At 37.7% G+C, this 70,191-nt stretch overlaps 6 protein-coding genes and 3 long non-coding RNA genes across 12 annotated transcripts in view; 6 read left to right on the plus strand and 3 right to left on the minus strand.

Annotated features, from left to right (window-relative positions):
- The window catches only part of LOC116210985, a 1,120-nt gene extending 1,000 nt beyond the window's left edge, over positions 1–120 (plus strand). The window contains exon 2 of the long non-coding RNA XR_004157609.1: positions 1–120. This exon is cut by the window's left edge and continues 237 nt beyond it. This is a non-coding gene — a long non-coding RNA (uncharacterized LOC116210985).
- A 5,810-nt stretch (positions 121–5,930) lies between these two features.
- LOC116192289 lies at positions 5,931–7,304 on the minus strand. Its single transcript, XM_031520798.1, has 2 exons — positions 6,716–7,304; positions 5,931–6,471 (listed from the first exon to the last, which is right to left on the minus strand). Exons 1-2 carry the CDS (start codon positions 7,180–7,182, stop codon positions 6,306–6,308), a joined length of 633 nt encoding a protein of 210 aa, XP_031376658.1. The 5' UTR covers positions 7,183–7,304; the 3' UTR covers positions 5,931–6,305.
- Positions 7,305–7,595: 291 nt separating this feature from the next.
- On the minus strand, positions 7,596–10,365 carry LOC116192915 (probable folate-biopterin transporter 8, chloroplastic). The gene is made up of 2 exons (XM_031521620.1): positions 9,989–10,365; positions 7,596–9,418 (listed from the first exon to the last, which is right to left on the minus strand). Exons 1-2 carry the CDS (start codon positions 10,212–10,214, stop codon positions 8,256–8,258), a joined length of 1,389 nt encoding a protein of 462 aa, XP_031377480.1. The 5' UTR covers positions 10,215–10,365; the 3' UTR covers positions 7,596–8,255.
- Positions 10,366–18,742: 8,377 nt separating this feature from the next.
- On the plus strand, positions 18,743–20,561 carry LOC116193261. Of its 2 annotated transcripts, XR_004154227.1 has the most exons (4): positions 18,752–18,873; positions 19,028–19,567; positions 19,682–19,994; positions 20,183–20,561. It is a non-coding gene; the product is annotated as an uncharacterized LOC116193261 (long non-coding RNA). The 2 variants fall into 2 exon arrangements; XR_004154226.1 differs by lacking the exon at positions 19,028–19,567 and having other exon boundaries at positions 18,743–18,873.
- Positions 20,562–28,996: 8,435 nt separating this feature from the next.
- On the plus strand, positions 28,997–30,006 carry LOC116203711. The gene is made up of 2 exons (XM_031535593.1): positions 28,997–29,318; positions 29,413–30,006. Exons 1-2 carry the CDS (start codon positions 29,046–29,048, stop codon positions 30,004–30,006), a joined length of 867 nt encoding a protein of 288 aa, XP_031391453.1. The 5' UTR covers positions 28,997–29,045.
- A 1,937-nt stretch (positions 30,007–31,943) lies between these two features.
- Positions 31,944–37,663, plus strand: LOC116215333. Of its 2 annotated transcripts, XR_004158447.1 has the most exons (5): positions 31,944–32,572; positions 32,978–33,041; positions 33,235–33,347; positions 33,499–33,608; positions 33,999–37,663. It is a non-coding gene; the product is annotated as an uncharacterized LOC116215333 (long non-coding RNA). The 2 variants fall into 2 exon arrangements; XR_004158446.1 differs by having other exon boundaries at positions 31,946–32,572; positions 33,499–37,663.
- LOC116215326 (membrane protein PM19L) lies at positions 37,487–39,648 on the minus strand. The gene is made up of 3 exons (XM_031550997.1): positions 39,389–39,648; positions 39,055–39,232; positions 37,487–38,034 (listed from the first exon to the last, which is right to left on the minus strand). Exons 1-3 carry the CDS (start codon positions 39,513–39,515, stop codon positions 37,809–37,811), a joined length of 531 nt encoding a protein of 176 aa, XP_031406857.1. The 5' UTR covers positions 39,516–39,648; the 3' UTR covers positions 37,487–37,808.
- Positions 39,649–53,511: 13,863 nt separating this feature from the next.
- On the plus strand, positions 53,512–56,104 carry LOC116210911 (protein COBRA-like). 2 transcript variants are annotated; one of them, XM_031545053.1, is made up of 6 exons: positions 53,512–53,633; positions 53,714–53,916; positions 54,193–54,309; positions 54,759–54,838; positions 55,199–55,655; positions 55,779–56,035. In XM_031545053.1, exons 3-6 carry the CDS (start codon positions 54,231–54,233, stop codon positions 55,835–55,837), a joined length of 675 nt encoding a protein of 224 aa, XP_031400913.1. In that variant the 5' UTR covers positions 53,512–53,633; positions 53,714–53,916; positions 54,193–54,230; the 3' UTR covers positions 55,838–56,035. The 2 variants fall into 2 exon arrangements, with proteins under 2 accessions (XP_031400913.1, XP_031400922.1); XM_031545062.1 differs by lacking the exons at positions 53,512–53,633; positions 53,714–53,916 and having other exon boundaries at positions 53,971–54,309; positions 55,779–56,104.
- Positions 56,105–63,567: 7,463 nt separating this feature from the next.
- The window catches only part of LOC116203717 (transcription factor IIIB 60 kDa subunit-like), a 7,713-nt gene continuing 1,089 nt past the window's right edge, over positions 63,568–70,191 (plus strand). Inside the window, exons 1-16 of the mRNA XM_031535606.1 lie at positions 63,568–63,904; positions 64,029–64,110; positions 64,384–64,450; positions 64,824–64,891; positions 65,045–65,128; positions 65,211–65,287; positions 65,567–65,623; positions 65,702–65,814; positions 66,228–66,345; positions 67,086–67,274; positions 67,318–67,486; positions 67,770–67,883; positions 68,194–68,263; positions 68,360–68,469; positions 68,998–69,078; positions 69,252–69,389. Of these exons, the coding sequence (XP_031391466.1) occupies positions 63,876–63,904; positions 64,029–64,110; positions 64,384–64,450; positions 64,824–64,891; positions 65,045–65,128; positions 65,211–65,287; positions 65,567–65,623; positions 65,702–65,814; positions 66,228–66,345; positions 67,086–67,274; positions 67,318–67,486; positions 67,770–67,883; positions 68,194–68,263; positions 68,360–68,469; positions 68,998–69,078; positions 69,252–69,389 (1,566 nt within the window). The 5' untranslated portion in view covers positions 63,568–63,875. The remainder of the gene's footprint in view (positions 63,905–64,028; positions 64,111–64,383; positions 64,451–64,823; positions 64,892–65,044; positions 65,129–65,210; positions 65,288–65,566; positions 65,624–65,701; positions 65,815–66,227; positions 66,346–67,085; positions 67,275–67,317; positions 67,487–67,769; positions 67,884–68,193; positions 68,264–68,359; positions 68,470–68,997; positions 69,079–69,251; positions 69,390–70,191) is intronic.

Genomic DNA, 70,191 nt, shown 5'->3' on the forward strand with positions numbered 1-70,191 from the left:
TTTGAATTTTTTATTAAAATATTGAAAATAAATATTTTGTACCAAAGTATTACCTCTTAAAAACTTTTTGTACCAAATATGTAATTTACCCTTGAATTAATGGGATTTTTTTTTGGTTTATCCAGTTCCAAACCGAAATCGAACCAAAATTTTTGCGGTTCGGCTTGGTTCAATTTTAAGTTACTTCGATTCGATTTTCGATTTCCATTTTCGACAAAAAAGATTAGTTTAGTTTTGTTGGTTTGATTTGGTTTGAACCAAATGGACAATCGTAAGTGTCACTGCTATTTAAGCTTTTTATATTGGTTGAAAATGTATTAGTGGGTAAAAGACGGGCTCGTGGTGGGAAGTTGTTAACTTAGTGTGAAGGACTTGAAAATTTTTCTCGACATTCTTGACGAGTTTGGGAAGGGTTTGAAGGCGAAACCTTTTCAAATGGTTTGGATTTAAGAAGGATTCAGCAGTGCTAAACCCTGTCCATGAACATTGTTTATGACCTAATATGGACTTTAGCTAGGCCCCATGGTGCAAGTGGGTGCTACCATGGACCCTATGTGGGTCAAATGTGTTACGTGGACTAAAAGTGTGAAAAATGGACCTTAATTGGCCTATAGTGCTTAGTGCCAAGACATGGACCCTAAATGGGCCCAACTTGTGCCAAGTGGATTAATAAATGAGTGTGGCCAGGTCTTAGATAGACCAAGGGATAATACTATCCAATTACTATTGATGGATCTTAGATAGGCCTGAACTCATTTATATCTATCTAGCCCAATTAATTAGTCCAAGTCCTTATTCATGCAATTTGATCCAATGCTTTCTAGCCACTTTCCTAACCATTCCAGATAGCTAGCTAGCTCAATTAAATTGATTACAATGTGTGCTCTAAGATTTCATCATCTGCCAAACCCAGGGTTCTCACGAGAGTTACAATTCAAATCAAGTCAAGTAAAAATTCCTCACTTTTACCTCGAATCCCGCCCAAATAAGATAATTTGATCTTTTCTTTTCACAAATCCCGCCTGAGCTATCATGTACAATTCAAATCCAAAATAATTCAAATCCCGGTACTAGTACTCGTGTGTGAAATTCCATATCAAACTCAACGTCAATTACGAAAAAGAATCTATATGGATCGGGCTTTGATTACTGAAAAATCATGGCAAAACGGATTTACAGTCGGATCAAGATGTGTTGGGTCGATTTTAATTTTCGAAAGGGAAAGGGAGGCTTGGACTGGCTCATTGGCCTTAAAATTGAGCCCAGCGGGCTCTCCCGTGCCTCGAATAGCTTGGCAACAAGGGAATGGATACGACCCGACCCAACAACTCGCCCGAGTGCAAAGGGTGTTCAGGTCAGTCGGTTCTGTCCAGAGCTGGCCAGCCCCTTTCCAGGCTCGATTCAGCACACTCAAACTCGTTTCACGCTTTACTTTGCGTGTTAAGTCAATACACGAGCTATTGCAGTTGATTCAAGCTCAATACACGACACAATTAATCCCGTTTTTATGCCAAATTCAAGTGATTAACTAGGTTAGTGTAAGGTGCAATCTAAAAACGACTTAAATCACAATAATCTACTAAAGTCACAGTCGAACATCATCAAATATCATCCAGCAACATCCAAGAATCATCATGAACACCAGATCCTGCTGCCCAAACCTACCATGAATATAATGGAATCATCGATTCTAACACGAATCTAACTCGAGTCAAGCAAGGATGCTCAAGCAAACCCGTGCCTATCCTCTTTGATGTCTCGGCCATGTGGGGTTATGGGGACCCAACAACCCCCCCTTTGTCCAATTTGTACTTTAATATCGGTTCTAGCTCGATTTAAGCTCATTAAGACCGAAATTCAATTATTAGACATAACCGATTTTAAGGTCGTCTTTGAAGTTTAAGCTGATTTAAGCAAGTATTGGAGTGGCCACTAAAGGATCAAGCATCAACCCACAGACAAATCGATCATCAAATATCTAGTCATGCTTTTAAGGGTCAAAAAAAGTACATCCCGAGTGGTTCTCGGGGATTTTGGCTCGCATGTTCTTTGGGTTGTTGCACACACTAATCTTGTTCATAAATGAGTTGGATGTCTCTTTAACTCGTGGCATACTTTGGCTTTGCATGATGATTATGAGTGCCTCATGGTCAATGCAATTTTAGTAGCCATATTCATTTCAGTTTGAAAAATGCAGTCCGACATTTTAGTAAGAACTGGTGGATCACCACCTAATCTACTGAGACAGCAAAGATCAAACGGAGTACTCTGTCTTTATCAACACAAAGAGAAATGAGCAAGTGACATATGAAGAGTTATACGATCAACACTCTCCATATGCATTGATAGTAGAACACAAAGGCAATCAAGATGAGAACTCAAGCAGCATTTTGTGATCTTCAATAGGGTTAATACATCTTTATGCAATATTCGTATAGGGTTTTATGCCAAAATGAGCAAGTGACATATGAAGAGTTATATGATCAACACTCTCCATATGCATTGATAGTAGAACACAAAGGCAATCAAGATGAGAACTCAAGCAGCATTTTGTGATCTTCAATAGGGTTAATACATCTTTATGCAATATTCGTATGTGTGCAAAGATGAGAATTGATTGAATGGAAGATCATAACTTCATTTATGTATAGAACGTAAACATATATATAGGACCGATTACATTAGTCTAAATACTAAGTATGCTAAAAGGGAATTATGCCAACTGACTAGCCAATATTACATCAACTATACAAAGAAACATCCAGTATCCTAAAGTATAGGAAGAGATATTGATGGAACAAATCTCGGGAAAAATCCCGGAAATATATTCCATATCTCATAATAGTATGCTCATTTATGTGATAATAAGTAGCTAGCGCGGGTGAGATTGATTGCAAGTGCTCCTAAAAGGTCTCTTCAACCATTCCCAAAACTGGTCCCGGCATCCAAAAGTTTGTTGGATTAACTTTACTATGAGAACGAGAAGACAATTTTGCCAGCTAAAGAGTTTGTTGGAGAATCCTCTGCAACGGATAATATGAATCAATAATTGGCAATGAGCTTGTCGGAAGATCCTCTGCACTGACGAAGAACAAGCTTCTCAGTGATCCAAGAAGTAAAAACGAGTCAACACACCAGTTTGATATATGCAGATATAAATCTCGAACTACTAATTGGAACAAGCCTTCAGTTTAGGCTTTCATTAAATGAAACGACAATTTGGAAACACCTACATTTTTATGTCCGTCTGATGTCAAGGCCCCTGAAATATGTCATCAGTCGAAGACAATAACTTTTAAGGTAAATTACCAGAGTTCCCATCTTTTGTCGCCGGTTTGGTGGTTTTCCTGCGAAAAGAAGAATGATCTCACTAGGAGTAGCAACACGTATCCTTATCTTTCGTGCATCCTTCATTCTAACAGTTTACTTCTTCCATATATACCTGTGGAAAGTTTACATCAAATAAACCTTCCCTTTCTACTGGGAAAGGAAATAACCAGACTGCTGATTTATATCACTTTCGCCATGCGATTCTATGCTCCTGTCATCATCCACTTAAACTGGATCCCTGGACACGCCCATTCGGGGGCAGTTGTAAGTGATTATCTCTTCCAAGGATAGGCACTCTAGAAGCGAATTGCCCAGACAGAAGCTCACCAATTTCTGTAAGGATGAGAGAACGACAGATCTAAACATAGAAATTACCTGACACAACTCTCTGCACTTCCTCCTGTTCCTTATTTTTTCTCGATAATATTATTTGGGTAAATAACCAAAAAAAGCACGTACTATTTAAACATTCCCTAGTATAGCACGAACTTTAAAAATTTTCTAAGAAAACACGAAATTTCAAAATTATTCTTAATCTAGCATGCCGTGTCCTTCCGTCCAAACAAAACCGTCAAATGCTGATGTGGCCGTTAACTTTTCTACACGTGACCGTTATCCTTCACGTAAAGGCGGTTAAGGCAATTGGCGGGCCCTCCCCCCTCCCCAATATCCTTTTCCCTTCAAAACCTGTTCCACTTTCCTTCCTTCCTTCCTTCCTTCCTTTTCTTTTCTTTTTCTTCCGGGACTAGTCGACCATTTTTTTCTTCGTTTCTTTTTCCTTTCTCTTCGGTTCTCTTCTCTGCTTTTTGCACAGGTTGCTGGCTTGCTTCCCTGAGTCCAACCAGCTCCTCCCTGCAACTCTGTCCCAGTACCGAGCTGTCATGCCCATCATCTGCCTCTCCATCATCTTCACGCAAACGTGCCGTCCCGTCACCTCCATCAACTTCATTTTTTTCTGGCCTGCCCCAGCTCTGCAACTGCGGGAGTTGCTTCCCTTCCCCTGCGGCTCTTCTTCGGTTACAGCAAAGCAACCCTCACTCTCTCTCTGGACGCCATCCTGCTACATCAGTCAACAGACAACCTTGCCTATTCCCTGCTCTGAACCGAATGAGACCAGATCACAATCACCAACCTCTCTCTCGTTCTCTCTCTATCTCTTCCTCTCTGGACACCAGAAAACAGAGACATCTCCCATCACCTCTCGACCCTGAGCTTGACCATCAGCTCCTCTACATCATCAACATCAATCTCTACTGCTCTCTTCTTCTCCGACTTCCTCCTCCAACTCCCGGGTATTAGAAGACTCTCGGCTGGAACTCACGAGCTTACTTTTTCTCAGTCACGAGAACTCTCCTTCCCTCACTCTCAATGGCTTCTCCTGATCACTTTCTTTTCCTTTCAGACCACCATCTCTCGGATCATCCTCATCTCCTGCAATGAAGTTCATCAAATGATCCCCTCACCATCAGTACATGACCTTCACGGTCACTCCCTCTCCTGATATTCATTCCCATTCTCATTTTTCCTCGGCTCAGACAAGAACTTAATGGCGTTTACGTGGAGGATAATGGCCATGTGTACAAAAGTTAACGGCCACGTCAGCATTCGACGGTTTTGTTTGGACAGAAGGAGACTGCATGCTAGATTAGGGAAAATTTTGAAACTTCGTGTTTTTTTAGAATATTTTTAAAGTTTGTGCTAGATTAGAGAATGTTTGAATAGTATGTGTTTTTTTAGGTTATTTACCAAAATTATTTTGAATTTCTAGCCCCTAATGTGAATTTTTCGGAGCCGTGGAAGACATCATGGCCTAGTGGGGTTCAGCATGTTGCTCAGGCAGCTACGGCCATGAACATTAAGTATGGAGCCCCTGCAAGTTGAAGGCTCGTTCTCGATCTTACAGGAAGACTGGTGTCACCATCAGAAGATCTCTCAATTTAAACTCCCCAGTATTATGGAGAAGCCTGCCATTTCCTGCTGCATTTGGTCCAGAGGATTCAACTACTGCTTCAACAGTGAGTGAGGGGGATCTGGATGGAAGACTTCCAAGCCATATCTCTCTCCATTCGGGGGATCTAACAGCTTCTCTGACTACAGACTATGAAGTGCGCGATATTAGTACTTCTTGCATTGAGCAGTTTGTCAATATGCATGAGGAAGAACATTTGTCTCTACAATCTCGTCTTAGTAGGATAGGAACTGAACAAAATTCAGCATAAGTACCTGACAACAAACCGGAAATGATCATATCAGACCTAATTTCAAGCTCTAATGGCCAGCTGAGCTTCAGAGATTACCACCACTGATGAGTCGTTTCCTGGTCCAACTTCGAGGTTGTATATCACCCCTGAAGAACATCGACTATACTTACCCACCCGTGTTCATCCACTCTGAGAACAATAACCCAAAAACAACCAAAGACAAGACAATCAAGTCGAGTAGGAGACGCTCCCTATATAAGATCATTCTCCCACTTACTCGGGAAAGACGATTTCAGGGGTATTCAAAAGTTCACTCGTCTCATGCGTCAGTGGACTGTGGTCGTTGAAAAATCCAAAAATCATTATTCAAGAAATGAACTGCTTGAGATTAAGATCGAATTAGACTTGAAAGAGCAAAGTTCCTTCCAAACGAGAACAAACTTGATGTTGGTGCTCTGCTGATTGTCTTATACATTTCCATATAATTCTCATCTTCGGGGACTGGCGCTTCTGAAATATGTACAGATTAATTTGTTTCCTCTGATCATCTTAAAACCAAATCGAACATAACATCTCAAGCATTTCAAGATCAACAAAAGAAACCACAAGTGCCCCACAGAATCATGTAGTTGCTTCTTTCTTATCCACCAAATTCTCTGTTGTGTAGATTAGACACGCCTGTTACCATATGCAGGTTTGATGAATGACCTCTTCTTCTCTCGGGTTAAGAAGTTGCTAGTTGAGTCGCCGAATGATATGATAGGGACCTTGAGCCTAGGCGAGGAGCCAGAAGTTCCTGAAGGTCTTGGTGTTCAGCAGGTACCCCGCGTTTTGACCTTTTCTCTGTACAGCGACGCAAGCACAGCTACAGTTCTCGATCAGATATTCTGCCGTGTCCGCCACTCTCACCCCTCTCAGTGAACTTCCTTGCCGCTTCGATCTGTTTCCACATACCAAACAGGATGTAAAGTCATATATGTTCAACTTCAGTTTATGTAACCGTTACGATATCCAAGCAATTGTCTACACAAACATCGATTCACGGTTTTCGGGATTCATATATATATATTTTTTCCTGAAATCACTTTTTAGCAAATAATCTTACAGATGAAATAAATTGAGTGTTAAAACAAAAATAAAATAAATGTCAAAATAATTTTTAAGGAAAGGAAAACAAATTTCACCCTAATATTGCTGTTGAAAGGCTCCTCCTCTGCCCAATGATGAGGACATCAACGCCATGCAACTTGCTCTGTAAAAGTATCATGGAAGCCTTATCCCTCCCTCCTTCCATCTCCACCCTCTCCGTTCTCACCCGCACGCTTGGCTGAGCCGCCTTGCACACTCGCCTCGTCTCCTCGAGAAAGTCCCCCTCCACGCCATGGTAAGAGAAGGTGAAGGAGCCGCTTGTGCTCCCGGTCCCACCACCTGCAGGGAAAGCAATGACGCCGGACTGCCTGAACAGGGTCGAGAGAGTGTTCCTCCACGAGTTCGGGCTGTCCACGTAGAGGAGGATGAGCTCGTCGCGCTCAACTACCCCATGACAGAGGGCATACTGGAGGGCGCCTGCAGCCTCCCTGGTCGGCTCCACCACCACCATGACCCTCCGGGGAGCAGGCAACGTTGGGTTTCCGTTCCTACCACATTCCATGGCGCAGAGGCAGCGGCCGTGGTGCCTCTACCTCCTCCTCCTCGTCCTGTGGATGTTCCTCGGCCTCTCCTCCTCCTCCTTCTACCTTGGACCGTCAACGGCAGCCCAATAGGGAAAAAAAACGCCCCAACCGCCCAAACAGAATCTACGAGTCTGTTTTGGGAAATTAGAGGAAGTGACACGTCATCTGACGCTGTCATTTTCCTTTTGTTGTTTGTGTCGATAAATGATCGATGCTTCCCTGACTGGACCGTACGAGATGACAACAGAAACATTAAGAAGTTTCACGGTTTTGTTTTGTTTAAGGATTCAATCCAGTAATTATTTGTCTGGTTCTTTGCCTAAATTTGGTTGTTCTAGTTCTATTCCCTTGATTTTCTCAACACCCTAGAGAAAAATTTAGCGCCATAAAATTAAACGTTAAATATTATGGATTTTCATTTCAGAGCTGTGATATCGCAATAAAATATGATTTAGTTTGAAAGAATTATACAGACCATGATCAACGGCCAAAAGAAAACGAACCGAACCATAACTACTCTTAGGCTGGAGCAGCTAGCATCCCAGAGATATATCTCTGTTCCATAGGACTTGAGATTCAATGATTCATCATGTGGCTTCCTAGTTGAAGAAGTTGAATCCGCACCGTTGGCTTTCCACACTAGTCTCAACTCTCAACCAGTACTACTCGGATTCAAGTCAGAACCTGCTTAATATCCACACGCGCATGATCTGATTTCCGAAAGAATAGCTGATCATATGTAAGAGACGGATGTTTCTTTTCCTCTAGCAGAATGTAGACCAGTAGCTAGGAAACAGTTGCCTTTGAGGCAAAATCTGTTCCAAGAACAGGATGTCCTGCATGCCACTTCAACTCGGAGGGAACCTGCATTACAATTTCTAACGGAGTATTTCCATGTCCATCTGTCTTGGTGGAATTAGTAGCGCAGAGTTCACTGAACTGTGACTTAGAATGGCGTCTTTAATCCTCACCAACTTTTGGATCCAGATACTATGCAGGAGACATCTTGACAAAAGCTGCGGTTGTATGCGGAACTATGTCACTGTCAAATTTACCTTTGCAATGTTTCGGACTCTCTCTCACGTCGATAAGCATAAAGCAACCTCAACACCACCCTCCCGATCCTCTTATTCCTCCGACTCCTCTTGCTTCTACCCCTCTTCTTCTCCTTCTCCACAATAGGTGGTGATGCAGGAACCCTGTCAATCCACCTCAGAGGCAGCATAGCAGCAACAAACTGAACAAGAATTCCCCCAGCTAGGCTTGAGAAGTCACCCGATGTTATCCCGATTAAGGAAGCCAACCCTACACCAAAAAATCCACTAACTATTGATGATAAACATAGTGCCGATGCTAAAAAGGACATGAGAGATCCCTCGCAACCCCTCGGGCACAAGTTCGCGAATAGCACAATGAAGGGCAGAAGCTTAAACTGCGCAATTGCCTCTGCTAAGCTCGAGAAGCAGAGGACAAAGATCTCATTTGGGATTCCTATTCTGAGGTTAATCTGTTTCACAAGGACGAGGTCCAGAAGAAGAGAGAAAGCATAAAGGGCCTGAGTACAACCAATCAACTTCCTCATTGTGACACTCTTCCAGAACCTATCGAAGAGAAACGATGCTGAAAGTGCAACCAATTGGCCAACAACCCTGGACATTCCAAGAACTGCAGGGTCCAGATGAAGGCACTGGGTTTGATAGCAGAAGATGGAACCTGACAAAAGTGGGACCATAGCGATGGAAGACACAACCCAAACAAGGGAACTTGAGATGGTCTCTTCTTGAATTGCCCTCCGAAGATTGGACATTTGGCTCCCCATAATGCCCAAGATAGAAGAACTCTGTCTGTCGTCGTAATGGGAGGTCTGCGCTTGTATTCCGAGAGCTTCCTCTTTAATTGCCATAGAAATAGCAAGCTGGAAAATCAGTAGGATCGAGAATACAAAGAACATGGTCTTGGAAGCTGCAGTGGGCCAGAAATATCCACCAAGGAAGTTCCCAAGTATGCCCCCGACAGCCGAGGCCATGAAAGCATAAGACTGGAGACCATTTGCTCTGTGTCTCTGACCGTACTCAGCTACGAGAGCATCCATTGCCACCTCCGTGATGGAGGCTCCAAGATTACTCAGAAGGACACAGGCCATGAGGTTTGGAAGAGCTTCCCGAGCTGATGGGATCAATGCCAGTGGGCCCCACGACAGAACCTGCAAGAGGACTGTAAAATCCATGCCTTCATAAGCTACACTTTGATTCTATGAAACGGAAAGGGGAACCTAATAATTAATACTGAGGCTCATTGGTTAACCAACCACGCACTTCATGTCAAGAAAACTTATCCACTAAGCAACAGGAAGCTAAATTCGTTGCTTCATGAAGCAAGTGATCAACAAAAAGCAAAAAGATATAGCAAACAAGTCCATCTGATTCCTCAGCTCAATCTACTCAAGAAAAACCAAAACTTTACTGCATCCACAAACAAATCAAGTATCCTACCCAATAAAGAACAGATTAATCCGACTTGACAATTTTTCTACCGTGGCAGACATATAATGAGAGAGAAGGCATACAATCTCAGTCCAACTGACTAAACCAATCCAACTCCGATGCAGGAACAGAAGCAAATAGAATTGACATAAATGGGCATACAAGAAGGACGAATATCACGCCGAGAGATAGTTCTTTTCGACAAACTAATGAGGGTATGGATCAACAGAGCTTCCGGCCAACATCACTGAAACAGCCATAAGAAAGAGCGTCAATTACAGCAGTAACCGAGACGACTCACCTCCGATGGAAATATAAGGCAACCTATGAGCACCATTAATGTAAAAAGCATCGGATAGGATGCCGTATAGCGGCTTCGCCACCATTGGAAGGTTCCCAGAGTTCTGAACAAGCTGCAGAGCAGAAGGGTGGAGACTGAGGTTGTGGGCCATGTGGAAATTCAGAGCCAACCACGGGAAGCACCTGAACCCCTGAACCCAGTACCCGAAACCACACAAAACCGACATCTTTCCGGCACCCACCTGGGAAAGGCCCTTCCTTTCCTCGAACCCGCCTCTGCTCTTGCCATTCTTGGACAGGAATTTCAGCTCCTTGGAGCTGCAGCTCAGTGCAAGCTCGCCTTTGGGGCTCCTGTGGATTCTGCACAGGAGGGTGTCGTTTCCCGGCTCTTAGGGACGGGGACTGAGAAGGGACTCAACAACCGCGTTTCAGGGGAAAGAGCAGAGAGTGACATTGCCTTTGAGTTGATGAAATCTCAGCAGACCACAGTCAATGGTCACAGGCAGGACGAGGTTGTTGGGAGACAGAGGAGCCTCCTTAATATTGCGAAGGTTGCAGCAGATCAAGCAGAGGAGAGGAGGCATCTAGAAGAGTGTATTGGAGGGTTTTCCGGGTTGGGGAGAGCGCAAGAGGATTCTAGCATAAATACAGGTCTGTGTATGTATAGATAAATATAATTGTGTATAAAAGGTCCGAGGCTGTCTCATCTCACGGGATGGTTTGGCGGCCGTTTCAATTGTTTATTGATTCGGCGGGGCCCTGTCTTGTCCTTCAATGGCGAGACTTACGTCCGATGGCGACTCCTCTCTCCCAGTTTCGCCGATAGCACGAAGCCTTTCCCTGTCGCAACCAGTCTACCGCTCTCCCCACTTGAAGTGTAAAAATATAAAGAAATAGGGATATATATGGTGATGGATTCAATTAATAAAGCTCACAAAATATTATGTAAATATTACATCTTATCATGACATATTAGAATTTAAAGTTAAACGAAGAAAATTCATACCGAGGATTTTACTCCTTAGTGAATCGACGGACTGGATAAATTTGCACACTAAAAAAAAAAAGAACATGAAATCTAGATTAAAAATTCTTAAAAAGGAATATTTAAGAACCTTAATTTTACGATTGTTTTATTTAAGAATATTTAAGAACCTTAAAATGCATTATGTACACTGTAATATTAAGAATATTCAAAAACAACTTTGTAAATGACACATTAAGCCAAAAATTAAATAGAACAAAAAACTCATAATTTATTAAATAATATTATAAAAGTAAAATTAAAAAATCGATATTTATCATTTGAAAATTAAAAAAACAAAAGTATTGTATGCAAAGAAATGTGAAATATTATTAGAAAATTGAAAACTGCTTTTGTAAATAACCCATTTATTAAAAAACAATCATAAATAATATTATAGAAACTAAAAAAGAATTAGAAACTTAATATTTCATATGTAGTCTTATTTAAAAAGTCAAACTATATTATGTTAAAAATGCATTATTATTTTTTAAATATGCTATTACTAACAAAATATCATTGGAAAATCAAAAAAGATAATATCTTTTGTTTATATCTTATTGAATATTAATAATTAAAGATTATAAAATTTGTAATTCATATTATATCTTTTATTTTCTCGCTATTAATTCTTTGGAAAATGTGTTCATTTTGTCCTCTAAATTTAGTTGTTTTTTCTATTTTAGTCCTTTTTCTACTTTTTTTCATCGTTTACATCCTACAATTTTGGATGTTTTCCTATTACAATCCTTTTCCTTTTTCTTGGTTTATTTCCATCCAATTCTTTTGCTTACTTTTCTATTTTTTTCCTTTTATCAAATTTTTTATTGGAGAAATTTTTAATTTGGTCCTTAACCTTTTGTAGTTTTCTTTTTAAACTTATTATTTTTTAGTTCATCTTTTTCTTAATATTAGACGTTTTATTCTTATAATTCTACTACTTAATTTTCCATAATAATGCTCACACAACATTTTAGAAATAGAATATTTTTTAATTTTTTAAAAAATTAAATAATAAAAGCAAAATCATGAACCTATTTGAGTTAATGAGAGGGAGCAAGCGTTTAGGATGTAGGCAATCTCGGCAATGTTAGTTTGGGTTGAAACCATCAGTACCCGAATTTGCAAGCAAAGAAAGGGAAAAATATAGAAAAATAGAGGCAATTGTACCTCAATAGCCACCAATCATGCTTGTGATGCAAATGAATGATGTCGTAAAGTACAATAATGGTTGTGATTGCAAAGAGAAACATTGATATATCAATAGGACTATGGTGACCTCTCCTAGGATGGTGGTGCTCGGCGTCATCCTCTACCATCGCCTCTCTCCTTCTCAAGTTATCATCCTTCGTTTAACGACCAGCACCACCCCAGTTGAGGTTACTTATCCCTCAACTTCGAGTAGATTCATATACTTCATGTTATTATTTTAATTTATTATTTATTTTTTAATTTTAAAAAGTAATTATTTTTGGTGGACTAAAAGAATGCAATAGTAATTTTGTTTGCAAGATATATCATGTTTGTAAGAAGTTTAATGTTGAGGTAATATTTGACGAACAAAAAAGAATTAGGACAAAAGGAATAGTAAAAAAAGATTGAGGACCAAATTTACATTTTTTCTTAACCAAAAAAAGTCAAAGGTATTGGATTAAATCGAACAAAAAAAAAGGAAAATGATTGAAATAAAAATGCATTCAAAGGTATAGAATGTAAATGATAAAAAAATAGAAAAGGAACTAAAACAAAAAGTAACCAAACTTATAGGACCAAATGTATAGTTTTCTTTTTAACTTTAAGTTATTTCACATAAAAGAAGTTATTATTTTGTATCTAATTTTTGTCAATAATCGTATTTTAAAAATAGTGAGGGGTAGCATCCATAAAAAGAATAGAGGGGTAGTTTTGGAATTTGAGCAAAGACATAAAGGTATTTATGGTAGTGAAATATTGAGAGAGGGGTAGTTTTTGAATTTGAAAAGAGATGCAAGAGCATTTATAAAAATGAAATGTGGATAAACAATAAAAGTGAAATAAGAGTAAATAAAAATGTGAGCTCCACACTTTTATATCAGTAATATATATATATATATATATATATATATATGTGTGTGTGTCTTTAATGAATTTGCACTACCGGGAAAAAAAAAGAAGAAGAGTTTGTAACTGAAAAAAATTTCTTTAGAGAATTAGAAGGTCCAGGATGCTGGGATGAGTGCGGGAACCGTTTCCCACCGTCAATTTTCTCTGAAAGTTTCTTTAATTTCTTTTGGAGCAACATGTTATAAAGGAAAGCTTACCGAAAAAAAAAATGTTATAACGGAAAGGGCAATAAAAGGCAACCATGCATTTCCCACCGTCAATTTTTCTAAAATATTGCTAATTTTTTTGGGGTCTGAAAAGACAAAAAGCATGGGTAAATGTATTCATGATTCGATAATCTGAAATTTTGCAGTACAAACACAGACGACTGAATATTATTGCATGATTACTGGCATTGAAAAGAATTGAGTCCGAAATTTCGTAGCAACCTCATTGCTTAAATATTTGTCTCTGCAGAGAATTGATTCTCACACTTTTTCGACCTGAAATTTTGCTGTACAAATACTGACGGGGACTGAATATAAAAATTGCTTGATTATCTGGTGTTGAAAAGAGTATTAGAGTTCTAAAATTTTACGATTTTGAAAAGAATCAAGCTAGAAAAAATGCTAAAATTTTGTAGCACAAGTTTTAATGAGGATCGAGTATGAAATTGCCAGACTATTGGATCTGAATTTTCTTAACTCGTCTAATACTTTTAAATTTCGATTTATGTTTTGGTACGTCTTTATTTCTAACTGTTCCCCATCAGATTTTATAATTCTTCTTTTCTTGATTGATGAGGAAAAGGTTGAAGAAGAGCAAAATGAATGAAGAAAGACGCGCACTAAGTTGATGGAGGAGATGGCCCCGATTAAAGGATAAACACGTGATTGCGCCGTTAGTGATAAATTATATTATCTTATGGTACTGCACCATGGGTGATCGAGCAAAGAGAAATTCTTTTTTCTGAATAATTCATATCATTAATGGTTAATACGAAGTCACAATTACATTGTTACCCAGGTTCGGATATTCTTGGAAAAATATAAAGTGAGTTAAAATTTGACACTGAGCCAAATTGGCCTAGGTCATGAGCTAGGGTATTATCCGACATGGGAATGCATGAACATACCTAGTCCATAAAGCAGCTAAGGTAGAAATAATATCCGTGACTATGCTCATAATCTCCCACGGTAAGGTTTGTGGGTGCAAAACAATATCTACTAACATTAGGGCATCACAATTCACAACATAACCAAATCTTGGTGAATCCTCTTTCTGCAGCTATTGAGAGTGCAAGGTGTGTCGCTTGGGCCTCTACTTGGAGTGGTGTGTCCTCGTGGGAGATCTTGAACCACGAAAGTGTTGGAGGACACCGCGGATGTTGTAGAACTCCTAAAAGGAAAGAGGTGTTGTTATTCCAGGACGCATCCGTGCCGATGATGCTCCAATTAGGCCCTGTGGATTGTTGGATTGATTCAAGCTGCAGGGGCGGTGTGGATGAGTTTCCTTCTTAGTTTCCTGCGTTTTGTCCTCTTCTGACGTGCTCCCTATAACAGCTTTTGATTCTCTTGATGGTTTGGTGGAGATCTCCTGGTTTCCCTACATGTAAGATATCATTACGTGAGTTCCATAACTGATAAATAATGATTGCTACATATAAAGAAAATTTAGCATTTATCCTTAATATTTGCTATTAGTGAGTGTGGTGGGCAGGCAACAAAATTAATCAAGTCTTTAACAGGAGTATTCGGTAAAGCACTTGACTGAACCAAGGGAGACATTCACTAGTGATTCTCTAAAGATGAAGTTTGAACCGTTCATGGATTTTCAAATTCCATATGGATTTCCATGCAATTTGTTTATTATTATGGAATCTATGCTTTTGATCTGCTAGGTAGAAGGATTTGACCTAGTGCTTCCCTGACGATTTCGGAGTCCATACTGCTGCATCTTTATTGTCTTCTTGGGCCAGGTGGATTTTGAGAATATTTTCCTCGGTATCTTGCTCAAAGAGATTAGTGAGTAATGGAATGTTCCATCTTTTTGGATGGAATAACATTAGACCACGTACCTTAAGCTCCGAATTTGAGATTACATTTAAATTGGGGGAGGGCTTTCGATCATGCATACTTAGGATCCATGGGTCGAGCCATGCTGAAATGGATGCACCGTTACCTACAGATAAGCATGTATATACCTTAATGGTATCCTTAACACTACTGGAGATATTGGCGAAGGAGAACTGTGATTGTAGAGCTTAGGAAGTTTCCATATTTAGCCTTTATAGCCATGCCAGCAAGGCTATTGTTTGCTTTTGTTAGTGCCCAAGCTGTTTTAGAGAACATGACCTTTGTTTGAGTCTTCTGCTCTTCTGAAGCCTAGTCCTCCCTCTGATTTTGGTTGCAAATGGACTCTCAATTCTTTGGTGCATAGGAGCTTCCTTCTTCCTTTGTTGTGCCCCACCTGAATTTTCCGGTCACTTTGTTTATGTTGCTTAGTGTGGATTTCGGTAACCAAAAGAGTGACATGGTGTAGATTGGGGTATTATTGATAACTGAATTGATCAGAGTAGCTCTACCCGCCTAGGAGAGTGTTTTTGCTTGCCACGATGCCAGCTTGCCTTTTATTTTGTTATTGAGGAATTGGAATGATTCATTTCTTTTCCTTTTGATGAACAGTGGATTTCCTAAGTATTTGGCATCTTCCTTTAGTTTCCTCATCCCAAGGATGACTTTTGTAGTTCTCCCGGTGTTTGTCGATGTATTCTTAGAGAAAAAGAAGCCTAATGAGCAATTAACTTATTGTTTTGACCAAGAGCAGAATTTTTCCAGTATGCTCTTCGCATCTCTGACGTTTGTTTCTGTCGCTTTTGAGAGTATAAAGAGATCATCTGCAAACATTACATGTGAGATTTGTGGCCCGCTCCTGCTTATATGGATGCTCCTAATGTCTCCATTGGCTTCAGCCCTATAGAGAATTCGAAATAATATTTCCATTGATATTACAAATAAATATGGTGAAATAGGGTTTCCTTAACAAATACCTCTGGATGGCGAGAAGTGTCCGTGGGGAGAGCCATTGAGAAGGATAGAGAAGGTAGATGTGGAGATACATTGGTAGATCCAGGATATGAAGATTGAATGTAAGCTTAGCTTTTCCATGATCTTGATAATGAAGCTTCATTCTAACTTGTCAAAAGCCTTCATGAAATCAATTTTCATCCCGATTTATCCTCTTCACGCTTTTGTTTTCTTCATCATGTGGAGTATTTCTTGCCAAGTAGGCCATTCTTATTGATCCATCTTCCTTCAATAAAAGATGTTTGGTTTGGGGAGATGATCTTGTCGAGTAGTGGTTTGAGTCTATTTGCAATTATTTTTTAGATGATTTTATAGCATACATTGCATAGGCTGATTGGTCTGAAATCTTTAAAAGTGGAGGCTCCTTGGCATTTTGGTATGAGGCGGATGAAGGTATTGTTCCATTCTTTGAGTATAAAGCCTGAGATGAAGAAGCTCTTTATTGCGAAGAGAAATAACGGCTTTATTGTTTCTCCATAATGGTTATAGAAGAGTGAAGGAACTCCATCTGGGCTCAGTGCTTTAAGGCTTGGGCCTTATCATCTGGGATTTGGATTAGCCTTTCATTTTCAGATTATGTGATGGTGCTATTGATCAGGCCTTCCATATCGTCCAAATATGATTAGGTGGGAAGTGTTGAAGAGATCTTGGAAGTTCCTAAGAAAATAGTTGTTTATCCCTTCATGGTCTTGAATCCATTCCCCATTATCGTCCTTGATGGCTGCTATATGATTTGATCTTTGTCGGATGACAGTTGAGAGGTGAAAAAATTTAGAATTTTGTCTCTGTCTTTCAGCCATAGCTCCCTCGACTTTTGGCGCCATATAAGGCCTCTTATCATGAGGTTTTCTTCAAGATTTGCGATGAGTCTTTCTTCATGCTTCTTGGTCTCAGGTGTAGGATGCCTTGCTTGAATTTCTTCAAGTTTCTCCATGATTCCTGCAATGTTAGTGTTGCAGTGCCTGAACTCTTCTTTGTTTCATTTCCTAATATCTTTTTTGACCGTTCTAATTTTTTAAGAGAGTTGGTAAACCTTCCTATCACTGTTTTATTCCAAGCAATTCTCACAACATCCTTACTAGATCCAGCACGAGTCTAAGCTTCATCAAAGCGAAAAGGTCTAGGTTTGGTTGATGATTCCATCCAAAGTTTCAGGAGAATTGGATTATGATCATATCGAATTTGCTGGAGATGAAAAACTCCTACTCTTGGGAATATAGTTCTCCATTCATCATTTGTTATTGCTCTGTGTAAGCGTTGTCTTATGGAAGCTAGACCTACTCTCTTGTTTCGCCAAGTGAAAGGATTGCCCGTGAAACCCAAATCTATGCAACACGACTGACTAAGAAATGTGTTAAGGAATGAGCGAGAAGATGAAGCATAATTATGACCGCCTAATTTATCCGTTGCATCATAAATTTCATTAAAATATTCTACTATTAGCCAAGGTTTGTCAATATCTTTTGCAAAATCAACAAGTTCAGCCCAAAATATCGGTTTTGCATGCATATAAGGGGGTCCATAAATTGCTGTAAGTATCCAAGGGGCAAGTAAAACATGATGTTCAATTGTAGCATGGATATAATAAGGAGAAGATTTTTGGATGTTACCTTCAATTCAGTGTTCTAAAGTAAGTAGAGGCTACCTGTTGCGTTTGAGGATTCTACTATGAAGATACCGTCAAGGTTACACTGTTGTGCTATCTTGATACAGTGCCTGGAGCTTGATTTTGTTTTTGAAAGGAAAATCATACTAGGCTGGTGTTTTCGGACGAGAAGACGTAGAGTTCGAATTGTCGGTTCTCCCCTCATTTCCCAATAGTCCCGAGCTAAAAGACACATGGCTTTGGCTGGGGCTTGATAAGGCCGCCTCGTCAGCCATTTGGACATCGTCGGTGCTAGCTTCGTCTTCCATCTCATCGATGTAGTAGTGAGTCCCCGATTGGGAACATTTGTTGGTGCGAGTAAAACACTAGTTCCTGTGAGGGGTTCCAATCCTCCATTGTCTCCATTGCTTGTTGTGTTTGCCAGTCTATATACATCTCCTCTCCTATAGTTCTTGCCATTTTCTTTAAAATTCTGGAGTATGGAGCTGCTAAATTGACGTAATCTTCCAAAGACATTTCGTTTTTCCTTTTCCTCAAAGGCATGGTAATGAGAGCTTCTTCCTGTGGAGTGTCGGTGAAGAGCTAAGGAACTCGGCCACTGATCCGATTGAGAAATTCCGGACTGTAGGAGGCCTGTGAATTCTGTGGGCCTTGGAGTGGGGCCAAGTCAGGGCTCTGGACTGAACCGAGCCTTATTCGGCTTCGGGCTCCATTTGGCCCTTGTTTCTGTTGTGGGGAGCTGGGCTTCGGTAAATAGTCAGGCTCCCGAAGGAAGTGGGCTTCAGTGAGAAGATGGGCTTTGGTGTGGGGGTGGGTTTCAGTCTGGGTTGTCCGACGAAGGGAATGGAGTTTCTCTAAGGTAGGCTGGGTTTGTTGCCGGGCTTTGGTATGGGCTAGACTCCGTTTGGAACTGGGCCTCAGCTTGGATTTGCTCGGCTATCAGGCCCGAGTACAAGGTGTCTGTCGAAATGAAGGTTCTGGAGGCCTTCCCCTTCCCTTTTCTCCCTGGGACACAGACGCCATCTGAGGAGCGGCGCAGGAAGCTCAGCTCCGAGGTGTCGATTTCTTTCCCTTTTGAGTCTCCAACGGTAAGTATCGCCCTTGTCTGAGCCGTATTCCTTCCTCCTGCTGCATTAATTGCTTCCATGTTGTGGCTACCACGGCTCTGATCGGGGCTAGTTTCAAATTTGTTGAGGCTGAGCTGTTGCCCGATTTTTTGGGGGTTTGCGCCCCTATTGCCAGTTGGAGATGGGGGTTTCGACTCTGAGTACTGGGTCGGGAAGGAGTTCGTCGTCGTCATCTGTGGATTTGCGGTGATTTGTGGGGGGAGGAGGTCTGTTTGGTTGTCAAAGTGGAGCCACAGTCCGTATAGATTCAATGGCTCTGGTGTCTCTGATGTGCAGTGGGCTTGGTCGTGGCCTAGGATGCCATAGTCGTAACAGAAAGTCTTAAGATATTCATATTTGAAGAACACCCAGGTAGACGTTCCGTTTTTCCAGTTGATGCGTCGTCTAGGGCACAGAGGCATGGCGACTGGGATTTGAACAAGGGCTCTCAGGGTGACGTACCACTTCGGGAGATAGGGAGTGTCTTTCCAATCGATCTCCAAGACTTTACCCGCCCGTTCGGCAAGTTTGGTGATATTCAGCTTTGAAAGCATTTAGGGGGGATACCTCTGATCTGAATCCATAAGATAATCGTCTCGAATTTGATTTCCTCCGATGATAAACCCTTGTCCAAGCATGCTAGCATCATGTGTGCTCCTTGAACCGACCAAACACGGTCTCTCTCCACATGCTTCATGTCCCTCTTGTCTTTGAATAGATAGGTTAGTATGTCGTCTGTGAATTTTTTCGGTGCTATGGTAACCCCCCTCTTTGTGTTCCATGCCTGCAGGAGTCTGGGGATGATTACTTTTGGTGGTGGTGATTTGAAGCCAAAGGGCTTGATGAGGAGTGTTAAGGGAAGTGTTTCCTGCGTTTCTTCTTCATTAGTTTGCAGCTCGAGTACTTCTTGACTTTGATCCATGGTCATTTGGTTGCAGAATATCTCGACTAATGAGGCATCAAGGTCGTTGTTCTCCATAGGTGGTGGCAGTGGAGTATCCTGTGGATTCAGGGAGGATTTGGGAGGGGTGGAGAGGAAGTGTGATTGCTTGTCTGTGGGAGTTGCTTGTGGTGAAGATTTTGTTGCGGTGTGAAGAAAGGTGGTAAGTATTCTTGAGGTTAAGTACAAGATGTTGGTTGAGGGAGTAATGGCAGTGAAGATTTGGTTGTTGGTAGGATCTAGAAATCGATGGCAAGTTGAATTACGGCTTTCTGACATTCTCTTGTCTAACAGAGAGTTGATATTCCTTCCATGTTATGCTGATGTTATTGTCATTCATTTGTGTTGCAGGTGATTGACATTCCTTCCATGCATTGGGTAGTTGAAGGTCCATGAATGCTTTCATGGAGGTGAAGAATCGAAGAGAGGCAGACCGTTTCCAACAAAGGGAAAATTTTAGAGAGAGAAGCTCTCAACTAGGAAAGAGAATAAGAAACAAAAATGAGAAAAGAGATTAGAGAAATTCCATACACTGAAAAAAAGGGGCCCCTAAGGTGGAATAGAATTTTTACGAGGGCACAAGACAATTCGATCAAAATAACAAACCCAAATGGGACTTCAGGGACAAGAGCATTCTTAGAAAGCTGAGATTTTGTTATGAGTTTGGTGGAACACTTTGAATGAGATTTCAGAAGTACGTGGCTATACAAGGCCAAGATTACAAGAGTAAGGTGTTGTTTGCTTGCATTTAATTTTTAATGTTGAAAATTTAAAATCTTAATGAAATAAGTATTTAAGCTTGTGTTTGGTTTTAGACTCTACTTAACTTTTTGAAATAAGAAAAGATTAAAAAAAGTAATTATTGTAAATTTTGATAAATATATGGATGGATGAAAAATATATATATATATATGTATATATAGTAGATAGGGAATTTAATTTATTATTATAAAATGATTATAAAAATTATTATGAAAAATTTTGAGTGAGAAATTATTATTAAATGGAAGAAAAAGATTAAATAATAATGATTATATCGTTGAATTTTGAGAAAAATATAATTGAGTTCGGTAGAGTAAAACTTTTATTTAAAAATCAAACGCAGAGTGATTAAGTGAAAATTATTTAATTGATGGAAAATTCTAAGGCCTAAAAGTTTGAAGTTATTTGAAAATATATTTAAATAATTGTCCAACCCTTTAATTATTTTTCGCTTTTAATCGCTTTTTAAATATTTCCAAAAAATAAACATACAAAATAAATGGGACGAGACAAGTTTTAATCAAAAGGAAGAGAGGCAGTTTGGTGGCCATAATCTCGACCGCCATCGCGACAAAGGAGGTCGACGGTAAGCACGGAAGTCGTCGACGACCTCATCTAGGTGGTGGGGACTGGGATCGTGCCTACCACTACTGCAAATCTGCCCCTCTCTCTCCCTCTTTCTCTCTCTCTTTGAAATTGAAGAAAAATAGGGGGAGGGAAGTAGAGAGGTGGCGGTTCTGTCACTGGCACTCACCGCCATAGAGCATATCGTCGGCAACCTCGTACATGCCAGCATCCTTCCTCATGAGGTACTTTTGCAAATCTTGGAAAACAGCCGGTATAGTAAAAAAAAAAAAAAGTAGGTTCTCACTTATCTTATACTATTATATAAGGTAAATTTTACAATGAAATTCCAACTTGTGTTCTATGATAGAATATTAATTTCGGCCATTAGATATCACGAACTTTCAATCTCATCCGTGCATTATTTACATATTTGTCCCAAGTATTTCTAATCCTTTATATTTTCATTTCACAATTTCCGCCTATAATACTATACTGTTGTTCCCGAATCTTCTCGTCACATGTATCAATTACATTTTACCTCGTCACTCATCATTGTCACGTCACCAAACTAGACCATAAAAATCGATTTTTATAGAAAATGGATTTTATATAATCCGGACAAGTTAGCGGCATATCATCAACATATAAGCAAGTTTTAATTTATGGACACATCAATAACACGCAATTGACACATAACCGGTCCTCTAATTTTATTGTACTTTACATGTGGCCCGATAGATATGTGATGTCATTAAAAGATTCATGGGTTAGAATTTTGTCTTTAATATTGAAAGGATTACAAAAAAACTAACGTCCCACCATAGAAAAGAATTTGATTTTCAATTGTGGAATTTGCCATTATATAAGGGCGTTGTCGATATTGTAACCGCGAATAAGATTTCCTAAGGCCAACCTTATTGTAAAAACAATAAAATAGTTATATCCTAAATATACATATATATATATATATATGGCAAAATAAAAATAAAAAAATTACCCTTTTTTTTGGTGAAAAAAGAAATCACCCATGATCACCGCCAAAGAGATAATAGCCAGCTTCACAGACATCAAGATTCATAAATTAATTAAAAAGTAACAAATGTATACTAGATAATGGGTAAATTGTACCGGTGGTCCAAAATGTTTTACAAATGTTTCATGATGGTCCAAAAAGTTTTTTTCGTTACATGATGGTACAAAATGTTTCAAAGTTGTTTCATGATGGTACAAACCGTCAACTCGAGCTGACGCCGTTAACATTTTGCTGATGTGGCGCGTCCTATGTGTCACTTTTGTTACGTGGAACCAATCATAATGCGCCACGTCATTTAAGACAAAATAAAATTTTAAAAAGTCCAAAAAAATACAAAAAATACAAAAAAAATACAAAAAAAATTTAAAAATACAAAAAAAAGAGTACAAATTTTGAAAAAAATAAAAAATATTTTAAAATTTTGAAAAGTTTAAAATTATTTTAAATTTTAAATTTTTTTAATTTTTTTCAAAAAATATAAAAAAATACAAAAAAGAGTAAAAATTTAGAAAAAATAAAAAAAAAAATTATTTTAAAATTTTCAAAATTTTGAAAATTTTTTAATTTTTTTTTTTAAAATTTAAAATTTTTAAAATTTTTAAATAATTTTTTTTTATTTTTAAAAAGGGTAAATTTTAAATAATTTTAATATTAAATTTTAAATTTTTATAAAATTATTTTTAAAAATAAAAAATTATTTAAAAAAATAAAAAATTTTCAAAAAAATTTTCAAAATTTTAAAAATTTTAAAATAATTTTTTTTATTTTTTTCAAAATTTTTACCCTTTTTTGTATTTTTAATATTTTTTTAAAAAAATTTGAAATATTTTAAAATAATTTTCAAAATTTTAAAATATTTTTTATTTGTTTCAAAAAATTTTCTCTTTTTTTCCAAAATTTTTACTCTTTTTTTGTAATTTTTTAATTATTTTTTGTATTTTTTTGGACATTTTAAAATTTTATTTTGTCTTAAATGACGTGGCGCACTATGATTGGTTCCACGTAACAAAAGTGACACATAGGACGCGCCACGTTAGCAAAATGTTAACGGCGTCAGCTCGTGTTGACGGTTTGTACCATCATGAAACAACTTTGAAACATTTTGTACCATCATGTAGCGAAAAAAACTTTTTGGACCATCATGAAACATTTGTATAACATTTTGGACGACCGGTGCAATTTACCCACTAGATAATTGAATCAATACTTGAATTCGCAGCATGTGCAGGAGAGCTAGTATAATCATTAGGGTTTCAGGCTTTTAGGGCTCTAGAGTTTAGTCATTAGGGTTTCAGGCTTTTAGGGCTTTAGAATTTATTGTTTTAGCATTTATTTAGGGTTTAAGATTAAGATTTGGATTTCAGGGTTAAGGTTTTAGGATTTTAGAATTAGGATTATTGGATTTAGGGTTTTAGTGTTTATTCAGAGTTCATGGATAAAGGTTTTAGGACTTTTTTTTTGGTAAGTTAACCGCGCAAGCCCTACAAGAAACTAAAAGGGATAGAAACGGGGAGTAGCAACTCCCAACATATCGCCTAACAACAAATTGCCTAAGGCATTAGGAGCTGGTGATAAAAAAAAAAATTAATGCCAAATGGAAGGGAGATGGCCCGACGGGCAAGTCAATCCGTGCAAGAGTTCCCTTCCCGAAATGCATGGTGGATCGACACTTCTGATTCGTCGACGATACCAACCAACTGAGCATTGGCTAACAACGTATTCTAATATTATAATATTGTAACTATTAAGTTTAGTAATTATGAGAGGTTTAATTAGAGATGAATTGTTTCTAAAGTTAATAAAAGAGGTACTTCAGGTACTGAAAAATGTAGATATGTTCATTGGATGATCAAGTTGATTAAATAAGACAAGCAATGATTAATTAACCTATGCCCTTAGCGCATAGCCGCATAGGTTGGACAAACCCTATTTGGAATAGTTCAAGAGATTATTTAGTTTAGACCGCCGAACGGTGGCAGTGCATGCTCGTCTTTCCCTTATTCGTTTTCTCTCTCTTTTGCGTCTCCTCCCTTACAGGAAGGGGGAGAAATTTGTTAAAACTCCTACGAAAGGTTCAGAAGAATTAAATTCCGCTTCTTGCACTGCAGAAAGAAATCCGTGATATTCTTGTTGCATTTCTTTTGGTTCTAGATCTTTGTTTTTGGAGGTGCAGAGAGGAAAAAAATTTAGAAGAGAACCAGTTTCATATGATATGCCCGAATGCTGTAGTATAATAAAGGTCTTTGATAAGGTTTCATTTATCCTTAACATTGAACATATCGACATAATAAAAAGAAAACACTGCTTTGGTCCTCAACCTCCAATAATTTTTCACATTCGTTCTAATTCATTTGTATATATAATATTTCTCAATGCGATAGAATTAATCTGTTTTGATCTTGACATTAGAATTATCGTAAAATCTTTTGACAAGCGATTGTTTGGATATGAAAATAAATTTTAAGAAAATAAAAATAAAAAGGACCGACTCCATGGAGTTCTACCTAGGGTCAACGTAGACCATTGGCAATCAGCTATTTATAGGGCGTGGAGGTGGTGCCATTGGTGACGCCCCGACCTCCCCAAATCAACCACCGAAATCGTTTTAGGGGTTATTGGAGTCTCAATTTTGAGGGGTTATTGGCGTATCTCACCAGTGCAGTAACACAAGGTCGTCCTTAAATAAATTCGTTTTTTTGGTCAGTAAAACATAAACATTGTAATTTTAAAAAATTTTGCAAAAGAAAAACGACTATACCCACTAGGAGAGGGAGATGGGAGTAAAAGCACCTCAAAGAAGGAAAAGATATATTACGTGTGACGAGTATATCATATTATATTGTGTCTCCTTAAGGGACCTTTGACATATCGGTCTCGAACGTCCGAGCCTTGCCATCACCCCCCATTTCCCCACTTCCGAGGCCTAAATCGTTGAAGGCCTTTGTTTGCGGGCTTGCACAAACTTCCGGTTCTCGTAGCCATTCTCTTTTCCTTTTTCAATTTTTTATTCCCAAAAGATTTGCAGGTCAGTAGACTTGATGAAAATTAAAAGAGCAATTTAAACCACCCCCTTCAACCGCCCCCAAACCCCCAACCCAAAAAAAGTAAATAAATAAATAAATAAGAGGAGCGAAATAGTTTCGTTCTTTCGTAGTAAATCAATGTGGTCAACTAGGTGGATTGTTATTTGTAATAAATATTTATTATAATATATAAAAACCGAACATGAAATGTAAAAGCTCCATTTGATAACTCAGCTCTCAACAAAATGTGCCTCATTTGCTTGAATCCATATAATTGATAACTCTCACATCCAAGTGAAAATGACCTTTTAATTTTAGTTAAATGAATTATATTTTATTTTATTGGTGTTATATTAAAAAAATATTAGAAATTTATCGAAATGATTTTCACGTAATAATATATAAGTAAAAGCTTTTTGAAAAGTTTTCTCGGTATAATTGGAAACAGCTCCTTAGAATACATGATATTTTTCAAGTTCTATGTGCTAAATTCTTTATAAATACCCAACAAAATTCATCTCATATCCATCATCTTTCTATTGACTATACTTTTTTCTACATTTCGACGCGATATCTCCACTTTTCTTGAGCACCTCGACAAATTACACAATTACGGTCTCTTTATAAATATATTATTCGCTCTATATATATCTCTAGAATATACGTATTTGTTTGTTATCATAATGATTTTACTAATGTGACTTCCTTTTTTTTAGTTTTTTTATCTATATTAATTTAAAATTCATATATGTTGACTATCAATTTTTGTTAAAGAAAAAGGAAATCTATTGAGCGACCTGCAGGTTTAAATGTGTTGAAATTCATATCTAAGCACATGAAGGAGGAGTTGAGGTGGGTCCATCTGAAGATCTCATAATGCTCAGATTGCTGACAGAAATTTTTTAAAATTTTCTCTAGTTTCATTATTAATGTATTACGAATTTTGAAAAAAAAATTAGGAAAAATTATACATTTCGTCATCTACATTTAGTTGCTTTTCTATTTTAGTCCTTCGTCTATTTTTTTTATCGTTTACATCCTATAATTTTTGATACTTTTCTGTTACAGTCCTTTTCCGTTTTCTTGGTACATTTTCATCTAATTCCTTTACTTACTTTTTTCTGTTTTCATCCTTTTATCAATTTTTTTATTGGAGAGATTTTAATTTGATCCTTAATCTTTTATAGCTACCTTTTTATCCTAATTCTTTTTCTAATTCATCTTTTTCTTAATACTAGATGTTTTATTCTTATAATTCTACCACTTAATTTTTCATAAAAATGCTCACACAACATTTTAGAGATAAAATGTCTTTTAATTTTTTAACAAATAAATTAAAATAATAAAAGCAAAATCATGAACCTACTAGAGTTAATGAGAGGGAGCGAGCGTTTAGGTTGCACGCAATCTCGGCAGGGGCAGTTTACATTAGAACCATCAGTATTGGAATTTGCAAGCAAAGAAATAGAAAAATGTCGAAAAAATAGAGGCAATTATACCTCAATAGCCACCAATCATGCTTGTGATGCAATGAATGATGTCATAAAGCACAATGATTATTGTGATTGCAAAGAGAAATGTTGATAGATCTATAGACCTATGGTGACCTCTCCTAGGATGGTGGTGCTTGGGGTCGTCTCCTACCATCGCCTCTCTCCTTCTCTAGTTATCATCCTTCATTTAACGGTTAGCATCACTCGAGTTGAGATTACTTATTCCTCAACTTCGAGAAGATTCATATACTTCATGTTATTATTTTAATCTATTATTAATTTCTGTAATTTTAAAAAGTAAATGTTTTTGGTGGATTGAAAAGAATGAAAAGGTAATTTTTATTTCAAGATATGTCATGTTGGTATGAAGTTCAGCGTTGAGGCAATATTTGACGAAAAAAAACGAATTAGGACAAAAGGAATAGTAACAAAAAATGGAGGACCAAAATTACATTTTTTCTTAATAACTATTTTGATAAAATGATCTAAATAGAAAAACAATCAAAGATATTGGACGAAATCAAATCAAGAAAAAAGAAAAGGAGTGAAATAAAAAAGCATTCAAAAGTATATGATCTAAATGATAATAAAATAGAAAAAGGATTAAAACATAAAAGTAAACAAACTTAGAGGACCAAATATATAATTTTTCCAAATCTAATTCTATCTCTCTACCTAATAAATATGTGACGTTCCCAGTATTTTTCTATTTCCAAAAATACCCCTACCCTTCAATTCTGTAGGGTTTGTTTGGCAAATGAGCATGGGTTCAACTCTGCTCTGTTTAACTAGCAAAAAAACAAAATTGGCCGCAACATGCATATGTACCCGTGGGTCCCAGATCTGCTGGTTAGTTTGACTAGTGCATATAATATATGTTTTTTTTTTGGCCCCTGTCGGTGTCAAGCTAGAGAGCCGTTGAAGCTGAGTAAAGACACTGCCGCTCCTCTTCATCCCCTCATCCTTCCTGCATCGATCCCTTCTTCCTTCTGAGCTTTGTGCGCATCGGCCGAAATCGAAGAAATTTCTTTGTTCTCCTCGGTCGGAAACTGTCCGTTTACTGATTTGATTTTACAAATTTCACCGATTATTACGGACTTATGAACGTTGTTCTCTGCAAACAGGTTGTTCGTCCGTGATCTTGCCCCTGTGCATCTTTGGTGCGAAAAACAGTGAAAAGCACGACCTTTGCAGGAGAGATTCGCGAAGGACGTCATCTTTGTCACCTGCTGCCAGAGATTCCCGACTTTTGTCGCTGTCGGGGGCCCCTCCGGTTCGCTGGTCTCCATCAGGGTTGGGGTTTAAAAGCCCAGGAAGTTGTTGTTTTGGAGAGGCATCGATAGTGAGGTAATTCTTCTGATCTCTATCTCGATTAATGATTTCTGATTGCAAGAGTTTATGGAATTCGACGGTGATAAAACTGTTATCGCCTTCGGTTTAATAGCCCCCATTGCCTTCTCCCTTTCCTTCTCTGCAGACTGTATACTTGCAGTTCTGATTACAAAATTGAAGCAGTGGATCATTTTATATATATCAGAGGATTTAATTAACTTTCCTTGCGAAATATATGTCTAGATAAAAACCAATCTTAGGTTGTTATATGCAATATCAGTTGAACTTCTTTTTCCTCCTTCCCCTCGATTAATCCAATAGTTTTTCTATTCTCCTGTACACTTTACTAAAATGGTTCCATGCTAAGGCATAATTTGCTAAATTAATGCATTTACTGATATATAAGATTGTTGAGTTAATCGGAATAAACGTTCTAATTGATAGTAGAGCAAATTTTATTGCTGTCTGCTTAGCAAGACCTCCTTGGTCATCTGGTGCCCTTGCCCTGTTACCGTAATGTCGCCTACCTGTGTGGGGGTTCATAGATCTGTTCTGATTTCTGATTGAATGAGCCTTGTTTGTTGTCCTTTCCGGAATAGGCCAAAGTTATCAGCTTGTTCTTCCTGATCTGTTAACAGAATGTTTCCATGTTGTTGTGGGTTTGTGGTTCGGACTATCTGGGCTTGTCTTCCTTGTATGGTCAGTTAATTTCACTGCTTCTAATGTGGTTGCGCTACTATGCGTTGATGCCATGCTGGTCTGGTTCACAATTTTTGTTTGTTTTCAAGGTTGCCATCTTACTGTGCTTTCTGTCATAACTGGAAGATGCATGTTATTTGCATTTCAAGAAGGAAAAGACTGACTAAGTTTGGTGTTGCATACTGTTGTTTATCGCAACTGATAGATCATTGTTAGGTGCATTGTTAGATAATTGTTATTCTGGACCAAGTGCATGCATTATGGCTCCTAAAGGCGAAAATATCATCATCGACTAGAGTGATGAAATGGAGTTCGCTTTCATAAACATAATGCTCGAGAAGCTGAGAAGAGCACACAGTACAACATGGAAGAAAACTACTTGGAAGGAGATTACAGCTGAGATGGTAAATCTATTTCCAGAACAACAGCTGTGTTTGCAGAAGGTAAAGGACAAGCATCAGAGAATGAAGACCAATTTCACCCGATTCTTTGAAATAGTTAGGCATACAAGCGTTGGGTGGGATGCAGACACAAACACCATCACAGCCGACCAAGATGTTTGGGATATGTTTGCAAAGGTACATTCTCATAAATTGTTTGTTCGGCTTCTAAGGTTGTTTTGAATGAATTGTCACTGATCTTTTTTGAGTCATGTCGTACTTCATTGTATAGAAGAACAGGGCATACAAGGCATTTCGGAGCAAGGGCTGCAACCACTACGATTTGCAGAAGCAACTCTTTAGTTCTTCAGTGGCTACCGGTGCTCTGCGCATCTCCTCGACCGATCCACCTCCAACGTTAGAAGAAGAACGCCGATTAAATGAGGAATTCTTATCAAGGGGGAAGGGGAAGGGGAAACAACATGTCGACCTCGAAGAAGGCTCCGATGACAGTGACGACCTCGTCCATGTTCAGGTAGAGCCCATGATAACCGAGTCTCGACGTAGAGCGCCGAAAAGACGTCTAAGCAAGAGTTCACAAATGCAGGAATGCATGGACCTGTTTAGGGAGAGTTACACGAAGCCGCAGCCACAGAACACCCCACCGTCGGCAAAGAGAAGCAAGTCGGTAACGAGCCCTGAGAAACCTGAGAAGAATAGCATCGAGGAAGCCCTTGAGGAGTTGGCAAAATTGAAATCGAGAATCCCTCACTCCCTGTATGTGAAAGTCGCCAACGCCCTCCTTGATCCGGGAGCACGGAGGCTTTTCATGTGGTTCAAGGAGGACGACCGACAAGAATGGATAATGCAGCTTCCTCATACTTGAAGAATCTGTGAACCCATTTTAATTTTTATTTGGCTATCTGACTATGGTTTTTTTTAAATGACTGAACTCTTGTTTGTTTTGTGTGTTTTGTTTTGTTGATGATTTTCTGTTTGCAATTCAATGATTATGATTAATGTGTTTCACTGTTAACGAAGTGTTCGTGATCTTATGTCCACACCGACAGGCGATCATTTGTCAAACAGCATGTCTCGTAATGCGTCGTCTTCGAGCTATGCCAATAACTCTAGTAACGACGATCCTGACAGTAGGCGATGGGCGTTCTTCTACTTGATGATGCAATATGATCAGCTCGATGATCCCGTTCCACGTAACAGGCCTTGTAGAAATTCAGCACTTCAAGGAAGACAGTACATTGTTGAACTACTAGGGAGTGATGTTTGGTGCTTCGAAAGTTTCAGAATGGAACCTTACGTGTTTAGAAATCTATGAGACACACTTCGATTGCGGTGTGGCATCACAGATACCAGTAGAGGTATCACAGTGGAAGAGCAAGTCGGTATGTTCTTGTTAGTTATTTCACACAGTATGCGATTTTCAATGGTGGCAGAAAGGTTCCAACACTCGAAGGAGACGGTGTCACGATTTATCAAAAAAATTGCACGCGGAATACAACAATTATCACAAGATTTTATAACACCACGGAACGTTTCTGTCCAGCCGGAAATTGAAAATGATGAAAGGTGGCGTTTCTTTAGGGTATGTTTTCTGCTAATTTCATACTATAGAAAACTGTTTTCGGCATACTATGTTCGGTACATATAATTATGCGTTTGTCATGCAGCATTGTATTGGAGCTATCGATGGAACCCATGTCGCTGCATGCGTGCCACAGGCGAACAGAGTACCTTATCGCGATCGAAATGCCGAGATATCTCAAAATGTATTGGCTGCTTGTTCACGCAACATGATGTTTACATACGTGATGACGAGTTGGGAGGGTTCCGCACACGATTCACGAATATTTTCCGAAGCTGCGTCAGTGGAAGGTTTTCCAGCACCGTGTGGTCGTGAGTATTTGCTTATACATGCAACGGTTTTCTATGAAATTGCAACTCTAATTTAATTAACTCTAATTTTCCTTATATTCTTTGCAGAACAATATTATGTTGTTGATGCAGGATTTCCAAATATACTAGGATATTTGGCTTCGTACAAAGGGGAACGGTACCACCGGAGTGATTTTCCTCGGCAAAATCCGCCAACAACGGAAAAAGAGCTATTTAATCAGCGCCATGCGTCAGTGCGTAATGTAATCGAACGTTGCTTCGGTATTTTGAAAAAGAGATTCGCCATACTAACTTTAATGACGAACTTCATACCGTATACACAAGGACAACTTGTCCTTGCATGTTTTGTTTTGCATAATTTTATTCGCCGTAATAATTACCATGACAGATTAATTCTAGAGTACGACGATGCGTGGATGGATTACAATGAATTTCGCAATCCTCCACTACAAGAAGGAAATAGAGTGGATATAGATATGAGTAGCGCCGAAATGAACGCTGTATGCGATCGTATCGCTAATCGGTTATGGTGTACAGAGAGATGAGTGTGATGACATGCACTTACATATTGTATTAGGAGTTGTCTTATTTATTGAATGAAAAATATGAATGTATGTAATAACTTTTGTACGTTTCTTTAACGTGCTTACTTTAATCTGTCAAATGTGCGAAAGTGTATACTTGACCTTGAAAAGTGACGACATTTTCATGTAGCAAAATGCCAAGGAAAGCTGAAAAAGTAAAGGAAAAAATTTTGAACCTGAAAAAATGTTAAAGACAATTTTTGAATAAAAAAATCAACACCTTCGGATACATTCCAATTCTTAGAACTAAGAACAGGTTGGAGCTCAGCAAAAAAATTCAACCGCCCTCCATTGTTGACCGTCGTACATGTGCTGCAACGCCTGGGTCCCACATGAAGGAATTTTGCTGGCAATGTTGTCCTGTAGTAAACCAGGATTGAGAGTTGAGCAACATTTGGTTTTCAAACAGGCTCGTAGTCTCTTCAAGAGACGCCACTGTTTCGTCGAAGCATAAAACAGGCCACTCCCGCCAAGTCCAACTGCTTCGACCACCTCGTTTCCCATGCAGCGGTCTCTTCAGCCCATCCGATGTCGCCGCGCTTGCACGCACGACACTGGTTTCTTGAGGCATTCCACCAATTCGGTCTCCCGCCTCCCCCTCCTGCAGCCATCGCCCACTGCTGCATTCCCAAGATTTGCCTTTTCGATCAGCCTCCACTCCAAGCTTGGCCCGTGGCAGCTTCCTAATTCCACAGTCCTTGGGCCCTCTCCCCCAAAGTGTCATATTTTCCCTATAAGCTTGTGCCTTTTTTGAGTTGCATCCATTCATCCACTGGGGTTGCTCAAACTATTTCTCATAGAATGGCCCCATGTTTGCTTGCTCGTCCTCTGTTCAGATGCTTTTTGTTCACTCTTTCGCAATTCAGTCCCAATTTACGCCTGCAAAGTGTTCTACGAATTGCATATGACAGTTTTCTTTGCTCCTACCCATGCCCCAAAGATGTTCGCATCCAGGTAACCATCCCCTACTGGCCTCTCATTTAAGATAGTTCCTTCCTATGCTTCAGGGTAGATTATGCGGTTTGTTTTATTTCTCTCCATGTTTGCTTCCCGCTTATTGAATTTAATTCAAACTCTCAGACTACTGGATGTGATTGTTTAGGTTCATTTTCTCCTAGAGGGGAAAGGGCATCAAACAAATTGAATTTTCCGATGAAGTTTATTCTTATTCCACTATGTATATTAGGTGCTGTTATTAGTGTGAAGTTGAAATTTTGTTTTAATTTTAATAGTAAAGTTATAAGTTAAATTAAATTAGTTTGTCATATTTCAGTTATTACATTTTTTCAGTACATCTATGTACTACAACCAATCTGGTAGATATTTTCCTTTGAGTCCTCAATACAATCGGAAATGCAGGAAGAAGAAGAGAGATAATTATCTCTAAGTTCACACACAGATGGGCATCCTTTCACTCTAAGGAGTAAGTCAGTTCTTCTTTTTATTAATTGATTCCCCTTATTTCTTGCATTTTCTGTTACATTTTCCGTGAAAGGATAATATTTTAGCTTAAAAAAAATAATTTTCCAAAAAATAACTCTACTTTGTAGCAATGCTCTTTGTACTCCTATACTGCTGAGGCACTTTGGTATTTATTTTGTTGCATTTGCTACCAGATCTCATTTGACTAAATAATGTAGCTCGCCCTACCGATAGTAATGCTACGCGTGGTCCAAAAGCCCTTTGCTAGATCAAAACATAGGACGACCAGATGAATCCCGGTATCAGTGTAAGCAGTCTATTTATAGAGCAGTGTGTTTTAGAAAGACTTCTTTGGTGGGTTGAGGTATTCTTGTTGCTTTGCAAATCTTATAGACCATGGAATGATTGTGAAAATATGTTTTAACACTAATCAATGGTATAAATGTTCTTTCTTACAGATTTCGAATTTCTTTTTTTTCAATTACGCACTCGGGGTTCCCATTGCTTTCGGCATCAGACACTGTTGAACAAATTTCATCACTTGGTTTTCTCTGTACCCCAAGCACAGGTTAGCTATATTCACCCTCTATATTTGTTATTTTGTTACCACGAACTTCGAGATCAACTAATTAGGAGGAATTTTTCGGAAATAACTCTGCTTGGTTTTACTCTTTTAGTATGTTATTTTTCGATAAGTGTTGCAATATGCTAGCCCGTATAGAATGTGACTGTAAGTTTCATATCTGGAACAATAATTTCTCTCCCAACTTTTATGTTCATTATGCTCTAATTTTTCTCCTCCTCCCATCACATGAATTTCCATGTCCATCTCTACTATTCTTTTTCAAGCAATTCAGCATATTGATTCTTTAATTTTGTTTAGAGATTGAGATTCCTGTTCTTGCATTGCTCCCTATATGATCAAATTGACGTCGATTTTTATTGGAAAATTTCTTAGGTCTGGAGATATAAGCTACCACTTTGGACATGCCATTGTTGCTAGCTAACAAAGCTATGCATTCGCTCAATCTACTTAACATAAAATGTAATGAGATTGCATCCACTAATATGATGTTAAAATATTTACAGTGACATTATTTCCTTTTCTTTTCCTGCATTTTATCATTATTGTGTTTCAGTCTTTGTCACAACAAAATAACTTTTGTCTTGTGTGAATGAAGATCAGGCACTAATATCGACCCCCAAAAGGCTACAATGACCTCACCAGAACTCCACGCCAATCCAGTTCTTTGGGGGTCAAATAGTGTCGGACACTTTTGCAGTGTCATGGTTCCAAGAGTTCTAAATACATGGATTATAATCCATTGTGTGCCTATTAGCAGCATCCTGCTTGAACTGAGTTAGAATGGGACAAACTTTGTCTTTGCTATGTGCTTGAATTAAGAAAAATAATCATCTTCTCGGAAATCAGTAGTCTTGCTTGAATGCTCATCCAATTGGATTCCAGGTGTTTCATATTGTTACCTTTCAAGACATCAAGGAATCGTAGCCAGTTTTAGAAAGCTACTGCTCGGCCGAAATTTAGTTTTATCTGTGAAACCTGATTACAGTACAAGAGCTCTCGACATCTTCCATTCAGTCCTATGCTTTTCGACTTTGAAATCATTTACATCCGTTTCTTTTTTTTTTTTCTATGGTTGCTCTTACCTGCCGTCTCTTTATCTTTCTCTTGTTTTAATCATTATTACTAGAATCCATGTGAGTTAATTTTCTTGGTATAATATGTGCGAGTCCATCGTTCTTGTTCACCTCCTCCAACGTTAAATGTGATGGCCTGAGGTGAGCTACTTTGTATCTGTATCTTTCATCTGAAAAGGAAAAAGAAAGAAAACAAGCTGTGTATAAGCTATCTCCTTAGATGCCATTCAAAGTGGAAAAGAACATCAAGATACTCTTACATATGGCATCTTCTGTTAGCAAGGAACATGGGCTTAAGACATGCTGATTGAAGTTTCTACCGAAAATCAGAAAATTCATTTGTTTAAACCCCTGCACACCATCCATTTTTATAATCAGCCATCCATAGTTGGTCTTCTCTTGCTTCATGGTGCCTTATATCATATCCCGAACTGCAGTGTCATCGCTTTGCCGCCATGTTATGAGCTTTGCTATATTACAGCTTTTATAGGCGTTCACTCCATTGGTTTTGCATTTCGCTGTTGGTTGTTTGTGTTTTGCTTTTGGTATGTGCTTGCCTATTACATGTTTCGCCACCCAACCCCCCCAACCAAAATATCCTGCTTTTGTGGCTTGTGCCTCTTCTCGTCCCTGCAGAGTGTCTTTACTTCTATGTTGTTGTAGTTTTCATTGCCAGTTGGCCTAATCGTGTGCCTTTTGGTTTTGCAATATATATTTTTTAAGAGTCTTCTACTCAGGCTGTTACTTGTATTCCATTCTCCCTCTCTAATTATTTTGTATGCTGGCATGTATACGTTAGTTTTCAATCTACTCTATAATTTACTTATTTTTCACGTGTCTTCTTTATTTATGCCTTCTAAGAGAAAGAAAAAACTCGCACCTGCATGATTTCAATTGATATGCTCGATTTACACTTGAAGAAAAGAGGAGCAGAGTGGTTGTTAACAAAGACCAACGGCAAAGGCCCGTGTAATTGCTGTTGGCAGAGGCTTTGCCGCGGTCACTTTCCGTCATTGCCAGTTACTCCTCTTCTCATCCGCTAGCAACCCTGGTACACTCTGTTGTGCCTTTTCTTTTTCCCTATGACTTTTGTCCTAAATTTTACAGTATACTTGCTCTTTTTTTTTGTTTTTTTTTTTTGAAATATAAATAGAGATCCGGGTTCTATTTTGATGTCTATGCCACTGTAGCTCCTGTCTAACGTGGGATTTTGCTTCTCCACGTCTTTCTTTAATCTTTTCTCTGTTCAATTTGTCTTGTACTTGCTCTCTCCTAGAATTCAAATGGTCCTGAGTATTATGTTTTGCTATTGTACGCAGAAATCATCACGCCACTGCCATCTTTCATTCTTTACACTGTGCTCTGATCCTTACAGATACATTTTCTTAATGCATGCCATATTGCTTTATAAAATATATGACCTTCCTACCTTAGATTTCCTCCTTTGAATCTAAACTCCCATCGGCCTCTTTAGGTTGTCCTTGTGCATGCCATTTGTAGGGCTGCCATGAACTTATGTCTCACCTTGTTTCAGTTACATCATTTAGCTTTTGGCTCTGTTTTGCGTTGTGTACATAGTATACCTGAAGCTTCCCTTCGTTCCCCTATGCTTTAATATTAGCTACTTGTATTACAAGCCAGGTTTTATTCCCGAGTCTTGGCATGTTCCTCTCTTACCTGTTTTCTTCGGTTAGCTAGAGGCAGAACTCTAGCTAAAGGATTTCTTCCCCCCCACCCCCCTATCAACCCTTCAGATCTGTTAAGGTGTCCGATAGATTAGATTAGCTAGATGTTATGCATAGTTATTATTAGTGGGTCCAGGTTTGATAGAAGTGCATGATAGACTGTTTGAAGGTCTGTCGACTGCACGAATGAAGGATTCTGTCTGTAAATTTCATGCTTTATGCTGGATTGCCTGAGTTCCTCAGTGCATGTTTCAAGCACCCCCTTTTCAGCCTTATGCATCTGCAACATCACCACGTTTTTAGGCAGATTATCTTTTATAGTTTACCAAGATATTTCATAACCATAGGTGCAACTAATCTCCGGCTTAGCAAAACATTTGTGTCTTACTTTTTATATCTGTTTCCTGATTTGCTGGTTAGATTATTAAGAATAAAGATCTCAATGAGCGAAGGGAGCTGGACTTTGGTATATTTTGGGTATATTTTGGATCTGTAAATTATGGAATAATAGAAGGCAACTCATGTTTTTGTGAAATGATCAAACGAATAAAAAAAGAATTGCTGAAAAAGACACAATCTCGCCTGATAATCTAAAAAGTTCCAAGTTCTTCGATTCTCATCATTGAAACTGATAATCTAAAAAGTTCCAAGTTCTTCGATTCTCATCATTGAAACTTCTTCGATTCTCATCATTGAAACTGTATGTGCCATTTATATAGATTTCCTTTCAATTTCCTTGTATTAAATTATGAATCTCCCATTATTATGAGTCTCTCGTAATATTAAAGAAAAAAGCTGCTAACCGAGGATATAATATCCAACATTCATACACAGTATGGCAAGGCAAGCGTTTGCCTACTAGTAATATAAAACATTAGAAAGTCGTTTTCAGTAATCGAATGTGAATTATTGGACATGTCAATTTGATGTAATCCCATCTGATACTTCGTATCAGAAAATCAACTAACCGAGGGTATAAATAAATATATTTCTTTTCGGTAGAAGAGGAAATAAATATTTATAAATAAATAAAAAGTCCCATCCGCTATATTTGAACTACAACTGAGGACGCAGTAAAAGATTTGTAAAGATAAACTTCCCCTGCAGCAAGAACAAATCTTTTAAATTAACAAAATTAAGAACATTTTCATACTCAACTTGAAACAATACCAAAAGGGGAAAAAAAATACTAAGAAGTTTTTAAACAGCGTCAGTGCAAGAGTCCGCCAGGAACAATCAGAGGCCCAAAACAGGAGCACAAAATAAAACTTACACGCAACGAATATCCAACATTCATACACAGTACGACAAGGACATATACCAACCACATACCAAGAAGATCCTCGTACATCGTGAAAACGCGATAAACACAAAAATTACAACTGCATAATAGCGGGAAACAGGATGATTATGCAAAGTGCTATTTAGACTCTAGGTGCGGCGGTCGTTCCCTTGGACACGGGATCCCCGGGCACCCCGGTAGTATAGTCGGGATCCCTGTAGCCAGGACCGTAGCGGCTGCTGAAGAGGCCGGCGTGGAGCAAGAGGATGTAGAGAAGTTGGGTGAAGGTCAGGATTATGATGAAGGCCTCCAACACCCGAAGTCTCCAACCTCTCCACCCTCCTATGTGTATCTCCTTGCATGCCAACCTACACAAAACCAAATTTCCGTGAATATAACCTTAGGATATAAATCATATACATCATCTGTACTAATCCACACCGCATTACATGCGGTTAGATCGGAAAAAATATTTCATGTAACAAATATATTACATGACATTGTATTACTAGACACAGAAAAAAATCTAAGAAACTCTCTTGAAAAATCTTAAGAAACTTTTTTTCAATATTTTAAAAAACCAATAGATATTAAAAAATTTCTTATTGACTTGTGATATTACTGCCGACTATGTATAGAACTTTCTCGTTAAATTGGAAAGTGGGCACCTCTAAAACCTTTGTGCTACAGCACCATCTTGTTGAATACTCAATTTTTTGAACACTATTCCATCCCTATACATCCGTCGTCACATTTCACAGATTAATCTATTCACCCTCTGGAATTTTGCAATATAACAAGGGGAAAAAAAACATTTCATAGATTAATCTACTCACCCTCTGGAATATTGCAATAGAACAATAAGGGAAAAAAGACGAGCATTCTTAAAAGACCAAAAAGGCAAAAAGAGGGGGAGGAAAAGGGTTTAATGTAACGATACACGCTCGCTCTCGTATGTGTTAATTAAGAAATTTCAAATTTAATATTCAATAAACCTATTCGTACTTTAATTTATATTTCATCACACTGAAATAGCCTGAAATCACCTTGATAATCAGAAAAAAAATGAAAAAAACAAAAAGAGAAAAGCTAAAGGACACGCGATGAAAACCAAAAAAATAACGAAAAAAGCTTTTCTCGTACTAGAGCTGGGCTTCCTCTACAATCGGAAAAAAGAAGCTCAACAATCGAAAAAAAAAAAAACAGGGAGAGAGAGAGAGAGAGCTGGAGATTTGTCTCAATAGCCATAGTTCTCTTTTTCTTTTTCTTTTTTCCGTGCGTGCGCGCGTGTATGTATTTCTCAAATAGTTAGTTTAAAAAGGACACTTCGCAGTCATTAAACCCAAATTTCTGAACCTAATTTTTTTAAAGTAATGGTAAAGCATTACCCAAAGGCAAGAGCAGTGATGGCCCATGCAACGAGAGCAGAGGACCCAGCTGCTGCCAAGCTATCATTCCTCCACGCCCTTACATGGCTGGCCCCTGCCAACTTCGATACCACCCCGATCACCCCCGCCAGCAGCGCAAAGATAAGGAAGAACATGGTCGCCCCGTTGCCTCCAAAACCTGCACAACAACAACTATGTCAAAATAGGTCACGCTACTGCAGAGTTTTAAGCTCTCAAAGTGAGTTCGAAATAGGCTACTCAACCATCCCAACCATCTTCAGTAAATGAGACGAATTGAAGGAGGAGCTTTGGATATGGATATATATCAACTTACTGGGATGATTGGTCTGGCCGTTGATGACGCGGTTGAGGCACCAGCTCGCGAACCCGATCACGATGAGGTACATGACGAAGTTAAGGAACAGCAGTGGCCCGGCCACGGTCCTCCCCAGGGTTGCCATCTCTTCTCTTCAGCAACAAAACCCTCCAATACTTCACTTCGCAGAGAGAATACACGCAAACTTGCTCTTCTACCACTATCTCTCTCTAGATTAGCTTCAGCTGCTCTTCTTCTTCTTCTTCTTCTTCCTGGAAGGGTTGACAGTGAAGAGTTTATATATGTAGACTGTGTAGGCAGATAGGGATGAAGGGGGGACACGTGTCAGGAGTTGGGAAGCTTAAGGTACCAGGTGGCAGGGCACTTGTCAGCTGGTCGGGTGTTACTTGTCTCTCGATTTCTTCACATCCTTTACCTACAGAGAGAACAAATCTCGAAGGTTCATCATCACATCATATAATATCATGCACGATCGGTGCTTTATCACTCGGGGATCAAATCTCTCTTTAATTTCATGTTCTCTTTACCTTACATCATCGTATGTATCATAATTGGGATGGATTTATTGATTCCCTGCAATAGGACATATACGAGGAATGAGAATGTAACATGATGAACCTTGGGGTCCTGACTACATTGAATAAGAATGTAACGAGGTGAACCTTGAGTTCCCTACTCCATAGGAGGTGTCCACCTACACACGGGACCGCGTGACACCGTGAAAGCAAAGTCGAACAAATATCTGACTATCATATATATATACACCTAACTGTGAGAGCAGCACATATAATACTATAACATGGGATCACTTGAATGTAACTTATAGCAGCACGACCGATCATAGCTAGCTAGAGATGTTGCCGATTTCGATCGATAGCGTAAAAAGCGTATGTAGGGTGCACGCCAACCCTAATGGCCATACATTTTCTCAGGAACAGAGTGGTTCCCTAATCTTCATTCACATCTTCCGCCGATGACATTTTCTCCCCTATGATCCCTCATTATTCTCTCCGTCTGGATCTCGCGTAAACTGAAATTTGGCATATGTATTTATGTTGAAGTTTCAAATTATACTAACGGAGTCGGTATCAAATTTTATTATGGGCCTTGGTTCAGGATTTTAATTACAATTAACGATGTGATATACTTGCACGTATATCTTGCTCTCATCATTCATCAGCTAGTTCATAGTTATTACGTAGACTATAATCAACCACGTCAATTCTGTACTGGTCCAGTCGTTTGACACTGATTCGAAAGTGTCAATATTATTTAATTTGAATAAGTTCGGCGCCGAGTTTATTTATCGGCTCCGACTGAATCTGTTTGGGGTGAAAATCCGCCTAGAAATTTATTGAAAATAACGATCTGACGCATTGCCAATGTGTTTAGTCACCCATTCGCTAGCTCATAATTTGACCTGGATAGATATACACATGTGAAAACATACAAAACAACAAACAATTTGATCAATTTCCCTGTTCTTCATGATGCTTACTGAAATTAGCACGTTGGTCTGGACATATTTAAAGTTTTCATGATCATGATGAACCAGAAAAATATAAAGATGCCATTTTTTGAAATAAAATAAAATTCACAGGGTATATACACTCTGAAATCAATTTCACGTAATATTCACCCCAAAAAAAAAAAAGAATTCACATAATGAACTTTTGACGAATTTTTCAAGAAACTGAGGACGTTCAGGGAAAGTAACTTATGCATTTGTTGTATATTTCATATATGAGGGCATTTGGTGTTAGAGAAAGTAGTTTATGCGGCACATGTTATATAATTCACAGGATGCGGCTCACCAATAGAGTTCCGCTTAATACTTCAGAGTCACTGCTATATATCGATTAAATACGCACTGATTAAGCCTTGCACAATTGATTATTCAATTATATTGCCACAGTTATAAATAGTTTGGCTCATGTTGGGGTTGTAAAAGGTTGTAATATTGTAGTTGGCGAAGACCGGTCGTTTGGACTTGTAAGCAGACCTTGAAGTTAGGCTCCTCAGAATCTATTTTACTAAGACAAAATGCAAAAGTAAAATTTAACAATCATGTCTATGTAAGAATATGTGCACCACCGAACCCAAAAGACTTAAATCGGTACCCATTGCAACTAGTGAAAAAGCTCCAATACTGAGTTGTGGATGCTTCTCTCTTTACAAACTAAGTTGTAGGTATCAGTGCTTTACGCAGTAACCTTTTATCAAATTTTTAACGGAGATAGATAAATAACATATATGTCAATACATAAATAAATAAATATAAAATAATAGTACTAAAATCATAGAGTAAATGTACTCCCCTCCCTTTAAATTTTGCTCAATAATATTCCACCCCATTTTCGAAGAAAATTGACTCTACCCCATGTTTAATAAAAGAATTAATATTTCACACCATTGACCTTATTGACTTAATAGAGAAAATTTGTTTGGTTATTAATCTTTACTTTATTTTTTCAATTTCGTCATGATCCATCGTTTCATTCACTATTATTCTAAAGGTGACACGAATAGCCCATATTAGATCATGCTCTTTGAATCACCATCAGATCTATTGATATACAAAATTTTTACGAATGAAAAAATTTAAAATTAAGAAAATATGCAAAAAGCAATATGTTCGAAATGTCAATGACCAATAAAGTTTTTTGTTGTCTACAGTATGGACATAATATTGATATCTTAAATTAGGACCTAAAATCCCAGTATTGTGGATGCAAGTCCTTAATTGAATCACACCACCACCCAAAGTTATAAAGAGTGAAGATAATAGTACATAACTTTGTTCGAGTGTTGGCGACCATTGCCGTGGAACACAAGCTACCATGCAATTTTTCATAAAAATAAAATAATTTTCGAAAATTAATAAATAAAAAAGGAAACATCAACAAGGAGTATGAAACGGATGGTACTGCCATTATCCTGGTGCTTCATGGGATCACTAGCTGACATGGACAGGGCTCAACCGCACCCCAACCTAGATCAATGTGAACTTTAAAGGACATTTGTAGTCATCAATCCTTAGGCATGCTCCCTATGGTGTTATCCTATTTTTAACTCTGTTCTAAAAATTTTCAAGAAAATATTATTCAGTAGTAGGCATAATCTCTCAGTGTCAAATGTAGTAGTTTTAGCTATTGATCTTAAGGAGTGGAGATCTTGCTGGCAAACGCCCTCGCTTTAGACAATTGGGAGCTTCAATGATTGTTGATGAGTTGTTCTATATTTTCTTTTCTATTTTCAAATATTTTTATTTTAAAAATAATATAAATTAATAGATTCATTGAAAATTTGAATCATAAGACCAAAATGGGTAAACTACATAATGTTTAAGATTAGAATAATACGAAAGAAAAAAGAATTAGTATGAAAGTGAAAAGCAAATAAAGATTGAGGACCAAAAGAAATTTATCTTATCAAGTCAACAAGATCAATGGGTTAGAGTGTATTTTGCCTAAAAATAAGTGCTCTGACCTGTACGTTACACGTGTTTGTTTTAATAGAAATATTCATAGCTTTTAAAAGCAAATATACTTTCATATTTTAAATTACAAATCTAATATAATAAATATTTTAAATAGTTTAGCGCAAGTTTTTTGTCAATTTTCCTATATAATTGTGTATATTTATTTAATCAATAATATTATTCAGATTCACTCACAAATAAGAAATGCAAGTACTTCAATTTAATTTTGAAAAGATTTTTATAATATTATATTGTTAATTCCTTATTTTCATTAATTAATTTTTTTTTACTTTTTTATGTAACCCTCATTTCTAAATTTAGAGTTTGTATTATATATTTCAGTGAAATCCTACGTATTATATGTAATTAAGTATTTTATTCAACACATATTGGAAATTTTTAATAAAATACAAACATACATCGAAAATATCACGTTTAGATATATAAATTTTATATTACATATTTTTTGAAATAGTGCTGTCAAAATCCTTATTTTTACATGATAAATTTGGTTTGTATATTATATGTGATTAATATTACATAAATAATCAGTAGTACTTTAGTTTTAATTTTGGAAATATAAAATTAATTTTGCATATTTTTTTGAAATATTCCAATAAGATTCCTTACTTTCACATGATAAATTTGATTTTTTATTTAGAAGTGGATATATTACATAAATAATATATCTTTAAGTAGTATTTTAATCTTATTTTTAGAGATTTTAATATTAATTTTTTATATTTTTAATTGTATTAATATAAGAACATTTATTGAGTAGCATTTATTATTACTCTAGTAAATTTTAGTAATATATAGAAGGGATAGAGTGTCATTAAGCAAAACCTCAAGTGGGAGTATATTTTACCCTAGACTATATATTCCACCGAGTATATATGATAAAAATATTACAAATTATAAATGATAGTAAAAGAAATAGAGATAATATTACAAATTATAAATGATAGTCAAAGAAATAGAAATCTTGATCGATGACATAAACGTATTTTAGTTTTATGGAAATGAATATTATATATGGTAAAAGATAATAAACCAATAATATATAGGTACACACGAAGGGTGGGCTATATCATGTACATGTTAGACTCTAAGAAAAACTATAATGAGTAGAACGATACGTATAAAATAGACTTTCATGTCTTCTATTTATAACTTATTTAACATGTTGAATTCGAAAACATATCACATATCCAAAGAATTTTTTCAAATTATCAAGAAAACTTTTATTTTTTAATAAAAATCTTTAGTTATATATTATTACATACAAAGTATATAGACACATATATGAGATACGTCAAATATAACACAAATGAGATGCAATAAAAGTTTATTTAACTGAAATTGAAAATTCAATTGACATGGAACTGAGTGTTTTGAGATATGACTCATATGGCACAATCATGTCTCGCGCATTGACTTTTATATATTACTAGGTTATCAACCCATGCGATGCGGTGAGTAAAAAACTGCGCTTCCATTTTTTCTTTCATTATAGTAGTTTGTGTAGTAACCAATATACATGAAATTAATGATAAAACTAATTTGTAAATTATGAACTCTCCATTTCTAGGAGATTATTTAAATTTTCAAAAAAATTATATTAATTATTGATATTCATACGGTATAAAAGCAAGCATTTCCAAGTTAATCTTAATTAAATTTTTTAATATGTCTAATTAGAAAATCATGATCACAATATAATAGGACTTAATTGGCTCACTAATTTTAAATGGACGAAATTTACTTGAAGTTGGGGTTCGAAATTCGTTAAAGCCATCTCGTGGTCATAATCTTACCCAAGTGAAAATTAGTCTCTGTCAGTATATGACCTTGTTTTTCATCAAAAAAGATAAGGAAATTTCTAATGACAAAAAAAAAAGAAGCTACTTAAATTAATGACAAATTGGAATAGACATTTTACTAATATGGATTGATGTTAGATAATTTGGCACTCGTTTCCATTAAGCAAAATCTTAGATGCGAGTCTTCTGATATGGAGAAATTCACAATCAAGTAAGTTTTATCATTTAGTAGACTGACTTCGTCTTACCTAGATTAATCAGATGTGTTGGACTTTCGAATATTTACCTAGATTTAATTGGATGTGTTGGACTCTCTTATATAAGGTGGTGCACATTGAAAAGAAATTTGTATAGTTAAATATAAATTAAGAAACTTTAAAAATAAAAATTAAAAGAAAGGAAAATTAAAAGGAAAATAAAAAAGAGAGAGAGGAGGTACACGTGTAGAAAACGACCCTAAGGGATGGACCAGTTTTTATTTATAGGGTAATAACCCTTGATTCACTGTAAGAATGAGCAAACAACAACTGTCCTAAATATAATTATCTTTTCAAGGGAACTCATTGTATAATAATAAATGCAATAAAGAAAATTAAATACGATTTCGAGTAATCATCTCAAGAAAAGAAACATGGATTGTTTCAAATGATTTGGCGCTTATTCTCTTTGAATAAGATCCTTGATTCGAGTATTGTGAATGGAAAAATTCATGATTAAGAGAGTTTATTACCCCCTAAGTGGGTTGGCTCAGTACAAATTGAATTAATTAAGCCCCATTGGGTTTCCATGGCATAAAATTAAAAAAAAAATACATGATGTAGTAGACAATAATATGACTGCTTACTACATATTCATATGATCATTTAGAATTTATATATCATAAATAATCATAGATCGAAGAAAATAAATGAAAATAATAACGCAAATATGAGATAAAAAGCAAATTGACTGACCTATTATAATTTGCTCTTAAATTAAGTGATAATATGATATGATATTCATATGAGATATTAATAATTATTTTTAAAATATATTTTGGATATTTAAAATTAGAAAGTGAAGAAATCATATTTTTCTATTTCTTACGCATGTTGCAACAACCAAATTCTGCATATTTACATCTGCAACTACTCCCTTAAACATACAATTTTTTTGCCTACGAATCGATTTGAGGACTTGTTAGCCCAGTTTGTTTAGGCTTGCATGCCTTTTAGTTTTTTCAACTTGATCATGAAAAAATAATAAAATCTTGAGACTGAAAATGAAAAGAAACCAATGTAAAACGAAATGAGAAAATTTTAAAAGTATGACATATAAGAATATATCTGTAGATTTATATAAAAAGAACTTTATCATTTTAATCAGTTTACCCTTTAGATAAAATACTTAAAAGAAATGTGAAATAGAAAACAAAAGATGAAAGTGGGGTGGATTAAGTTTCAATTCGTACTTATATTTGAAATAAATAAAAAGTCTTCCTTATTCCTATCACACTGCGAATCTCTGTAAAATAGAGAGGCTTCTCTTTTTCCATCGAGTGTGATTTCTCGTGAAAAATAATACATATACATAATTATTTTGAATTTTATTTTTTTTAAAGAAAGTGACGGAAACTTAATGACATGATACTTGGTCTCCTCGGAAACACATATCCCTTTTCATTGTATCAACAGAGAATATTATAAAGCCATATATATATATATATTATGATAACTAAGGTTGTATGATTTAAGAAGGATAAAAATGAATTGTTTTAAAGTTTATTGAAAAAAAAAATTGGAAATAAAAGAACTTGGTGATGGTTGAATGAAAAATGAAAAATTTGGGACATGTGGCAATCTAATGAAGTCATGGAACAATTTTTAGTATATTGTTTGTTATGTTACTGTTATATTATATACAGGAGATTATTAATCATCATAAAATCAAAACAAAAAAAAGGTAAATTTTTGATAGCTTGACACTTGGCTACGGAAGGAAGGGAGGAGTACTACTGTCTATCTCTGTGTCACAGCTCACAACATAACATAATCCGAGCTGGAATCCTCCCTTAATTAGTTAGTCGGTTTTCATTTTTCATTTTCCTTGTTTCCTCTATTCGTGTCGTATAACTATAATAAGATATTATACTTATATTCAGCCAAAAAAAAAGATATTCTAACTATAATTCTTCCTATAATTGATAATGAACTTTTTTTTCCTTTAAATTCGAAAGTACTACTATTCAGCAACTGAAAGTTTGGCCCAAAATTTTACACTTGAAAAGCAACTAGAGAAAAGTTTTCTCACAAGAAAAAGCAACATTTTGCATCAGAGAAAATGTTGTGTACCAAATAATGTTCTTGTACATTTTGAATAATATTTCGTATTGAGAAGCTCAGAACAAAATTTATTCTTCTCATGCAAAAGCTTTTCGCACAAATAACAACAATGCTCCTTCTATACTAAATGATAGTGCAGTTGTGCAAAAATATTTCTTGCATTTTAGTGTGTATATATATATATGTGTAGTATAATATAACATAATATAATAATTGATTGATTAAGGTTCTCTAATAGCAGTCAGCCTTTTTTTTTCATCTTTTTTTCCGGTGAGACTATCTGTATTCTCAGTCAATTGGTTGAAACTAGTTATATTCATATGTGATTTTGTCCCGACAACGAAATACTTAATTTTAGTAAATTAGACCTCGTATTGCAAGTAAAGTCTGGCCAAGAGTATAACTTTGTTGTTGAGCTATAACCTTGCGGTTAATGAAGGTCTCGCTGTGTGGCACTGAACCCCACTGAGAGTCTGCACCTTTTAAGAGGAGAAAATATTAGACGAGACCAAAAAGTCTTAACATACGATAAAGTGGCGTCAAGGCCGGCCCAATCCTTGGGCGACTAAAGCCCACTAAGAGCTTTACTTAAAAGAAGAAAAAGTCTGTTTGAGGGCTTTAATAGTAGGCCCACTAAGGCCTTTATATATGGCCGGAACAAGAGTCAGATTGTATTTTTTCTTTTTTTCTTTTTTTAATGAGAGAATCAGATTGTATTACTATGTAATACATTAAGCCCAATTAATTATTAATTTCTTTAATAACTCTCAACTACCTCATCAATCTCCTCATTCTAACATTAAAATTACTTAATTAATGTTTCTACACGGTCCTCTTTCTAATCTCTATATATGTTATTTTTGCCAATTCAATTTAGTTAACTTAAATCGGTCAAACAAAATTAGTTAACTTATGTTAACATATAATCATATATGTTCCTTTTTCTTTTTTTTTCGGCAAGTATCCCGATATTCGAAAGTCCACGAGCCTCAACTAATTCAACTCAAGCTAGGTCAGCCCATTATGTGGTAAAACTCTTTTAACGTGAATTTTTTGCATTTACAATATTCAAATCTCGAGATATTACATAAGGAGAACAAGTCCCGAATTATTTGAACCAATTAATGTTGGTCCTATATGTTCACTTTTATTAATTACTCCCACTAGTTAGCAAACTAATTTAGTTAATATTTTATTACTTGCTATATAGATTATCATTCTAATGTAATATTCAATCAATTCTTTCTTCCAAATTATTTTTCTAACTTTTCTCCGATCTCCAACGGTTACTATATCATTATAAAAGTCAATTTGTTCATTTTATCTTTTCACTTTAATTTTCTGATGTTAGATGAAATTAATTATAAAGATTTAATGGTTATTCTACATCTCAAAATGTTATAAAAATAAATCCTATATAAAACTTTACATTGATTTCGTTGAATAAATCAAAGGACTCATTTTATGACTTCGCTTTAGTCCGCAACGTCCCTCAGTGCCGTATGCCATTTCTAGTCGGGGGCCAAGAAAAATATCATGTTATATATGTGTTATTATTTCTAACACGTCTCTTGTATATCATTTAATAGTGGTGACGAGTAAGGTGCGCTTTCCCACCCTCAGCCCCCCATCCCTTTGTCTTTTTCTTTTTCCTTTTTTTTAATTTTATTTTAATATATTAAATATTTATTGAATTTAGTTAAATAACTTTTTTCCTATGTTTTTCTTATTCGAAAGTCACTAGATCTGGCTAAGTTAAGGTTCGAGCGAGGTCAATCCATTAAGGAATAAGTCTCTTCTTACACATAGGGAGCTTTATTATTAGTTTGAGCTAGGAAAACGACATTTTTTATTCTATAAGTTTGACCTTCAATCAATTTTAGTCCTATAAGTTTCAAAAGTGTCGAATCAGTCCTATATGTTTGCTCCGTTATACGTTTTTGGTACATTCCATAGTTACCGTAACAGAGATCTTGATGTGGATTTGACGTAGTTCATTTTTCCACGTGTCAATTTCTTATTGACTAAAAAACTAAAAATTTAAAAGAAAAAGAAAAATAATTAAATAAATGCTTTTTTTAAAAAAAGCTCGTGTGGGAGGGAGAGGTGGCCGGAAGAGAAAGCCCCTCAATCGAGGCCCCCTTCTTCTCTCTATGCTCTATTTTACGACGACGTTATGCGAGGTCATTGGGATAAAACAAAGTAGAGGGAGAAGAAGGGGGGCCTGATATAGGGGGCTCCCCCTTCTAGCCACCCCTCCCTCTTGACGACCTCGCCAGCGGCTGTGCGAGGTCGTTCGGAAGGAGAAGTGATCGAAAAAGGGTGCCCCCCGACCTGGTCCTCCCTTACCCCCTCTCTCTATCTCTGTTCGAGAGAGGGAGAGGGAATGACCAAATTGGGGGCTCCCCTTCTGAACACCCTCCCTCCCATCAACCTCGCCGGTTGATCTAGTCTCTTTCCCTTTTTAAAAAAATTATTTTTTATTTTTCTTTTAAATTTTTAATTTTTCGACCAATTAGAAATTGACATGTGGACAAAATAACTACGTCAAATCTACGTTAGCAGCTTCGTTACGATTGACTCCAAAAACCGACCAAAAGTGTCTTATGGAGCAAACTTATGGAACTGATTTGGTACTTTTGGGGCTTGTTTGGTTTGTGGAAATGATTTTAAAATTATGATTTTGATTTTAACTCTACCCACTACACAACAAAAACACACGTTTCCCAAGTCAAATTTATAATACAATCTCATTTGTCCTTTTCCACAATCAAAATCAAAATCAAAATCAAAATCAAAGTTATTTTAACTCTGAAACCAAACGCCTCCTTGAAATTTGTAGGACCATAATTGACTGTGGGATAAATTTATACGATAAAAAATGTTTTTTTGCTCGTTCCAGTTACACTATGTATCAACTATTACATGGGCTTTTGAGATCCAATAAAAAATTTTCAAACTCAAATTTATTTAATCATAATATTAAATATTTTATGTTTATTTAAAAATTTAACTTAAATTTGTAATTATTTACTCAAATATACTAATAAAAATTCAGGTCTCATTGCAGGGAACAAAATCGAAACGATTACCGGTCTAGATTTCACCCTCTTCATCAGGTTTAGCCAAGGAGAGGAGACACTGGATTTGTCCTTTAAAGAAGAGTAGCGTCGGGAATGACTGGTTCGCAGTCTGTATAGCATTGGCTTGATTAAAGACACTCTCAAGTCTCTTTCCATAAGAACCATGTTGCTTTTTTCCATATGTCCGTTTCGATCCTTTCGAACTTCCTACCTTGAGTTGATTGTCCCAGCCACTAGAACTTCGCTGCGAATCCAGGTTTGTCAGGTGCCCATTCAGCTCGTAGCAGGTGCTCCTTGTGTGCAGTGAGGTCGGCTCCCTCCTTGCTGTCCTGTAGGTTTGCTTTTAGTCAGTATTTTTGCTGCAAAAGTAGTAGCTTCCTATCCTTGTGGCTCCTAAGAACAAGCAATGGTTCTTTGTCGCTCGTCTTGGCAAACCATATGATAAACGCGATTGAGGTTAGGAAAGGGATCCATGCTGAGTATGTTGGAACGAACCGTTACGAATTCAAGATTCAATTCAATGAGAAACTGATGAGCTTTTCTCCCTCTCTCTCTGCCCTTGACGACTCAGGACTGCTCCACAGGTGCACTCATAAGAGCAAGCCACGGATTCCAGCAGATTGTCTAACTTTTCCCAAAGCTCCTTGAGAGACCCGTAGTATTCTGCCGCTGGCCTTCCTTCTTGTCGAGATGCATATATCACGCTTTTGAGTTGATAAATCCTTGTTTCATTTCCTTGAGCGAAACGCTGCCTCAAGTCTTCCCAGAAAACCCGTGTAATCTCAATGCATGCAATGTTGGGTTGTAAATCTTTCTCCAACAAGTTCACTATCCATGTGACCACCATGGATTTCGCCATCACCCACAATGGCTTGTTGGGATCGCCATTTGCAAGTTCAGGTAAGGTCCCATCGATAAATCTCACCTTATTCTTCGCACATAGGGCCATTCACATCAACCAAGACCAGGTAAGATAGTTTTCTCCATTCAACTTGCATTCATTGAGTCGTAAGACTGACCCATCAAATGAAGTGACGGTATACGGAGAAACAAGGGATGCATGGTGACTGCCGGAAGCAAGGTAGCGTCACCCTAGACGTTTCCTGTCGGAGGGAGGGTAGCTGAAATTGCATTTCCTCCAAACATGATTAATTAGGGAGTCGGCTGATTCATTGGCTGAGAATAAGAAAATGATAGTAACTCGGCATGACCCTTAGATCACCTGCTTTGATACCATGATGAGAGTTGGAAAAGCAATTGTAGAGTGAGCTGCTATGATGAAAGCCGACAGAGAAATTGTAGAGTAATCTTCTCTGTGTATTATTCATCAGGAAAGATGCCCCTATATGATCTCAGTACATCAAGGTGAAAAGAGAAAATCCTAAGAATGTGGAACCTAGTCAAGAAACGTATAATATCTATCCTAAATTAAGGACAGTTTACAAAATTACAAGACACTAAGGCTACTAAAGAAGATACAAGATACAATTGTAATACTAACCATTTGAGTGCGAATTACTTTGGCCATAAAGGCACACCCAAACAAGGGGAGATATGAAATCATATATCCATCTACGAAGGAAAGGGCCAATGACGGAAGAAGGCGGTTGCCTCCATCAAGAACTTTGTATTGTGGGGGACTGAGAAAACATTGGGTGAGTAATATACAATCACTTAGTTGTGTAAACTTCACTCCTGAATGACAGGTGTCCTACTATATAACTCTCTTTATTACTTATTTTACATGTCTTATTCAAGGGTGAGGTTTTACACAACCAAATAGTTCTATATTACTCATTCAATATTTTCTCATGGGGGCTAGATGGAAGACCATCGGGTGGTGATATATAGCAGGGAAAGGGAACTCGAGGCAGAGTTGGTGGTGGGGTAGATAATAATGAACCCTGCACTGAGCAGTTTATTCAGAAGGTCATGTCCCGCTATATAATTCTCTCTCTTACTTATTTTACATGTGTTATTTAGAGGTGGAGTTTTACACAACCAAGTAATTGTGTATTACTCACTCAATATTTACTCGTGGGGGCTAGATAGAAGACCATCAGCGGTGAGATATTGCAAGGTACAGGAGCTCGAGATAGAGTGGGTGGTGGGGACGAATCCTGCACTAAGAGTTTATTCAAAAGGTCGTGGCCGGTCAGATGTAGCAAAGGCTTTAAATTGTGGTCGCAAGTCGCGTAACGGTCGCGGCGTGGGGGCTAGATGGAAGACCGTCGGGTGGTGAGATATAGCAAGGTAAGGGAACTCGAGGTAGAGTGGGCGGTGGGGCAAATAACAAAGAATCCTGCATTGACGAGTTTATTCAGAAGGTCATGGTCGGTCAGATGTAGCAGAGGGTTTAAATTGCGATAACAGGTCGTGTAATGGTCGCATCGCTATTATAACGGTTTCAGACAATTGCGGTACTATGTAATGCCGTCACAGACATCACGGATAGAAATTCCATTAAGCTTTAAAAAATGATAAAATTTAGATATAATATTACCCATACATTCTAATAACATTAACCATATCAAATGTTAATTATTATAAGTATCTATAATTTATACACTTTTTCTTCATATTATTTATTTCTCATTTAATTCCATGGATCATCTTTTCACTCCATAAGCAATAATTACTCAATTGCTTCTGCTGGTCTTGCATTGAAAGTGCAATATCAGTAAAAAAAAAGAGGGAGTAAATAATGGTTGTATCGGCCATTACAGCCGACGTTCCATCCGTTATGGCCGTTACGTAATGGCATTACGGTCGTTACAAGTAAGAAAACAAAACTCATCAATATATTAGCTTGTAACAGTATTGGACCTGCCGATACCGTTATGTAATGGCCGTTACAGACCGTTATGTAAAACCTTGAATGGTGAAAGGCGAAGCGTGCGCAAGCGGGACTGATAGCAAGCATTAGCGGAAGTGTAGAGACAGATGCGATCGGCGAGGTTCACGAGAGACAGGAGGCGCGGAAAGGAACTTTGGGGTTTATGGGACGATTGGAGGCGCGAAAATGGGCTTTCCTACATTTCAACTGAAGCATGCAAAAGAAGACAACTTTACGAGTAAAAGGATCATGTAAGTAAATAAATAAATAAATAAATAAATAAAAGACAAGGAGGGTAATTTTGGAATGATAAAAAGTACCGGAAACAAGTTGTATTTTAAGGTACTGAAAACAAGTGGTGTTTTTTAAATGGAAAAGAGATGTAATATAAGGTAGTAAAGTATATAATTTTAAATTATTTTAATATGCACGACTTTTTATTTTTTATTATAATATTGAATATTTATGCCTTTAAAATTATGTGGATCACAATATAGAACAAATGCATATTATTATTTTTTTCGTTGAATGAATAAATGCATATTAATAATTAATGGTGAGCGATTTGAAACGCATAAAAACTTCTGTTTTTCCCAATTCTCGACCAATGTCCCCTCATCCGCCTCCTCCTCCTTCAAGCACGCCATTATCACCATTGGTTGCAGCAGCTCCGGCTTCCTCCATCACTACACTCCCATGTAATTGCACTCTTCCACTTGTCTTCTTTACTATCTTGTCACCTATTCGTCTGCGACCTACTTACCATGTCTATGAATAGCATCGGACGATCGATTCAGTGCATCTCTGTCGACCCTCAAGAGCAGTGGATTCAAGGGGTACCCGTGACATGAAATTGCTGGCGTTGTCATGCGAGCCGCGAGGAACGGCATCGGCCTCTTCGTTTGCAAGGCCACCAGAACAACAGACTCGAAGACAATAAAAACTTACTTCTATGTTGTCTGCAAAAATTAGCCTGGCAAGGTCATATCTATGATCAACTCTTTCAAGAAGAACATCCATACATCGAATATACATACATATACATACATATATATATATATATATACACACACACACATTCTTGGGTACAAAAGACCAAAAAGTCAAACAAAAATAACTGATGGACCCTCTCATAAAACATATTTTTAATGCCCCATCTCCTCTCACCAAGGAAGCTCATGACTTGCCCATGTGATACAATTGACCTCTCCCTCTCTCACTCTCTCTATCTGCTTCTCTCTGCATTTGCCGGTGAAGATCTTTGATTGAGGCGAAGTCTGCTTCTAAAGGGAAAGATGGAGTCTCTCTCTAAGCTCAGTGGCATCTCCTTGGTGCTCCTGTTCTTGCTCTCCTGCTCCACTTTCGCATCCAGAGGTCAGTGACCCACCTGCTCCGCTCTTTCACCATTCCTAAGCTCTTAGGCTCATATATGTCTAATGGAACTTCTGCTCCTCAAACTGCCGCCTTTGCTTACTGTTGACCTGAACTGACCTCCAAGGTTGCTGCTTTCGATAGCTACTACCTCACATCGTATGATCTCTCAATTTCGAGCATTAAAGTGTGATTGGTGTCTGATTTTGCTCATTAACATTCATTGATTGCATAAGTTCTCTTCTTCGAAGTTCTTCTCTTGTTTGCACTCGAGTCGAAATCCGTTCGAGCCAATAGGTGTCTATGCTTCGCTGCAAATTCTTGATCTTTTTTCTGCAATGCTTTATTTAAAGGCTTAGATCTAGAATGTGGGGCTGCTCCAAGATAACTGTTGTATGAAGCTCAGGCTTTTGATAATTAATCAATATTCTTGTTTGATTGATGATCTGCAGAAGACTCCGATACGCCCAATCCCAACGGAAATGTCACTATCAAGTGGGATGTGTTGACGTGGACTCCCGATGGCTATGTGGTATGCAAATCTTACCTCTTTTCTATGAACTATCAATAAGCCAATGTTTAGTAGTTAATTTTTTTCTTTTCTATGCTGGAATTTCTTGTGCATGAATTGCAGAGAAGAAGTTCGAAAATATTGAGTATAATTACGACGAAGAGTTTTGGTTTCATTTTAGTCCTACGCCTCTTGATTGATTCAGCTCGAATAGTTTCTGCACTCCTAATGTAAACAAGAAAATGGATTGTTACCTAAAATCGAGATTAAATCTGAAATTATCGCATGTTGGATCGATAAATGAGCTAACACGGAGTCAGCCGATGATATCTTGTAATCCCGTGCTTCATTAATATCCAAAGTTGCTGTCCTGCTGGACAGGCTGTTGCGACTATATTCAACTTCCAGCGATACCGACAAATACAAGCCCCCGGGTGGACCCTAGGCTGGACCTGGGCGAAGAAGGAGGTGATATGGAATATGATGGGAGGCCAAACCACGGAACAAGGTGACTGCTCAAGGTTCAAAGGCAACATCCCGCACAGCTGCAAGAAGGACCCCACTGTTGTGGACTTGCTCCCCGGAACCCCTTACAATCAACAGATTGCCAACTGCTGCAAAGGCGGTGTCCTTAGTTCCTGGTTCAAAGATCCGGCGAATGCCTTAAGCGCGTTCCAGGTCATGGTGGGAGATGCAGGAACGACCAACAAGACCGTGAGGCTGCCCAGGAACTTCACCTTCAAGGCACCCGGACATGGATACATTTGCGGGCCTGCAAAGATCGTGAAGCCCACGAAGTTTATCACCCCTGACAAGAGGAGAGTGACCCAGGCTTTAAGTAAGTCACTTGCCCTAGCCTACTGGATCAAGAACGTTCTACTCATCTGAAAGTTCTAAGCTTGTCAGAGGAAGTCGGCGTAATATGTGTATCATTTAACAACTTTTGCCTACGGTCTTGCAGTGACTTGGAAGGTTACATGCACATACTCACGGTTCTTGGCTCAGAAGACACCGAGTTAAAGTGTAGATATGTGAAGAGTCGGACTACGAGTAGCTGGGAAATTAAACTTCTAAGCATATGCCAAGTCTCTGATGATTGTTTTCGACTATTATATAGCGATTGTATTTATCAGTTTGGTGTAATCTAGCTACTTGGTACTTTTTGATGTTATTAGTAAAAAGACTACGTGCGTTGCACTCAGTGCGCGTTTCGATGTTGTTGTGGGAAGCTTATCTTTTTTTTTTTTCAAAATAATAATATGTGACGTCAATAAATTTAACTATGTATACTCTTTGTCAATTTCAATTTTTTTTAACCTTTCAACAGTGTTATTCACTCAAATACTAATTCAACATAAGATTTTTATACCATGCACCGCCTGTGAAAATCGATTTTTCATAGGCAGCTTCTACAATAGTGACGTGTTATTTTCTATCCCAATAACGAACACCGTTAGCTTTTAAATTAATTTTATCTTTGTAATTAAAATTTTAGAAATTACCTTAAATAAAACATTGATTTTTTTTATAACAATAACAACTTATTGAGAGAAATAACCCTAATCAATACGTAAAAAGGACACAAAAGTGACAAAACTATCTCTACGTTTTTTCTCCTTTTCTGCTATATTCTTTAAGCTCCATGGATATATAAGTTCTCTAGCTAGTAAAAGACCCAATACGTGTGTAATCGAAAAAAAGACCAAATAAGTGGGCCACTGCTCAGTTCGATAGTGGCGAAAGAATGGTGTACACGTCAGAAAAATTTACACTTTTTATTCTTTGCTTTAATTTAACTTATGATTGAATTATATATAATCTTTCAACAAATAATTCATTCCATCTATTTAATTTCGAAATTTTTTTCCCGCTTCTTATTCAACCTTATAAACCAACTGCTACTTGGAGATGTGAAAGTAAGATTATGTTATTTCACTTTGTGACCACACATCTTTCCATCTGCTAGGGAAATCATTAACATCGCATTACCAGAGCTAAACATACGTATATTTATTCGCTGCATCATTTTCAAGCATTTCATCATTATTATAGATTTTGACTGTTCGCATAACACTGAAAAATCTATTTCAATAGACATCAATATGTACTTCTAAATATATTAGTAAAGTATACATGGATATCAGTGATTTTATAAATTTGTTGGTACTTGCAGTCTATGTTCCGTTAGTACGGGACTCATTTTATTTTATTTTTTTTCTTTTTTGTAGTGTTGAAAGGTATAACCCTCATTTCCGAGCTAGTCTCCTCCATGGTGACCATTTTTCAGTTGCCACCTTCTCCATGGCCACCATGTCTACATGCTACCAGCTCCATCACAGCTTTTGCCACCGCCTCCGTCCTTGCCACTGCTCCGGCAAACTCCCTTTACTGGCTTTTCCTTTGTTAATGACAGTGTATCGTATATTGGTTTTGTTACGATACCTTGGGGATAGTATAGAAAGGAGAAAACAATTGCTATCCAAATATCACCCAAATTCATGCTTTGTTTAGGTAAGAGGGAAAAGGAAGAAAAGCATGGAAACGTAGAAAAAGTCGTATGAGATTTTTGAAAGCTCTTAAACGTACAGAATTTCCGCTCGTCCCTTCCCTCCAATTCTGTTGAGATATGTTGTCCCACATTGAAAAATTGAGAAAGAAACCACAAGCTTATACGAGACTTGGGTCCAGTAACCTATTAGCTTAAGTTTTTGGGTTGCAAATGGGCTCAAGTTCGTGTAGGCCCAAGTGGTATTTTACATGGTATTAGAGCGGGTTATGCTTCCGCGCGCTCATGTGGGCTTACACCACGCCAGATTCGATTTCGAGGTAGCCAAGAGTGCGCCTCATGTTAATCAGGCCCAAGAGTGGTCCGGTCCAGTTCCGAGGTAGCTAAACGTGCACCTCTAGTTAGGCCCGAGTGTAGAGCTCGAGGCTAATTTGGTATTTGTCCCCCCTTGCCCGAGCACGGGAGAGAATGCTCGGCTCAGGTCAGTTGTTAAGGGCGGATGTTTAAAGCACGTGGCACGTGTTGGACCACACGTTGCCACGTGAGAGCGGGTGTTGAGATATGTTGTCCCACATTGAAAAATTGAGAAAGAAACCACAAGCTTATACGAGACTTGGGTCCAGTAACCTATTAGCTTAAGCTTTTGGGTTGCAGATGGGCTCAAGTCCGTGTAGGCCCAAGTGGGTATTTTACAAATTCCCTCGATCTGTACGGAGGGTAAATTAAGAGCCCTGCTTCGCTATGGTAAACTTGAATTTTTAATCATTATTTTATTGATGTAAATTTTCTAGTGGATTATCTCTTTTTTATTTTTATTCTGGTAATGTTATCAAAATGAAATTTTCGAAACATTTTTTTGCGTAAATCTTTATGTTCATTAAATATTGTATGGCAATTCCCCAATCTGCAGAAACTGATATTAAACTCACTTTTTTTTGCTTCTAATGAAGAAGGCTGGCATTTAAGATAGTTTTAGCCTACTAGTGACAAATTATTACAAAAACAACAATATATTGAAGGGGAAGAATTTTTTTTTCAATTTGTTGAGCAACTTTGTAAAGAAAGTACGTGGATAGAAGTATCAATAATGCGAGCGAAATCAGTTCGGTGCGATCTCCTGTCATAAATATGCATTGACACGGCAATATTCGATTCCGAACTCCAATGAAAAAGCCTCTTCTCTTCTTACAAATCCCGGTGGAACTCGAGTTAGCTGAATTACAGTTGCTGGTAGGGGTGTGCATGGGTACCTGGTATACCCGGAATCGGTTGGAACCTACTCTAACGGGTAGGGTCCGGATAACTCGTATTGAAAATAGGGTAGGTTCCGGGTATTAAAATTAGGAACCTGTGAAAATCGATTTCGGTTCCGGCTCCTGCCTACAAGGTACCCGAAACCGATTATTTATCAAAAAAGAAGAAGAGAAAAGAGTAAAGTTACTATCTCCTCTAATGAATCAGAACATAGGCATTTTGTTGTGTGAGATCGTATTATGGATATTCAATTTTGTCGATGGATTGATGAGACATTATTATTTCATTGTTGTGGATTAATCTAAATTTTGTTGATATTCTATTTGGCGTGATTACTGATTATGTATGTGACATTTTCGATTTTATTTAGCGAGAGAAAAAAATTTACAGGTTCCAATAAGGTACCCGGAACCTGTGGTATAATACAGGTTCCGATTCCATGATTCAACAGGGTAGGGTCCGGTTCCAAAATCTTAGAACTTGTCCCTTACAAGATAGGGTTCGGGTATTATGAAAAATACAGGATACCCGGAACCAATCACCCCTAGTTGCTGGGACCACGTACGGAAGTTGACAGACCCATTGCGATTGCTGAAGTTGGGTTTGCTGTGGGTGGGTCGTTGGCCCGACCCGGGAACAATATTGACCCGATTCTGCTGGCCTGACCCGACCACATTCTTGACCCGATATACCCACCTCCTCTCCTCCTCCTCGAGCGCCCACCGTTGCAGCAGCAAGGACCACCTCACGACACTTACGTGCAGTGGCGCTCTTCCATTTGACTTCTCTAGTACTATATATCTTGGCGGCTATTCGTCTGCTGCCTACGTACCATGTCTATCAAGGAAGACCATGGGACCGTCGGTTCAGCCGCCTCTGTTGACCCTCAGAAGGAGCAGTGGATTCAAGGAGTACCCGTGACATGAAGTTGCTGGTGTCGTCATGCAAACCATGAGGAACAACGTCCATCCAACTCTTTGTCTGCGAGATCACCGATGGACTCGAAGACAAGCGATAGCGATACTTACTTACTTCTCTGTTGACTGTGAAAATTAGCTTGGCAAGGTCATGGGGGCATATCTTCGGTGAGGGATACTCCGCCATGCCAAACTGACAGTAGCTTGATAAGTGCGAAAATGATAAATTTGGTCCTATAAGTTTGCCCTTCATGCAATTTTGGTCCTATAAGTTTGCAAAAGGCCAAATCGATTATATACGTTTGGTCCGGTAGACAGTTTTGGTCCGGTCCGTGACTTACCATAATGGAGATGCTGACGTGAACTTAACACCATTAATTTTATCAACATGGCTATTTATTATTGGTCAAAAATTTAAATATTTAAAAAATAAAAAATTAAATAAATGTAAATAAAAAAAACCAGCCCGAAATGGCTGGGTCCTTGCCGAGAGGGAGAGGCTGGAAGGGGGAGACCCTCGATCTGGACCCCTCCCCTCCCTCCTTTTGTTTTAGCGACCGAAGACTCAGCGAGGTCGTCGGGAGGGAGGGGAGGCCGAAAAGGAGGAGCGCCCCCGGCCTCCCCTCTCGGCCGCCGAGGGGGGGGGGGGGGGGGGGCGATCAGGTCCCCCCGTCGGTTGGAAACCTACAATATGTTAGGGCTGGGTTCTTTTTATTTATTTATTTTATTTTATTTTATTTTTTTCTTTTTCTATTTAATTTTTAAAATATTTTAAATTTTCAACCAATAATGAATAGCCATGTGGACAAAATTAACGGTGTTAAGTCCACGTCAACCCCATTATGTCAAGTTACGGAGCAAACCAAACGTATACTGATTTAGTCCTCTTCAAACTTATAAGACCAAAATTGTCTTTTTCTTCCGAAGTTTTATCTAGTTCTTACTAAAGAATACACATATATTATATCTATAATCATATATACACAAAGAAGGGAAAAGTCGAACAAAAATAACTAATTAACGGAGACTTTATATGCCTACTCTCCTATCACCAAGAAAGCTCAGTATTACTTGGCCATGTAAAACAATTAACCGCTGCATCTCTCTATCTGCGTCTCTCTGCATTTGTTGGAAAGGATGGAGTCTCTCTCTATGTCTATGCTCAGTGGCCTCACCTTGTTGTTGAAAAGTAATTTGCAATTATGATATTATTACTTCATGGTTAAGATAGTACAATCTAGAAGCCTTGCACCTCCATAGAGAAGAGAAGTTCAAGTTGAACTTTGATATGCCAAGTTGTCATCTCAATGGAATAAAGAGAAATCCAACTCAAACTTTAAGTTCCTATTTGTCATCTTAGAGGGAGAAAGACAAATCCAAATTGGAATAGTCACGCTAGTTGTCAATGTGGATGATACAGTTAAAATTTTATCCATTCCACCTCCATAGAAAGTCTATCTATATGTATGTTATTTGCTTGTTAAAAAGATGCCATAGATGCTAGAGGATCACTAGAGAGTGTGTGTATGTAATTCCCATGTAAATGCATACAAGTGGATGTTTTGTTAAGATAATACATTTGTACTTCTTCTATTCTCCAAATATTTCCCATTGCCTCCATCAATTCAATAAACGCAACACCACCTGCTAGTATCAAAGCCTCCAAAATTTCCAACATCTTGGTATCAGAGCTAGGTTCCCCCTTCAAAAGCTCCATCAACTTAGATAGCCATGCCTCGACAAGCAACGACATGGTCTTCAACTATTCTCAACAAGGTATCCCAATCTTTGTTGGAAAGAAGTTTGAGATATAGAGCACCCTCATGAAGACGTTATTCATCTCCCCCGACCTTTGGGATATCGTGGAGAATTCCTATGAAATTGTGAGTGCAAGTTCGGAGGAAATAGCAGCTCGGTCTGCACAACACCAAAGGCAACACAAAGAAAATCGAGTGAAAGATGCAAAAGCATTGTCTTTCATTCATCAAGGGGTAAGCAAGTCCATTCTTCCCAGACTCATGGGTGCAACTCCATCAACAGTAGTATGGGAAATTATGAAAAAGCAATTTGAAGACTATGATACGGTGATCTCCATCAAATTGCATAATTTATGGCGAGAGTTTGATAACTTAGCCATGAAGGAAAGTGAAGATGTGCAGGAATTCTCTACGAGAGTTTTTGTTATTGTCATTCAAATTAGAAGCCATGGAGATACCATTGAGGTTAAGAAGATAGTACAAATTTTTTTTAAGGAGCTTGCCAGCAAAATTCGAACACGTAGTTACTGCGATTGAAGTATCAAAGGATTTGTCAACCTTCTCCATGGTTGAGTTGATGAGTTCTCTTGAAGCAAGCAAGAAGAGAATTAGCAAATTCTCATCGCAAAACTTGGAGCAAGCCTTCCAATCAAATATGAATATCAACAAGCAAAAATCTCAAGATGATGATGCAAATAAAGCAAGCAGTTCTACTCAAAGATACTCCCCACGTGAAATATAGAGGACGTGGAAGAAAGAGCAATTCCCTCGAAAGAAACTCTGGCAACTACAACAATCCAACATGCAGAATAAACAGAAAAGTAGGACATGGAGCTGAAGATTGTCGCTTCAAGTGTAAAAGACGCAGAAATCCAACCCACTTAGAAAGAATAAGGAAGATGACCATGGAGCAAATTATTCAGAAGAGCATGACGACAAAGACAACATGTTCTACAGCTACATGAATGCTCAACAAGATCCAAAAAATATTTGGTACATCGATAGTGGTCGCAGCAATCACATGACTGGAAACAAAGGCATGTTTACAAAGTAATATGCTTAAAGAGTCATGTATTTTTCAAGAGAAAAATCGGCAAGTTCAACGTAATATGCTTCGTTACATTCAATTACCATAAATTATTATCCATGTGATTCGAGACGTGGTTTCTCATGAAGAATCTAACATAAAACGAAATCGCGCATTTTTATTTTTTGACATGAATATGAAGATCATCAGCTTCATGTACTCGGGTAGAAACATCGAGTGATATCACTCGATGTTTTCACCCTTTCTCGGCTCTCGAGGGCCCTACATCCACAGTAACGATACACTCGTTTTGTTATTCTTCTTTTCGGCCATTGCCCATAAGCAAATTGATCAATCAATTAATGGATTTATTTGGAGAGTACTTATAGAATGCAACCGCGATTGGGGGAGCGGTGGCCATTGGTGAGGCCTCACCACTTGCCGCCCTCCCCTCTTCCTCTTCCCATTTTTTTTTCTTTTGTTAAATTCTGGGCAGCGAGGGCCTCATCGGCGTCACCACCGTCCAGTGGGGTCGACAATCCCGGTTGGGGTGCTGGTGGTGCTTCCGCAGCCTCCATCGGTGGACACCCTTCACTTCTAAAAGTCTTTCATTTTTTTTGTTTAATTCTATTTTCCTTTTGCTGTTTTAAATTTTTTTTAACGAATTTAATATTACTTAACTACTTTATGGTCTCAACGTTAGTGCCACGGGTACACCATTAATGCCACGTCAGTGATACCCATTAAAATTGACGAGGGAGTTGATGGGATGCTATATGTGATAACAAAGTCGAAGTCGATGACTTTCTATGTCATTTTCTAAAGTTCGTGCCAGAAATTGAGAAAATGAGTAAAGTTCATTTTTTCCGGCATGCATTTTGGTATCTGAAATTCAGTTGAGCCATGTGAAATCACTAAAAAATAAAAATTTGTGAGTATAAATTTTCTCTAATCACGAACAAAGTTGGTGCTTTCCTAATTCATTCACCATTACATGACTTTTAAAATAATTTAAAATCCTATCTCAGAAAAGACTTAGAAATTTTTTTATGATCTGTTCAAACTTCGCCCCACTAGTTCACGAGTCTCATGCATCCCGACGACATAGAATGGTTAAACACGGCAAGTCATAGGAAGTGGCCTCATAGGGATTTGAATCCGCGATTGTGTGAATACTAGTGCTCCTTCTTACGACTAGGTAAATCGTTACAGCCAAATTAAAATTAAAACTTAAATCTCCTTAATTCTAGAACTAAAAGCACCATATATATTCCATTTGGTATTTGGGCGGATTCCACACGTAATAAGCTCGGGCTCTCCGTCTTCCCCTCACCTCGATCCTCTCTGCTCGTGCTCTCGAGCAGTAGAGCTGTCTGCTTTGAGACTCAAAATTCTCTCTCTCTCTGTTTTTTTTTTTTTTTCCCCAGTAAGGTGCTGCCAGTAGAGGTCAGGGCAGGTCGGACCCGAACCGCACACAGGGCAGTCAAGGGCGCAGGTCAGGTCCGAATATTCAAATAGCCGCCCTGACCTGCTCCATTGCCATTCCTACAGCGGCACAAAGTTGCAGAGATGGTGCAGCCACTGCGCGAAGGTGGTCATGGCGAACCGGCCCTTTGACAGCTCGCTGTGAGTTCTATTATTATATTGCCTCTGCCAAACATAATTGCGCATTTTTTTCCGGCTGGTTGCTGCGGTTGTAATGAGTGTATTATTGGCTGGTAAATTTAAAATCTATCCGTTGAATTTCCAGTTGCTGCTCGGAGTGCGGGAAGGTGTTGGAGGATTCTTACTTCTCTGAGGAACCTACATTCATAAAAGGTGGGGCAGGACAGGTGCATCCATGGCGATAATTCAGATGATGTGTTTTTTCAAGTTTTCATTTGTTTTCTTTTGATAAAGGGAGAAACTTTGCACATATATATTCTATGGTCAGAGTTCGAGTTTTGTTTCGGCCATTTTAATAGATTGCCCGAAGTTTGTTTATCGCTATTTAGCTTTGTTCTTGCAGTTTGAGCTGAAATCTTGTTATTTGTAGTAGGACAACACTCTCTTGAATAATTTGCCTCTTCGTCGGTCCTCATCTAATTTTATTCACTTCTCTGTAGAGCCATTTATCAGGAAATTTTGTCAGGAGCGATTGTTCTGCTTCAAGAGAAAGAACATTAGACAGTGGTGATTCTCTCTTTCCTAGTAGCCAGCCTAATGTCATAATCATTTCTTGTTTGTTGCTCAAACAGTTGAGTGTCATACATGATTGCTGTCCTTTCTTTAGTTTTGACCTGTGTATCCTGAATGGCGGAATTCGTTAAATCTAAAAAGAGAAACAAATAAATGCGCCTCCTTGTGATGAAGTTGTTGCTAAGAGCTCTGCTTCTCAGGATCCTCCAATTTATAATACAATAGGTCAATATCGTCTTTAGTATACACGGTTTGGACAAAACAGTGATTTGCTTTTGACACAGAAGATAGTAGCTCAATGCTGTATACTTGTGGGCTCTTTCTCATGACTTATTATGTTTTGCTTATATGGTTTCTGTAAATTTAGGCATAGGTCGTTTGCGTGTTAAAGGTCCCCTCATCTCTGCTTTTTTGCTGTCGTTCCGTCATGTCTTTGTAAGCGATCGTTTTTGGCTTTTATGATTAATTGAAAACTTCATTTAGGACCGTGCATAGCACCCGCTTAAGCATTTTTTTATGAAATACAAAGAAGCATGTGTTTTGCTTATACACTTTAAGATTCCACTGAAAAATTGTTTTACAGCTTAGGAAGGCATGAAGAATTTGTGCTGTGGTTTAGGGATGGATCAACAACCTGAGGGCATATTGAAAGCCGCCTTGGCATTCTACAGAGTATATATTATCTATTTACTTGTTCCAATTACTTGTTTGATGCAATCGGTGCATGAACCTAAAAGTTTCTGTACCTGTGAAGATGGCGTTTCAGAATAATTTTATCAGAGAGCATAGATCAGAACTAGTTCAAGCTGCTTGTGTTTACATTGCATGTCGGTAAGATATTCTACTTTTATACTTATCTTTAGTCATGCCATTGTGTTTCTTTCATATTTAATTTAATTGTTGGTAAAGCTAAATCTCCGGGGAAAAATTAGAACATACTTCCTCATTGTGCAAATAAGGTCTACTACCTTCCTCAAACAAGGAGGAGAATTTAGTTGGAGCTTTAACAGGCTCAGACAAGAAGCCATTAACTCTATCGTTCTATATCTTGCTGCTGATGTTTTATTCTGGTTATTATGATGTCACTTATTCTCTAATTCCTTTTTGCAGGGAAAACAGATTACCGTATTTGTTCATTGATTTCTCAAATTGGTTAAAGGTAAATGTGTGACGAAGCTATTCATCTCACAGATTATTTTTTTTCAGAAAACTTTTCGTGGATCTGAAATGTGTTGTGTTTTGCAGTTATGTGCTAGTTGCGGTGTTTGTGCAGCTATGCAAAGCACTTTGGCTTGAGGAACACTGCATCATACAAAAGCCTTTTGATCCTTCACTCTTCATTCATAAATATACAACATGTAAGGACTCTCCGTTGTGTCATGTGTAAATTTAAACCTAAAATGTGTTTAACATCCATGTAAACCAGGATTTAAATCTTAGCTGAGTAATTTTACTTGAAGAATGTTCTAATGCAATACGATTGGCATTGGCTGCTTTCACAATAAATTGGAAAATGATGGAAAAATTGTGCGACCTATTTATTAATGGTAATATATAATTTTAACTTGGACATGTTTCCATGTTTTCTTTGAACCAAGTATGTGAAATTATAATGTGCTTTTCAAGTTTGTCTGGGGGGAGAAACAATGATGTAGCTAGGACTGGGTGCAGGTTGCATCTTCCTTTAATTGCGCTCGGTTTTGATGTCAGTGTAATCTTTTTTATAATTTGGTTTTAAGAATGCTGACTGAGATGTAATTATGACAGACAGGGAGGAGAGGCAGTGGTTTGTGGGGAGCAGCAGTATATCTATCTGCACTTGCATATGGCCTGAAGTGTTCTAAGTCTGATGTCGTAAGTAGTAATTTTGTTTTGGTCCATCGAAGAAAGTCAGACTTCCAGTTCTCTTCCTTCAGCGATTGCAGTTCGTTGCATTTTATATTTCCAAAATATATATCGTTTAGTTTCCATATAATTAGAACTACTTGTGGTTATTAGTTGGATGGTGTTCATATACTAATGTTGCAAAGGTACTACAATAGGCTATGGATTTAATATCAAATTCTTCCAGATATCTTATTGCAAGTTTAGCATTCAGTACATTGCACCCAATATATTTTAAATTACATCATTAAAAACAACATATATTTACATTCAGACCATCATTGACTAGTCATTTTAATGAAATTTGCCACTATGAAGCCTATTTGTACGTGTGCCTTTCATTTTTATTTTTTATTTTTTTCGGGGGTTACAAGGGAGGCATGTGACCCTAATACAAGGAAATAGAAAACCTAATGAGGGACCACGGTTAGTCTCAGCACGAGAATTGAACATGGAACTTTTAGATTACCAGGCTAGAGCGTGTGCCATCGCATTACACCTCGTTTCTCTGGGACTTGCTCAGAAACAATTGATGGAAGGAAATGTGGTTATAACTCTATTAATAATTATTTGAGCATTACTCTATCTTCTTGGATTGCTTGGCTGATATTGCACTGTCTTTACCTAACGTTGCCATGGTCTAGAATTTGTGGCTTTTGCTTTTAGTTATGTGGCGCTTAACATGCTGTTGTCTTTATTCTTTCTATCCAATATTGACCTGCAATTTTTTTTTTCGTCAACTAAGGCTGGTGCATGTCCGTGAAGCAACATTGACAAAGCGATTGGTTGAATTTGAGAACGCAAAATCAGCTATCTCTTGGCATTTCACTGACAATTGTATTTTGAGAAGCGTGACGTGCTGTTTTCGTATCTATGGGGAACTGAAAAGGCACTATGCATCGAATAGAAGTGGTGCACAGTCCCCCATAATCAGGTTTCTATCTCTCTCTTGAAAATTGATCCCTAGTCTCCTCTTATTACTGGATCGAGGAATTGAATGCCAATGCAAAGGCTGATGAAACAGGTTCTGCAACAGAAACAAATATTGGATTGGATATATCTGACTCAAGGGAATTGCTATGTGAGCAGAAGGGTACCAACACCCCGGGCTATAAGATTGGGCTCTGTAAATCTTGCTACAACGAAGTGAGTTCACCATCCTTGCTGGAATTTTTTACTCGTTTGGTTTTAGGGTCGATTTTAAAAATTTTCTTTTTTCCTTTTTTTTCAATTTTTTTAACCATTCAATTCAATTTTTAATAATAAATTCTCTCAACTATTCATTACTTTTTCACACTTTTTCTCATAATTCAACAATACAATCATTACAATCCAATTAAAATCAAAACTCAACTCTACTCAACTCTAAAACCAAACACACTAGGTTTCAGTTTTAACTTATGATATGATGAGTTATGTTCTATTTTAGCTTGTAGAATTTTCCGGGAGTCTTGAGGGAGGATCAGATCCTCCTGCTTTTCAGCGTGCAGAGAGGGAACGGGCAACGTTGACTGCTATGGAAAAGGAAAATGAATCGAGTTTGGTTAGTATACTAGTATGAATCTGGGGTTTCAATCGAGTCATAGGGTCTTAACAAGAATTGTTCCTATGACTAAACGATTAGGCGCTATTTAGGCAACCATATGACAGGCATTGTTAGAGCCACTAAATAATTCACCTTCTGTTACCCTGCTGCTAATGATAGAGCGCTGTAATCAGCAAGTATAATGGAAAATAATTGTTGGTAGGGTTGCGTACATAACTGAGCATGGCTTTTAAGAAATTAACTGGTGGGGTTGCTTTGGTTGATTTCTCATTTTCTTTTCCAATTTTCTGGTTGTACTCTTTTAAAGTTGGAGAAAGAGAGGAACAGCTTTCCTGGAGTCGAAAAAGAAAAGTCGCAAACTGACACTAGAAAAACTGGTACTACACTTCATCCTTCCCCTTTCTCAGGAAGTTTCTACTTTCTAGTCTGCATCAGCTTTCTTGAATGAATAACATGAGTCTTGTTACTTACAGTTCACCCAAGCTCCACGGATGGAGGTCTTGATGGATCACATCGTGAAGATAATATGACCACGAATGCTGGTGATGAATCAGACTCCCTTTCTGACATAGATGATGTCGAGGTCCATTTGATATTCTCTACTTCTCTCTTACTGAAGATAAGTGGACACTGCAGTGCGAAGGATTGTGTTTCTAACCTGTTGTTAAAATTAGAACTAGGATTTTACCGGTGATTTGGAAAATTTTAAAAGCTTCAAGCTTGTGGGTGCCTAAAAATTTTCAAATACGTGCTTGAGAAATATGAATTTTCTTCTCATGGGCTGATTAATTTAGGATTCTTCTATGTTATGTGCATATAATGATTATTTAACCCTCGTTTCTAGAGTTCCATATCATGATATTGTGCTACTGCTATCTCTCTTCAGATACATTAGGGGTTATAGTTGGCTTTCTGCACACAATGTATTGGGACCAAACTTGTGCAGTTTATTACTGAATCCCCATTCAGTTTTTCGATTATAGATAGTAAATTCACGTTTGGACCCCATGGGGTTTAATCAGTTTAAGCATGGGTGACTTCATCAGCTTTTGCTCTGGTGTTTTTGCCTTCTGTTGCTAGTGCAGGGTCTTTAATGTTCCTTCCTTTGCAGGTTGATGGCTACCTTCACAATGAGGAGGAAAAAAATTATAAAAAGATTATCTGGGAGAAAATGAACCGCGAATATCTCGAGGCGATGTGGCCATTCTATTACATGTTGCATTTCAGTGGTTTGTAAAAAAACAAATTCTCCATACAAAAAAAGATACTTAGCAAGAAATTGCGGAGAGAAGTACAGTCAGCTTTTCTGGTATCATGGGCTTATGTTCAATCAGTAATTTGTGTTTATGCATATTTTCTGTGCAGGAACAAGCAGCTAAGGAAGCAGCAGCGGCAGCAGCAAGGGAAGCTTGTGCCACCAATTTTAAAGGCACTCCGGAGGAATTGCAAGCTGCACAGGAACTTGCCACAGCTACTGCAGCAGCTCTTGCAAAAGCTAAAAAGGTGCCATTTATCCTGCCGCAATATTGCTCACCTTTCCTACCAACAAGTAAATAAACGTTAAATGCCCCTTAGATTTTCAAATTACATTTATTCAAAGATGTAAATGTTGCTCCTGTCCTGCATGATGATATGATTTCTGTTTTTCATGGAAAAGGAAAATGACAGGAGTAGGGTCAAAGCCAGTTGGAAAAAGTCTGAAGTCTGTCTTTCCACGAAATCCATGGATATAGCAGTAGCCGAAAACAGAATTATCCCGCTGCATTATTGCTCGCCTTTTCTACCAATCTGGGTTATATTTGATAGTGTTTCTGGAAAATAAAATGTATGAATAAGGAAAGGGGGAAGAAGAAAAGTTTCTATATGACAGACATTCTCATTGTTCCTGTTGCCATCTTTTTCCTGCAACAATCTGGTAAAATGGTTAAGTAGCTTGCTGTGCCTGTAATGTTAACCACAGTTTGAACTGTTCTTTGAGTGTTAAATGCCCCTTGCGTTTTCAGGAATTGAATTAAATTTCGAGGATAGATTACATTTATTCAAAGATTAAAATGTGGCCAGTGTCCTGCATGATGATCTAATCTTTGTTTTACATGGAAAAAGAAAATGGCAGGAGTAGGCCGAAGCTAGTTAGAAAAGATTTGTAGTCTATCTTTCCATGAAATCCATGGATGTAGCAGTAGCCCAAAACAGAATTAGTGTTATATGTACGCAGATGTATATGTCTCCATGGATTTTATTATTCAAAGTTGTCGTAAATGCCTTGAAGTGAAAAAGTCAACGAGCCTTCTTTATCTGTTTCTTT

Source organism: Punica granatum, chromosome 1 (assembly GCF_007655135.1).
Source record: "Punica granatum isolate Tunisia-2019 chromosome 1, ASM765513v2, whole genome shotgun sequence".
Lineage (NCBI taxonomy): Eukaryota > Viridiplantae > Streptophyta > Magnoliopsida > Myrtales > Lythraceae > Punica > Punica granatum.

Excerpts from the sequence above, each read along its gene's own strand:
- LOC116210911 (XM_031545053.1), top strand. The coding sequence starts at position 54,231 with ATGGAGTCTCTCTCTAAGCTCAGTGGCATCTCCTTGGTGCTCCTGTTC. Across the intron at positions 54,839-55,198 it reads GGACTCCCGATGGCTATGTG|GCTGTTGCGACTATATTCAA; the intron begins GTATGCAAATCT and ends CCTGCTGGACAG. Across the intron at positions 55,656-55,778 it reads GAGAGTGACCCAGGCTTTAA|TGACTTGGAAGGTTACATGC; the intron begins GTAAGTCACTTG and ends ACGGTCTTGCAG.
- LOC116192915 (XM_031521620.1), bottom strand. The coding sequence starts at position 10,214 with ATGTCGGTTTTGTGTGGTTTCGGGTACTGGGTTCAGGGGTTCAGGTGC. Across the intron at positions 9,419-9,988 it reads GCCTTATATTTCCATCGGAG|TCCTCTTGCAGGTTCTGTCG; the intron begins GTGAGTCGTCTC and ends TGGATTTTACAG.
- LOC116192289 (XM_031520798.1), bottom strand. The coding sequence starts at position 7,182 with ATGGAATGTGGTAGGAACGGAAACCCAACGTTGCCTGCTCCCCGGAGG. Across the intron at positions 6,472-6,715 it reads CTTTCAACAGCAATATTAGG|ATCGAAGCGGCAAGGAAGTT; the intron begins GTGAAATTTGTT and ends ATGTGGAAACAG.
- LOC116215326 (XM_031550997.1), bottom strand. The coding sequence starts at position 39,515 with ATGGCAACCCTGGGGAGGACCGTGGCCGGGCCACTGCTGTTCCTTAAC. Across the intron at positions 39,233-39,388 it reads CGGCCAGACCAATCATCCCA|GTTTTGGAGGCAACGGGGCG; the intron begins GTAAGTTGATAT and ends GTTGTTGTGCAG. Across the intron at positions 38,035-39,054 it reads ATCACTGCTCTTGCCTTTGG|GTTGGCATGCAAGGAGATAC; the intron begins GTAATGCTTTAC and ends GGTTTTGTGTAG.
- LOC116203711 (XM_031535593.1), top strand. The coding sequence starts at position 29,046 with ATGGAGTTCGCTTTCATAAACATAATGCTCGAGAAGCTGAGAAGAGCA. Across the intron at positions 29,319-29,412 it reads TTTGGGATATGTTTGCAAAG|AAGAACAGGGCATACAAGGC; the intron begins GTACATTCTCAT and ends TTCATTGTATAG.